The sequence below is a fragment of the Sitophilus oryzae genome, unplaced genomic scaffold (genome assembly GCF_002938485.1).
Source record: "Sitophilus oryzae breed Bouriz unplaced genomic scaffold, Soryzae_2.0 scaffold_64_pilon_pilon, whole genome shotgun sequence".
Lineage (NCBI taxonomy): Eukaryota > Metazoa > Arthropoda > Insecta > Coleoptera > Curculionidae > Sitophilus > Sitophilus oryzae.
Window position 1 is genome coordinate 15,268 of NW_022147251.1, and position 72,089 is coordinate 87,356.

The 72,089-nt window shown below is 32.9% G+C and overlaps 2 protein-coding genes and 1 non-coding gene across 5 annotated transcripts; all 3 read left to right on the forward strand.

Annotated features, from left to right (window-relative positions):
• Positions 1 to 1,148: 1,148 nt before the first annotated feature.
• LOC115887873 (RNA-binding protein 1) lies at positions 1,149 to 11,864 on the forward strand. 2 transcript variants are annotated; one of them, XR_004051169.1, is made up of 5 exons: positions 1,149 to 1,330; positions 1,554 to 1,782; positions 1,899 to 2,000; positions 3,459 to 3,898; positions 11,126 to 11,864. XR_004051169.1 is itself a non-coding variant. In XM_030907394.1 (4 exons), the coding sequence occupies exons 2-4, from the start codon at positions 1,574 to 1,576 to the stop codon at positions 11,214 to 11,216; spliced, it is 402 nt and encodes a 133-aa protein (XP_030763254.1). In that variant the 5' UTR covers positions 1,149 to 1,330; positions 1,554 to 1,573; the 3' UTR covers positions 11,217 to 11,864. The 2 variants fall into 2 exon arrangements, 1 of the variants encoding a protein (XP_030763254.1); XM_030907394.1 differs by lacking the exon at positions 3,459 to 3,898.
• Positions 11,865 to 12,929: 1,065 nt separating this feature from the next.
• Positions 12,930 to 24,768, forward strand: LOC115887874 (protein spartin). Of its 2 annotated transcripts, XM_030907395.1 has the most exons (11): positions 12,930 to 13,019; positions 13,156 to 13,416; positions 14,423 to 14,660; positions 14,710 to 14,910; positions 14,962 to 15,108; positions 15,166 to 15,345; positions 15,574 to 15,768; positions 16,460 to 16,640; positions 16,699 to 16,770; positions 16,832 to 16,959; positions 24,310 to 24,768. In XM_030907395.1, exons 2-11 carry the CDS (start codon positions 13,270 to 13,272, stop codon positions 24,480 to 24,482), a joined length of 1,662 nt encoding a protein of 553 aa, XP_030763255.1. In that variant the 5' UTR covers positions 12,930 to 13,019; positions 13,156 to 13,269; the 3' UTR covers positions 24,483 to 24,768. The 2 variants fall into 2 exon arrangements, with proteins under 2 accessions (XP_030763255.1, XP_030763256.1); XM_030907396.1 differs by having other exon boundaries at positions 12,942 to 13,416; positions 14,974 to 15,108.
• A 27,325-nt stretch (positions 24,769 to 52,093) lies between these two features.
• On the forward strand, positions 52,094 to 52,165 carry Trnaa-cgc. The gene has a single exon. It is a non-coding gene; the product is annotated as a tRNA-Ala (tRNA).
• Positions 52,166 to 72,089: the final 19,924 nt, after the last annotated feature.

Consider the following 72,089-nt stretch of genomic DNA (forward strand, 5'->3'; position numbering starts at 1 on the left):
GACGTTCGTCCCAACATTACGTATCAGATACGTACATAGTACGTACCGTGGCTGTATGGGAAGCGGGGTGGGGGTACATTACTTGACGTCATTTGTAAAAATACAATCAATGCATCTCAACATTTACAATAAAGAGTACAAAATGCATTCGGAAGTATAAGAAGAAAGTCCAAAGAGCTATAAATAAAATTGAACAAAAAATAAATTTGTGCAATAAGGAGGGTGGTAATAATCCTTTCGAACATGTAGAGCACTAGAAAGTAGTTTGTAGAAGTTGATTTATTTATAATAACTACGATTATATTATGCATATTATTATTGTGAATATATAATATAATAACTTTTTTTGGGGACACCCTGTAGAATTCTATATATTTTTATAAAATGCTTTCAATTAACTTACATAATATGTTCCCAAAATTTTATTTCGATATAAACAACCATTCTTCTTGGAGCCTCCGCGTCGTATAAGAGACTTGTATATTAGTTTTATTTTTCCCTATATACGTATACTGGCATATAATATTTAACAAATAATGATTAAAAATAAATTGTAATTCATTTTTATATTTTTTATTACATTTCAGCATCAGTCACTGTGATATTTTAGGTGAGTTAGATTTTAATGACAAATAATGTAAAATAATAACTTGCCCATTTAAAAAAATAAGTTTAAGATTTTATTGTGACTTTTTAAGCAAATCGTTAATTATTAACATTATCGAAAGATGTTTTGTTCGCCGTTAAGAAAATTATATTGTTTTATTTTTAAATTATGCGCCTCCCAATAGAATCAAAATGAAGGTAGATATCTTTTGTTACTTATTCTATGGTCCGTACCTTTGGTTCGCACCTGGTCCGCACCCTAGGTACAATATTATGTGAAGAAAAATGATTATAGCAAGGAAATCTTTAAGGTTTTTATTTTTCAACAAAGATCTTATTTAATTTTAGTGATATAATTTCTTCTATATTTATCCATTTTTTGTTATTGTTTTAAAATTAAAATTTGGTAACATAGAGGCATAGAGACTTTAAAACCGACCGTTTAACATCAAAACATCGATGTTTTTAAAATATCGATAATCATGGCCCAACGCTACCACAAACACCCAAATAAACTTGCGCCGCTTGCTGTTTTTCGTTTCGTTGCGCTATCGTTGCGCATTGCTAGAATCGGCGATCGGCGTTCGGCCATATTTGTGTTGAAAGTTGAAAGTGAAAAGTGAATTATTTTTAATTCATTAAAATCATTTTACATAATTTTTTTTTCCATTGCCATTAACAATTGGTATATTTTCTACTCCAACGTACTTTTGTTTTATAAACGGTAAGTAAATTATTTCATACTGTAAAGAAACACTTGAATGAATGCATTTTAAATAGCCTACTCTAAAATGGCGTAGTCGAAATCCGATATCTTTAATTACGACAGTAAATATCTGTTTCAGTAGCGGAATTAAGTATACGAAATTTTACTGTGTAACGATAGTGACCTATCACATACAAAACTTTATAAGCAACTTATTTTTATATTTTTTTCTTTGTTTTAGTTTACCGAAATCAGCCAACAATGTCTCGTTATCGGGAATGGGATATTACCTGCAAAGTGTATGTGGGAAATTTGGGATCGTCAGCAAGCAAACATGAAATTGAGAGTGCATTTAGCAAATATGGACCTCTGAGAAATGTGTGGGTTGCAAGAAATCCTCCTGGCTTTGCATTTGTTGAATTTGAAGACTCTAGAGATGCTGAGGATGCTGTTAGAGGTTTAGATGGAACGTAAGTTTATATCCTTTTACATATTTGTCTATATATTTAGCTTGCAATTAACAATACCAAGTTTGGGTACTTATTTCAATTGTATTATTCATACTTTTTGGTTTTTATTATTTTAGTCGCTGCTGTGGTGCAAGAATTAAAGTTGAAATGTCAAGTGGCAGATCTAGACGCGGTGGTGGAAACAGAAGGGGCAGATATTCTTCAAGGTCAAGAGACAGGTAAAATATTTTCAAACTTGTTTATTAGATGCAGTTTCTTCTAAACGCTTTTACTTATTGTATTGTTTCATGAGTTATCTTTGTAATTACATTATGAACTACTACTACTTATTATTCGAATTTGTTAGTAATACCAACCCAACCAAAAAGTTTTATAATCAAGTATATTTTGACAGTAACAGTATATTTTTTTGTGTATTTGTCATCATATGAAGCATGAAGTATTATTTATATGGAAGCATATGCTTGGTCGTAAAACTTTTTTGTAACATTCTATACAATGTGTGTCAAAAAGTTTGCAACAAATGTTTAATATTGAGTTATAGAAAAAAAAGCTCTTATGCTGGAATAATTCAATTTATCCAACAACAAAAAAGCTTATGTACATTATGTTAACTTTCTTGATGACAAATTAAACAATCTCTACCCTTGTTTGTGTACACTAAAAACAGATTTAGCAACAGTAGATTGTAATGTACCATATGATCGAATTAAAACGGCGTCAGCGATGGCTATGAGATGAAGATTGCTGTCATTTTATATGTAAAATTATATGGGAAATGTCATCGATCGTCATTTCATGGCCATCGCTGACACCATTTTTTTTTCGATTATACGGTATTAATTCTTAAGATATTGTAAGAAGTATGATATCCTGAAAACTAAACATTATATTTTTTTACAATTTCAAATAGAGAAAAATTATTGAATTTGGTTTTTGTCAATTTTATGTAATTTATGGGCCAAAAAATATGATTTTTTTAATATTCTCGCAAAAATAGACCAGCAATTGATAATTTTTGTAATTAACAGACTGATTCTGAACAATTTCATGACATTTTTGATTGAACAAAAATTATTGAATTTGGTTTTTGTCAATTTTATGTAATTTATGGGCCAAAAAATATGATTTTTTTAATATTCTCGAAAAAATAGACCAACAATTGATAATTTTTGTAATTGAGAGACTGATTCTGAACAATTTCATGACATTTTTGATTGAACTTTTTGTGAAGCTGAATAATTATAAATTTCCCTGTATATTTATGAAAATTGGTACATATGTAGATATAAACTCAATTTCTAAACAGCTGTTCTGTTATTTTTTTGGATATTTTGCTACCTAATCTAACTTTTTACATATATGTAAAGATTTTTATAATTTGCTACTATGACAGCACTGTATGCAGCATGACAACATATACCAACATAATATTTTGTTGTAGCGCCTTTTTTAAAACTCCTAATATTTTTTATCCATTTGTTGCAAAGTTTTTGGGCCAGACTGTATATTCCTTAAATTTTATAAGCATAATTCTAAGTTTATTATCTATTAAATTTATTAAAATAGATAGTGTTCTACAGTACATTTTATGTATCAAGGGTAACTTATGAAATGATAAATATTTAGTAGTTAAGAAAAGAGATACAGTGTAAAGTGGTTTGTGGGCGTTACAGGGTGTCGCCAGCGCTGGCGCTGTTCTACCACCATCTCATCCCCCCCTGAGACAACACATCACCCCTCTGTCCCCAAGGCCTTCTCTGACAACACTCAACATCTCAAAAAAACATCGCCCGCGCCGCCAAAACGCCCAAAAACCAAAATTAAACGTCGCAACCCATCATCAGTTCAGCAACAACCGCCGGGCCTCATCGGGTTCTTTTACAAAAATTAATGTGGCAACATTGTCCTTTTGCATCAATTCGACAAAGCTGCACAACGACCACTACTCTCCCAAATTCGGCAACGCTGCCTGCACCCTACTACTTTAAAAGCTGACCGACTTGGAATCTGCCGCTACGTCTGGCAACAGGGCACCACCGAATTGTTACACACAATCAACCAATGAAATTTCAGCTTTAATTATCTGCTTTCTACTCAACAACAAGTTAAAGTGGTGGGCTATTTATTTTAAAAATAAATGTTTAATCTATTAACAATTATTAAAAGTCGAATTAAATTGAGTAGTGCTTTCTTTATTTTACACTAGCTCAGGTGATGTACATTATAAGTGAAAAATCTTGTTATAGTTCAGCAGATTGATTAAATTAATTTATTAATAATTTATTTAGATTACTTATTTAGCTATATAATTGATGTTTTAATTGTGTTATATAATTAAATCAGTTATAGAAGTAAATCAAATTTCTTATTTATATTATACGGGGTGTGTGTCAAAAAAATAGTGCACCTAATTTTGGTGGGTCATTCTACAGATAGAAATAAATCAAAAAGTTCCTATGAATTTATGCCCTAAAATGCATCAGAGGAAGTTATAGCACCCGAAAGGGTAAATAAAAATAATATATTTTGTTCGTTATTAAGAACAGTGGTAAACCGTTTTTCTTGAAATTTGGTACTCTTAAGCACACTTTAATGCCAAAGTGAATTGCAGTAGTGTAAAATTTCGTAACAGCCCTGAAAGGGTACTCTTTACCCATTGGGGTAGAAAGTACTAGCACAGATTATAAACTTATCGTCAAAAGCATTGTTTTTCATGGTGCCAATTTTCGGAGTCGCGCACTAGTTAGGTTACTAGTTTGCGCACAAGTACACCCACTTATGGCCTCTAAAATTGTGCACAGCGCCTGACCGGTCCAGTTATTACACTGTTTAAACGGGAGTTTATTTTTGCGCACAAGAAAATTTACTCGTTTGCACATCGTCATAAAAAACAAATTTCCTACCACGAATTAGGGACAAAATTTTTATCTGTATACTTATAGGATATCTAATCTGTGGTACTAGGTACTGGTTAGGGCTGCACCGAGTACCTAGTAGTTAGGTACTCGGCCAGAATTTTAACTGAGTAATATGTACTCGGTGCTCGGCCTTACTCGGCCGAGTAGGCCGAGTAAAGTATAGTAATAGAAACGATCCATTTATGCATGTCCAAAACAGATAGAAATGAGACTCACAGTGGCAAATAATAAAATAAACAAAAATTTATTCATTCATAACTTTAATTAATGTATTTTGGCAAAGTAATAATAATAAGTATAAGTAATAACACAAACACAGTGAAATAATAATTTAATACTTATAATCTAAAAGAGGTCAGCACTGTCACTCTTTTTAATATAACTTTAAAGGGGTTTATTAATTGTTTGAATTATTTTTCACTTTTAAATTAGTTACACATATAAGATTTGCTTAAAACAAAATCAACGTCGCCACCGCACCTTAAAATAATCAATTCAGAATCCAGCACATTAGAAATATCAGTTTGCATGAGAAACCACAGAATAAAACAGTATCTCCATAAGTAAAACAAACCAGGTCAGTGGTTTGTAGTCGGGGAATCCCAGCCGCTCGCCAATCATAGGCAAAACAAACAAGATCATTGGTAAATTCCGGGAATTTTAACTAGCTTTCTTTAATGTTAAATTATATATTTATATTTAGAAGAAAGAATTTATTGGGCAAGTCTACAGTAAGATTAGTCATGAGACATGACTAAAACATGACTACCCGTAGACACTCAGTGTTTCTGCCTTCCGGCTTCATCAATACGGGAGGAATCAGCAACGATGAACTAGCGATCCTGAAAAAAAGAGAAGGGAAGCAAACGAGGCACAAGGCGCCATTTGCAGCCTGGTTAGGCAGAAGCTTACAATTTGAAGCGTTACCACCGAAAAACCGGTCGTTTGCTTCCCTTCTCTTTTTTTCAGGATCGCTAGTTCATCGTTGCTGATTCCTCCCGTATTGACGAAGCCGGAAGGCAGAAACACTGAGTGTCTACGGGTAGTCATGTTTTAGTCATGTCTCATGACTAATCTTACTGTAGACTTGCCCAATAAATTCTTTCTTCTTTTTATGACAGTATCCACGATAACATCTTTTGTTTATTTATATTTATATTATGTATAAAATATAATATTATGTTATGGTGTATAGTATAATTAATATATATTGATAAAGTTCGCATAATTGTTAAGACTATTAAAAACCCGTCAATTCCACTACTCGGCAGCCGAGTACTAGGTACTCAAGCATTAGCTTTAGCCGAGTACTCGGTACTCGGTCAAGTTAAAAAACAAGGCTCGTTACAGCCCTAGTACTGGTCATAATTTTTTTATCCTTATGGTGTCGTCAGGCCCTAGACACTCATAGTAATTTTATGGGACTACAAATTTAGTTTCTTCCGCATCGCCAGACGGCGCAAAAGATCACCAGAAGGCGTTTTATGGGTTTCACTGGAATATTTTTCTACAAAAAATGTGCGCTACTGATTTTTTTCTTTTGTTAGCAAAATTGTATAGGCCGTTTAATGCCAGTTAAAAGTTATATGCTGATATTTTGTCGATTTCAATCTCCTCCTTGATAAGATAAACGCAATTTTATGAATCACAATAATTAATAAAATAAAAATAAATTATTTATTGAATTGAATTTGAATTTCAATACAGTGAATGGTTTTCAAGATATTGGCCCTTAAAGGTTACGATAAGTCGATTTTAGTATTGGCGAAATCATGAGATTAATTTATTTATAATTTCTTTAAATTTCATCATTTCGCTAATACTAAAATCGATGCATCCTAACCTAACCTTTCAACGCAAAAAGTAAATATCTTGAAAATCGTTCGCAGTATCGAACTAAATGAAGAGCACCTTTTTGCGTAAAAAAGTCTTAGCTTTTTATGTCATCTGTTGAAATTACTGTATCTGTAGGATAAAAACTACGACCAGTAGTACTCTACCCTAATGGACAGTACTTTTTCAGGGCTCTTCCAGAACTTTACACTATCACACTTTGGCAATAAAATGTGTGTAAAACAAGGTTGGAAAAAATCATGATTTTTTTAAAAAATCAGAACTTTTTGATTTAAATCAGATTTTTTTTATTTTAATTTGAAACAATATTTAAGTCGGATTTCCAAATCACTAGGACTTATTTCCAATTAAAGTCCTATCCTAAATGGCTAAATCTTTATAACTCTGCCCGATACCGATAACGGCGATAACATTAACAATTCTACGGCGCCGTGTCATTTTTCGTCATCGGTCACCAATATATGTATATTCCGCAAAAAAGTCGCTCGCTTCAGATCAAAAGGATTTTTTTCAAACGTCTCAAAAGTATTAATTTTTGTCCTTATAAAGCTTGATTTTCGTGCATCCGTTGTCCGACGATACGTTGATACATAGATAAATGCAACAAGTTTAGATTGGAAACCCCGTAAAAATTTAGGGTCGCGAAATTATTTTGGGTCGCGACCGTTATACGCGATCTGGCGCTGCTATAGCGGTCGCTAAGAACAACGGCAAACAAAAACAGAAATAATTTTCTCTTGTCAAAGTCACAATCTTCAAAAATCATAATAATCTTTCAAAATCTAAACCGCTCTCATTAAACAAATTCCGAAAATTGTTTATAGCGTCCATTTTCAAAGTAATTATTGCTATCTTGGGAGTTTAATTCAAGTTTTATTTACTCCAACCGGTGATAATTGTGAAAAAGTGACATTAAAAACTTAAAAAGCTGTGCTGTGAACTGTGAACTGCAAAAACCATCGTGGATCGTGGCATAACTTCGGTTTCTAATGTTTCATAGTTATTTCATACATGCGTCCTTATATAAAATAAAGTTTCTTGTATGCAACACACTGTACTTTATTTTTTAAATTTAACGAAAATAATAATAAATTTTAATAAACAATATTTGGGCGATATAATTCCGGAAAAAGCCGAACCGCTCCGAAATTTTCAAAAGTTTTGGATCGCGACCGTTGCAAGAATAGCGCCAAATAGTGTTTACATTGTCCTTATGGGCACTTTCCAATCTAAACTTGTTTCATTTATCTATGCGTTGATACAATATTAATTTTATTGGCAGAATTTAAAGACTTTGATTGGTTAGAAAATAACGCAGTTTTTAAATTATTGCATTTTCATGCCTCCGTTTATCGGATATACGTTGATGTTATTTCATATTTTCGTTTCCATAACTATTTTGCTATTTTACTTATATTTTTATTAAGGTTAGATTAAATTTGTCAAAAAAGTGTCAAAACGTCCGTTATCGTATGAACGGGTCCGTTGACGGGCTGAAGTAAAATATTTACGGATGAAAAGTGGCGCGAAAACGCTATGACCAATCAGAGCATAGGCGGACCATCGTATCAACGTATAACGGATGCATGAAAATCAAGCTTAACGCCTAGGCATAAAAGTAAAGGACTGTTACGCATAAGCACAACAGTACAAAAATATATTATTAAACTGATATTAAGTCAAATTCAACGAGACTACAAACAATTGTTGCTCGAATGTTCTATTCAGAGTAAAGATGTACTTTTCGTGCCTCACTCTAGTCGGAAGGACCATCTATCCTTCAAAGGCTTAGATGGTCCTTCAAAGGTACAGCATCGTCAAAAAAAGTATATTTTTTACTCCTAATAAAACAATACACTATTGTTCGGAAATAGTCTTAAGTCGAGAATGATGTATTATCTAATGCCAAAGTGTAAAGTACTTGGTGCAGATCAAAATTTCGGTAGGAATTTGGAAACATACATACAACCGTTTCAAAAAAAAACATATTTTCTGACAACGATTCTAGATTCGCGGGAATGAAGATATAGTCTCTATATTAGAAGAACCTGGTTCTGCACTAGACTTTGCAAATGATAAGTATTCGAACAGCAAATTTTTGTAACTCAAAATAAATCCCTGCGTTTAGCGGTCTAATGGATTCACACGAAATTACTTCAAAAATCTAAGTCCAACATTTAAATTGATGACTAGATATTTTTATATAGTTTTATAACATTTACAATTATTTTTCGATTTATTATCTGTTATATCTGATATAGAAATATTTTTTATAGTTTTCTAGGAACATTTTTACAACTTTTACTGTTATTTTTTGATTTATTATAAAGTTTCAATAAAACAATTTTTTTTTATTTAAATCACGATTAAAATTTAAAAAAATCACTTGATTTAAATCATGTCAACCCTGGTGTAAAAGTACCAAATATCAAGAAAAACGGTTTACCATTGTCTTTAAAAATAAACAAAATATATTATTTTTATTTACCTTTTTGACTGCTACAATTTCTTCATGAAGCATTTAGGGTACATGTTCATAGGAACTTTTTGTTTTATTTTTATCTGTAGAATCACCCACTAAAGTTAGATATACTCTATTTTTGAGACGCTGTATAAAAACTGTGAAGCAGAGGTTTTCACTTTAATTGATTCACTCAAGTATAATATAATTAAAAAATTAAGCACACATCTAATGATAATATTAAGATAATTATTTTGCTAATATGACTTTTATGTTGAAACCATTCATGTTGAAAAGCAATACTCAGAAATTTAGAATGCAAACTAATATTCAAGTACAGTTTGTCAGATATATTGATTTTTTTAAAAATATATGTGCAATTATTCTAAAACATACAGTGTGTCCATAGATAAAGTTGACAGGTTCAATAAAAATACTTTTACTGTTGATTGTTTTGATAGGTTTTATAGAGAATAATTACTTTAAATTAATCTTATTGTTATCTTTTTGACATAAAGTAATTTACACAGAATTATTTGCTTGTAATGTTGTTTTTTATTCTAATATACCTATTCAAATTATAATAAATGTATTGACATAAAATTTATATTTTAATAAATTAATTGTCAATATAATTTCAGATGAGAGTAGATTTGGTTCTACTATATGCTGTCACGAACTGTTCTGTTTTTTCTTCTCTTTAAATTTAGTAATCAGTGGCCCTGATGATTTTCTTTATAAAATTATTTGCTTCTTTCAAATTTTCGCTTTTGTAATAATGTTAAGAAACTGTTTTTATTAGATTATAAATACATGCTTCAGAGTAAATATATAGGATGTTTGAAAGAACATGTGCCATTTTATGTAAAAATAAGATTTACTTTTTATATCAATTTAGGTCTGATTCTGCTTTGTGTCTTGGCTACAGGGTGTTAGTCTTAATTTTCTTAATTTTTTTTATTTACTATATTTTCTTCCCAGTGCTTTAAGTGATTCAAATGAAAAATTTTGCAGGTAAAAGTTCACCAGGGACGTGCATATGGGTTATCACTGGAATATTTTTCTAAGAAAACATGTGCGCTGCTGATTTTTTTCTTTTGTTAGCAAAATTGTATAGGCCGTTTAATGCCGGTTAAATTATTTATTGCATTTCGTTTAAGGTACATTCAGGCTGAGAGCGTCGAGCGTCGCGTCGTATTTGCGTCGCGTCCACCCCATTGAACTCGAACCCCGACGCTCAGCGGACGCTAGCGCGACGCCAAACGCGACACTGTCTGCCTGAACGGTCTAATTTAAGTTAAGTCAATTGATTCCATTTCGACACGCGGACGCGATGCAGACGCGACGCTCGACGCTCTCAGCCTGAATGTACCTTTATTTTTAAATTTAACTGTAACTTTAAAACTATGCATTTCCGCACCTATGTTTATGGAACTTATTTTATTTTATGATGAAAAATCAATGCTTACTTATTTAATACTTCAGCTGGTTAATAGCATTAATTTTTTTTAAAGGTTACTATTAATAAAATTAGGTAATTTTTATTAATTGCAAATAGGTTTTATTAATTAGGCAAATTAATAAAATTGCATTGACCGAGACAATTTTGTTAAAAAGAGAAAAAAGTCAGTGCCGCAATTTTTTTTTAGAAAAATATTCCAGTGATAACCTATATGCACGTCCCTGGTGATTATGTCGACATTTTTTTAGTATTAAAATATGTCACACGTACATATAGTAACTTTTACCCTCAAAATTTCATTCGAATCGCTAATGGCTCTTGGAAGAAAATTATAATAAATTGAAAAAATTAAGTTACAGTCTTAATTAAAATAAAAAATTAAGTTACAGTCCCCTTGTAGCTACGAAACAATAAAGCAGAATCAGACCTATATTGACATAAAAAATAAATCTTAATTTTACATAAGGAATCTTCCTACGAGAGGTGGCGCATTTTTGAAACACCCTGTATAAAAATATCTTCATCCAAAAATCGACAATACAAAAAATATTTTCCCTTAAATAACTTGATTCATGGACACGCTGTTTTTAATATATTTTTAAGTATATTTTTAGTACCATTGTATTAAAACTTTCCATTTTTTAGGTCAAGATCGCCAAGACGCTCGAGATCTCGATCAAGATCTCGCCGATCTGATTCACGTGATCGAAGAAGCGATTCTCGTGACAGACGCTAAAAAGGATGAGATTGTTTCTTTATTATGATCTAAGTTCAAAATGATTACAAAAACAGATTAATCTAGACTTTGTATAAATTGCAATTATTGATCATTGTTAGAATTATTATATCATTACTTTTTACAATTTTGATTTGCTTATTTAAGCGTTATTGTTAAAAATACTATCAAATATTACATCTACTGTAAATATTACGTTGTATTTTTGAATATTTTTTATACACATTGAAGTATCATGGGTAGCGAGAAATTTAAATCAAATGTCTAGAATATTCTGTATTTTTTGCAATCTATACATAAAAATCTTTATAAAATCCATCTCCCATGGATATATCAATACTTTTTCGTATTTTTTATTTAGAAAAAAAATGTATAAAAATGTGTATCTTTTTTCATATCTATTTTATATTTAAATGCTTTTTTATTAAGTTTACTACTTACTACGAAGTGACCATAATTTTTATCACCTGCTTAGTAGATTAGAAAAGTAAATGTCTCGAGATATTATATAATTTAATTAATAACAGGAAAGAATGATATTTTTCATATCAAACTGATAAAATAACTATATTGTAGCTTAACAAAACTTACATGTTATGTGGATTAACTGTTTTCAGATGCAATAAATGGTCTATAAATAAAATAGAATATTTGTCCTTATTTCATATTTTACAATAAACTATATACCATATGATCGAAAAAAAAAACGGCGTCTAACACGGCTCGAGAATGTCAATCGATGGTAATTTTGCAGAGGTCAAACCCTAGACGTCATTACTTGTCCCATACTCTTAGTGGCGCTTTCTGTCAGTTGGCCTTAAGAGGTAAACAGTTGTAATTTATTTTTGCTGAGTTTAAATGATTTTTTAATGGTGTAGTTGACTCCGCCAATATTGTCATTCCCCATTTGTCTTTGACGTCGTTTTTTTATTCGATAATACGGTATATAATTACATATTCACGCCGGTTAAATAAGCAGTGAGATCATATTTATTTTAATATACACAGACATTAAAAAAAGAATCTCTTAGAAAAATAATTTTGTAGGAGCAAATAAGAGTGAATCTGTAATCATTGCATATTCATATACAATATGATCGAAAAAGCGATGGCTATGAAGATCGCTGTCATTTTATATGTAAAATTTCTCTGATAAAATTGTGTGGGGAATATCATCGATCGTCATTTCCAAGCCAACTGGACGCCGTTTTTTTTTCGAACATACTGTAGATACGGATTGTATGTTAAAACCGTTAAAACCATAAAACCAGAGCAGGTTTAAACCTAGTTAAAACAGTGATAGCTGTAACAAAAAAAGTTTTCTAAAATAACCAGAGCCAGAAATGTCTACTGTGATGTGTGACTTTGAGTTATAGTATATCTCTTGCATATCTCTTCTCTATGGACTTTGAGTAAATCCTAAAGCCCTCCATAACTTTGAGATAACAGGAAATGGAATATGGCAACAATGTCTAATAAGTATACAAAAGATCGGTCACAAACCAGAGTTATAGACTAATATCTCTGTAACAAACCCATCCCTTGATCATATATAAATATATAGGTACAAAAAAGTTTAAAGTTCATATACGAAGCCTTTTAAATTTTATCTTTGGCTGACTTTCGTTCGGTTTGATTATCTGTGGCAAAATGTCATTTTTGTCTTTAACATTTGTCATCGTTTGTCATTTGTTATTATTTATCAAGGTTTTTTGTATTTTCTGGATTATTTTAATTTGAATGGATATTGTAATCAATTTCTAATAATTTTATTCATAAATTATTCAGGGTCTTTGTTATCAAGTCAGTTTTATTTTATTGTCAATGTTATTAACGTTGGTGGCGTTTTATTATTTTTAAATCAATACTTATAAATATTTCTGATGACATCTCTGATGACATTGAAGAACTTTGGGAGAGAATAAACAAGTTTTTCCAGTTTCAGATTACGTTATTTCATTCTCGAGGGTTCGAAGTCAAAGTACAATTTTAAAAGAATAATTATCACAGAAATTGTTATTTTGATAAGACATTGTGATTTGGAATAATTTGGATGTCCTTTCAAACTTTTGATAATATGGGTAATGGGAGTTCAGTTACCTGGCAGACCACATATTTGACTATTAAAAACAAGCATGATCATGCGTTTAAAGTCATCGAAGAAGCCATAAGTTTTGAAGAACAGGAAAAACCTTATGAAGTAAGTCTTGATTATCTGTTTACCTATTATATTAACCCTTAACCGGCGTTGCGGAGTCCCTGGGACTCTAGTAAAAATAAATTTTTTAATAACTTTCGTATTTGTCGACCAAGCGACGCGCGTCGTCTAGTAGCTTCCTATGGTGGTGGTACCCATCGGATGTTGAGTCGACTTCGATCTGTTATTACGGCAAGTGCGTCTAATTAACACCTTAGAGTCCGTGGGACTCCACGACGCCGTTAGTATCATGATATCAATTTAGTGACTATGTCTAAGAAATTAAAGGTGGTTAAAGCCACAGATCCCAACTTTGAAGAAACTATGTTAAGAAGGTTTGTTGAAAGTGAGGAAGAGTTTTCTGGCCAAGATGGAGAACCTGAGGGCCATGTTACAACAGAAAATCTTATCAGAAGTGATCACGACATGGCGAGTGAGATGTGTGCCAATGAATATGATAATCAAGATGAGATAGAGGTTACTGAAACTTTAGAGGACAGTGACGCAACTGAACCGACTAAAAATATTTCTGTTCAATCAAATGTTCAAGAAAAGTGTGTGTTCAATGCATAAACAATACCGAAGATTCCTAAATAAAAGCTATACTTTATTTGTTTTTAAACACTTGTCAATTTTTTGCAATTTTACATTAGGGGTTTTTTGTAGTTCTCACCACGTTTTTCTATGAGTAATTTTTTTGTTTATATTTTTCTTTTTCTAAAATATGATGAAAAGTAGCATGATGTTCATTTTGTACAAACTGTATTACTTTTGGTTTGTTTGTTTTTTTTTACTTTATATTGCAAGTAATATGGTTGTAAAAATAAAAATATATTTTTTTGTAAGTGTTTAACGATATATATATAACGAAAAAAATAAATTATGTTATGATAACACTAATATAGAGCACCTGTATATTTTGGAGTCCCAGGGACTTTGCAACGCATGGAGTGCTAAAATTTCCGACCACGCCTGTTAAGGGTTAAGGATATTTTTGTTTATTTAACAGGCTATAGAAAAATATAAGCAAGGTATTCATCTGATTGATGAAATTTTACATATCCCAGTTGAGTGTCCAGAACATCCTGATGAAAAATGGAATAATGCATGCGAAATGATACAAAAAATTAAGAGAACTAGAGCCGAAGTTCTTACAAGGATCAATTGTATTCAGTCTTCGCCGGGCTTTACATCTTTACCTCTAGATCAACCACCATCTTATGAAGAAGCCATGAGCTCTACCAGTGGTAATATAAAATAACTTTATTAACATGTTATTTCTGAAAGATGTTGTAGATGATTCTCTGGTGGATACTCACCATATAACTTATAAAGATCTGGCCACTGCACTTGAAGAGCTTAGTATAGATCCAAATCAGCATTTAAATGAAGAAATAGTGTACATGCATCCAGGAGTTAGGCTGTATTTTATATCTCCCAATGGAGAAGTAGTGTCAACTCGTGAACCCCAACTTTTAAAAATATCATTAGTAGAAGGTTGGATATATTATATAGGTAAATTGCTCTAAAAATATTAGGTTTAAGTAGTTCATTCTCTAGGTTCAGAGGTAAATGCACCAAAAGCTATATTACAAATAGGAGATTGGATATACCCATTAATTCCAGGAGTATCGCCTTGTTACAGAACTGATTATGGGGCATTTATATTACCTGATGTATACTCAGATGTTCCAGGTAATTTTTTCGCGGTATTGACATCTTATTTAACTATAGTCAAAATGTTTTTTTTAGGTTCTTCTGTAGGTATTATTCTCCCATCAGATGCTGATGCTGATGTTTTTGATCTTCTAGAAAGCATTCTTCATGGCATTATTACTCAAGAAACAGAACAAGAAATATATAATGAAAAAAGAAGACGATTAGAAGAAACAGAAGATACTAGTGCTAAAATTTCCAACAAACTTGTTAATGGTAAATGAAAATTGTAATAAAGATAATACTAATAATAAGTACCGTATGATCGAATAAAAACGGCGTCAGCGATGGCTATGAAATGACGATTGATGACATTTCCCATATAAATTTACATATAAAATGACAGCGATCTTCATTTCATAGCCATCGTTGACGCCGTTTTTTCTCGATCATACGGTATTATTAATTGTGGTATTGTTAAGTACTATTTTTACGTGTTTTTAGGAGCTTGGTACATTTCAGAGGGATTAATTAAAGGAGCACATAAAGCAGAAGAACTAATTAATAAAAGTACACCCACATTAATTAATAATATGTCTCATTCAAATCGACGTACCGAAGTTCCACATTCTGTTTCGAAAAGTGTGAAAATAGCTGAAAATGCTACTAGTAAAGCTGTGAAAGTTACTGGTTTCATTGGTAAGTGTTAAATTTGAATAAAATTTAATAATTATTAGGTATCTTGAGAAAGCAATATTTATGATTTTATATAAAATCTATTAGTAGTTCTCATAATGTTGACATTTTAACTTTTATTATTGATATTTATTCTTTTATTTAATCTACAGGGTGACACAGTATTCTGAAAGAGTTCTATATCAAGTTTTCTTTTTGGGATTTTCACTCCAATTTTCTTATAAAAAGGTGCGTTAACACCAGCTGCGCCGCTCCGCGCCGCGCAAGTCATTTTTTTAACATATACTTTTGTTTTGTGTACATATATTTTTGACAAGTAAACATTTCTGTTTTTGTATAGCAGCGCCAGATTGCGTACAACGCTCGTGACCCAAAACAATTTCGCTACCCAAAATATTGATGGGCATTCCAATTTAAATTTATTTCCTTTTTCTATGCGTCTAATTCAATAAGAAAATTCAAGTATATTTTCATGGTTTTCTCAATTTTCTCTAAAACGGTATGGAAAGTTGGAAAAGTATAAACGGGAATACCACTTTAGAACAAGCAAACATTTTCTTTAAAATGTCAATAATAAAATGTTTTTCTTCTTGTAAAGACAATCTGAGGACATACTGTATATTGAAAGTTATTTATTATAATAATTGTTACCACTATTATAAGTGAAAGTTTTTTTTTAAATTTAAATTTGTAGCTGAGAAAGTAGGGCAGGGTACAATGAAGTTGGGTCACTATTTAGCCCCTCACATACAGAAGCAGGGTACTAAGTTATTGAGAAGTGGCTTTCATATGTCAGAAACGGAAGCATCAGAAAAAATGAAAAGTATTTTAACCGTGGCTGCTGGTGCTGTTGAAGGTTTTACAACAGTTTATAGGTTTGTATTTAGCATGATCTTTTTATTATTATTAATGAAAATATATTTGTACTTTTAGAGGGTTGGAAACATCAGCCGGTATTTTAGGGAGAAGTTTAAAAGACAATACAGTTAAGGTGGTGGAGCACAAGTAAGAATTCTTTCAAATTTTACTATTGCCCCTTAGGTTAATGTACTTATACGTTCTTAAGGTATGGTCCATCGGCAGCACAGACTACTGAAGATTCTCTTAATACTATGGGAAATGCTTATGCAACATACCAGAATACCAGAATATTTAAACCAAGCCGTTTGGTCAAGAATACAGCTAAGGAAGCAGGTAAAGTTTTTAATAGAACTTCTACCGGGTGCGTCTCAAAACGGCTCACCCCTTTAACTTTTTTTATTTTTTTAGATAAACGAGATTTATGTAAAATTAAATCAGTATATTTTTATTTCATTTGATAGAAAATAACACTCTGAATATAATGACATATCATATGTAAACTTTTGACATTTTCACTTAAAAAAAATCGTAAATTAAATTTCAATCTAGAGTGCCTAGGCTGTGTTAAATGCACTAATTTTTAATTAAGGAGCCTTGGAAAAATAAATTTGATCGTTAGTTGTTTATTGTGTATTGTCCTGGCCGGTTAAAAGATGCCCAAATTGTATTTTTAATCATATCTCAATTTTTTCAAATGGAAGGGGGGTGACATGGAAGGGGACAATGATATGGCTCATTAGCGAATAATTTGGTATCACACACTTGGTATTTCGAGACAAATTGTCGTTATGAACCGCATATTACAATTTCAAATAAACCATAAGCGCAAATGTCAAAAGTTGACATATGATATGTCTTTCTATTTAGTGTCATTTTCTACCTAATAAAGTAAAAAATACTGGGTGTGTCATTTAAAAATCATTTCCGGTGAAATAGGAAGTGACCAAAAACCAATTGAATACGTCAATCAATCCTAATCTATGTCATATACTATCATACCAAATCTCGTTTTTTTTTATCTGACAAAATAAAACAGTTATAGGGGTGAGCCACTCTGAGACGCACCCAGTATAATAACCTATTCGGATGTCATTTACGCCTGATGAAAATAAATTCATATGTATCTCTAAGCAGAGTTGTACTTTAATTTTTTTTCCTGTAAATATTAAAGACTACAGGGTGAGTCTTAAATAAATGGAAATATTTTTAGGGGTGGTATATTTCGACCCCAGGAATACGTCTATGAGGTTTCTTTCGAAAACAAAAAGATGTTGAACAACTTTTTAAGTTTTTTAATGCCACGTTTTCACAGTTATCACGGGTTTGAGTAAATAAAATTAAAAAAAAAACTCACAAGATCGCAATAATTACTTTGCAAATGGACGCTTTAAACACTTTTCGGTGTTTTTTCAATGGGGGCGGTTTAAATTTTGAACGCTTTTATAATTTTTGAAAATTCTGACTTTGACAAAAGAAAATTCTTTCTGTTCTTGTTTGCGGTTGTTTCTAGCAACCGCTATAGCAGCGCCAGATCGCGTACTATGTACTCGATTCACAACAACTATACGTTTTGGCGGGAAGCCAAGCATTCCGATTTAAATTTATTTTCTTTCTCTATGGAAATGATTATGACAATGATAGTTCGTTTCCATAACTACATATATACAATTTGTACTTTTTACTCGTGAAAGACAAATCTACTGAACGTTTCATAAGAGCAATAAAGAAAGTTTGAAAATGGCATGTCGTGCTTTTGGAGACATCGTTTTTATGCATCCACGTAAGTCTGTCCAACGACAAGATCCTTGACAGTGATAGATGTGTCTGTCATTTTAATTTCAAAGTAGTTTATTTTATTTTACAAAGAAATAAGTTGGTACAATTGGAACGCATAGCAGGAAACCAAGGATATATAGAAGAAGGATATTCAACTCCCTATAGCGGGCTATGTTGGAAAATATGCCGTATTTTGTCGAGGAAGACGATTTCGTCACGACCAAAGTGATACCGTGTGCAATAGTGATGGGCATTACGATTCTTTTTAGTGAATCGAATCACACGATTTAATTTCTCATATTGAATCGACTCCTACGATTCGTTCATTTGTCTTTTTTAACGAATCACATGCACAATTTACGTTTCATAAAAACAAGGTTCGTAACTGGCACTACCGGCGATAATTTGGTCGAACAATTACTTAAGGTACCAGAAAAAGAAACATACAGTTCTTTCATTTGTTTTTCAACGTTGACACTGGCGTAATTGGATTGATTATTTTACCAATAATATTAAATTATCAATTCAATTCATATACAGGGTTGTTCACCACATACGACACGGAGTATTGTAGCTAAACGACTAGATTTTTACAAATTGTAAGTTTTGGGTTCGTTGAAGGACTATTAGAGCTACAATTTAAAAATATTTTTACAAGATACAGAGTGTCCCAAATAAATAAAAAATATCAAAGTTGTATTTTTTTAAATGGATATGAGGTTTTATAATAAATTGAAAGGTGGAAACTTTTTTTTATGCGAGGTTTCGCTCCAACATAGTGGGCTTTTTTCAGGCACAAGTGGTGTCTCATTTGACTGGAAGGTTCATCCATATCTAATAAAGAACACATTTTTTGAAATACAAATAATTTTGAGTTCTTGTCCTTATGATCAAGCCAAGTATTAACGAGATCGGCATTGCTTATCAATTTTACTCCATCTGAAAAGTATTATAAAATAAAGTACGTCGCAAGCCGACGCAGGTGAACTATACAAAAATTAAAAGTGTATGAATATGACAACAAAAATATTCAATAAATACGATATGTTTTGATATGTTTTTTTTAAATGCTTTTTTGAAGTTTGAAAACGTAAAATTTTTATACCCATTTAAGAATAATCTTAAAAAATAAATAAAAACTAAACAATAACGAACTTGTTTAGAAATAAATTTAAAGTACATACTTTGTTTAACAATATCCATAGTGGCTTTCAATTAAGTACGTACCGCTTAACTCCATACTATACAGAACTACTATGAATGTTATTCTTTTCACTGATAAGATAATGATCGCAAAATTTATTTTTAGTGAAAATATTTGCTAACAAAAAACGCTGTTTATGAAAAATCATATACAGGATGGTTGAACATTGCTATAAGTATAAAATTACGTATTCAGATATTAGTAAATTTTAACTTTTTTTTCGATTTTTGTCCATGGGACGAAGCACTGTGCGGCGTAAGAAACTATGAAGCTATAAAATGTTTTTTCGGGAAAGTTGAATTATTCAATGTTATTGCATCCAATAACGCCCTAATTACACTCTCCTTTACGCGCTAACATTTTTTCGGCAATTTTATTAACATTTGAAATTGTCACAATACAACAAGACGCCTAGTTCGAATTCTTTTTCACTAATTTTTTACTACCCGAAACAGCGTTACATCACACAAACTTCGTACCTGAGTGTATAATAGTCTCAATAACTGCACTAGCAAAAAACTAAAATGCTTAAATATTATGGCAAAACCACGATTTCAATATTACTTTAATGCGATCAACATGACGGCGCGAAATAGGTATTGATAATTTCTGATTTTTTGCCGTTGAAGCGCGGCGGTCGGAATTTACTGAAATCAACTGAAATGCACCAAGCCTATATTGGTTTCGCAGATACACGCAGTATTATTTCATATGGCGCTCTCAACGGTAAAATACGATAGAAAAATTATTAGATGGCTCTGATAAAAATTTACTGCCATTAAAAAAAAATCATCCTGATCCACTTACTTTTTTTAGCCACCCTATAGAAGTTAAAATATTTTCCTGAAATACATCCTAGAACATACTTTAGGTTTGCACTTAAACAAAATTCACAATTTTTTTTATTCTAGGAGCTACAGATGCCCGACACACTATTGCCGGACCCTGTATATTATTAATATGCAAATATAATTTTGCCATTATAACAACTAGTTAGATAATAATAGAATTAGTAGATCAGAGAATCAAAAAAAAAACGGCGTTAAAGATGGCTGGGGAATGACAATCGATAAGTTTTGGCGAGGTCATTTCCTAAACCTCATATGCTTGGTCACCCTACTTTATTATTTAATGACGTTTTCTGCCAGTTGGCCTTAACAAGTTTGTATTTTATTTTTATATTGAGTAAAAGTGATTTTTAAATAGTGTAGTTTAAAATTCGAGATAAAATTTTTTTTTTGGAAATAAATTTTTGTGCCTGGAAACTTTCTATCCTTTTTTAATCTTTCTATAATTAATGTGAACAAGTTTTACGTCAATTTTTAATAAATGACCTCTAGAGATTGACATCGCCAAAGTTATCATCAGTTGTCGTACCCCGGTTGTCTTTGTTCTGTTTTATTATTTCAATCATACGGTAATTTCTTTACATAAACAAATACAACATAACTTGGTGAATGAAAGTTTTGTTGGGTATGCTGTTTGATTAAAATTTCTAAGAAGTAGGATACCTCTTTGAAAAGATGAGTAAAGGTAAAATTAATATAATATAGATCTGCAATATTACGAAATAATTTATAAAAGTGATACCGTGTGCAATAGTGATGGGCATTACGATTCTTTTTAGTGAATCGAATCACACGATTTAATTTCTCATATTGAATCGACTCCTACGATTCGTTCATTTGTCTTTTTCAAGGAATCACATGCACAATTTACGTTTCATAAAAACAAGGTTCGTAACTGGCACTACCGGCGATAATTTGGTCGGACAATTACTTAAGGTACCAGAAAAAGAAACATACAGTTCTTTCATTTGTTTTTCAACGTTGACACTGGCGTAATTGGATTGATTATTTTACCAATAATATTAAATTATCAATTCAATTCATATACAGGGTTGTTCACCACATACGACACGGAGTATTGTAGCTAAACGACTAGATTTTTACAAATTGTAAGTTTTGGGTTCGTTGAAGGACTATTAGAGCTACAATTTAAAAATATTTTTACAAGATACAGAGTGTCCCAAATAAATAAAAAATATCAAAGTTGTATTTTTTTAAATGGAACCCCCTATATATTATTACATTTTTAGTTTCTACGATTAAAATAAAGGTAAATTTTATTAAGGTTTATTACACTTAAACCCTACCGTTTTTAAAATATTTTCAATTTTGTGAAATTGCAGTATAAATTTTAAAGCTTCATTTTTCCGACGGTATCAAAGTTTTTAATACTAAATATTTACTGAAGTTTATTTATTGATCAGTTATTGTGTTGCAATAATAAAAACTTTACTACCTTATACAGAGTGTCTAAAAATTTATTTTAAATAATTACTAGCTTTAAACGGCAATAACTTGTTTAATTTAAATGTAACACCCTGTATATTTTATGAGAATCAGATGCACAGTTTAATTGTCTATCAAATTGTATTTTGTCATTTTTTACCTATCTCTTTAAGTTTCTGTAGAAAATGCATTTTCTTGTAATTTAGAACTCATTTATCAATATACCCATGGAATACTGACATTTTAGATTATTTTTAAAGATGTACCAAATTTTTAAAGAGTACAGATACTAATATTGTCGATATAGTTCGTTTATTTCATTAAAAAATAAAAAAAAACTGTTTAAATATTTGTTAAAGAGGACCAATTAATATTATTCCAGTATTCAAACTACATTAATTGACTGTTTGCGTTGATTAGTAATAATTGCTACAAATACTAAACAACTCAATTATGTATGTGTATTAGACAGTGTGGTAAAAAGTAACACCTTAACAATGATATTTAATTTTTTGACAAATGCTTATTTATAACAACATTCGTTCATTTTCATAACTTATTATTATATTGATTTCTGATTCAAATGCACATTTATTTATAATGATTTTTTAACGAACACAATTAAGTATGTAGTTAATTAGTATTTGGGCGGAAATACTGGTGGTATATTTAATTAATTGTATAGTCTTTTATAAAGATTTAAATATTTTTTTTTTGCATACAAATGGGCTAGTAAAACGATAATATTATCGTTTTACTAAAAACGATAATATTACTAGCCTGTACATTTTGTACATTTGTTGCTTTAAGAACAATCTAAAATGTCAATATTCCATGGGTATATTGATAAATGAGGTCTAAATTATAAGAAAATGCATTTTCTACGAAAACTTGAAGGAATAGGTAAGAAGTAGTATAATACAATTTGATAGACAATTAAATTGTGCACCTGATTCTCATAAAATATACAGGGTGTTCTATTTAAATTAAATAAGTTATTGCCGTTTAAAGCTAGTAATTATTTAAAAAAAAATTTAGACACTCTGTATAAGGTAGAATAATTTTTATTATTGCAACACAATAACTGATCAATAAATAAACTTCAGTAAATATTTAGTATTAAAAACTTTGATATCCTCGGAGAAATGAAAAGCCTTAAAATTTATACTGCAATTTCGCAAAATTGAAAACATTTCAAAAACGGTAAGGTTAAAGTGTAATAAACCTTATCAAATTTACCTTTATTTTAAGCGTAGAAACTAAAAATGCAATAATATACAGGGTGTTCCATTTAAAAAAATGCAACTTTGATATTTTTTATTTATTTGGGACACTCAGTATCTTGTAAAAATATTTTTAAATTGTAGCTCTAATGGTCCTTCAACGAACCCAAAACTTACAATTTGTAAAAATCTAATCGTTTAGCTACAATACTCCGTGTCGTATGTGGTGAACAACCCTGTATACTATTTATTAAAGACTTTAATACCAATTTAATATTTTTACAGCCATATTTTAATTCCAATTTAGTAATCATAATAAATAGTATATAATATACTAAAAACCGCATGATTGAAAAAAGATGGCGTCCAGTTAGCTTGGAAATGAACATCGATGACGTTTTCCATATAATTTTATATATAAAATGACGGCGATCTTCATTTTATATCTATAGCTGACGGTGTTTTTTTGTCATATTGAGCAGAGGCCAACAATATTTACTTGGAGTTGCATAAAAATACAATTTCGTCTTTTAGTCCGACATTTAATAGTCGGTAATATTATTTTAACAAAAATACTCACGAGATAATTTAATACCTAACAGATACTCCCACTCCCGTACTAAGCACAGTATAAATAAGTTTTTTTCTTGTAAATAACTTTCTTATGGTTTGCATTTTATGCCCATGATGTTTGTTTAGGGCTTTTGTTCAAGTTTAAATATTGGTGCCTGCGAGGTGCCTGACTCTACGCCAATGTCACCGCCGACACCGCGCCGCGCCGTAGAAACGAACGATCACATTGTGGTCCGATTCAATTCTCACGATTCTTTTTTATGGCTTATCGTTCAAATCTTATGGATCCGTGCTGGTCACGATTCAATTGAACGAATCGTATTGTAAGCAATAAATCAAGTCTCCCGACTATTTGAACCAACGATCGCATTGTGATTCGATTCAATTCTTACGATTCTTTTTTACGGCTCATCGTTCAGTTTTTATGGATCTGTGCTGGCTACGATTCAATTGAACGAACTGCAAGCAATGAATCGAATCTGACGATTCATTTTTAATGCTCATTCAAATGAACGACTCGTTCAATCTGTGCCCACCTCTAGTGTGCAAACTAGTTGTTTGATTTTCTTATAGATATATAAAAACCACATGATATCTTTATAATAATTTCTAGGGAGAGGAATGGTCCAATCATATTCAACAACTCACTCAAGTAGTCAGTCATTAAGGCAGTCATTAGACGCAGGTCCTTCCAGAGTTTATCCAGAATTAACTGCAAAATCTATAGATGAAGAAGGTAGTAAAACTAGTAATACAGAGGATAAGGATAAAGAACGTCGTATATAAATTTGTTTATAGTTTTAAAGAATTGTTGCAAATTCTTTATTGAGCCTAAACTGTTGCACTTAGGAAAAACTCATTATTCAGTTAATATTCATTGTGGATCTTGTTATGGCATATTTAAATTGCTATGGTTAATTTTATTTTATGAAAAGACATACATGTTTATTTGTTGGTGTTTTGTACTTTTATAGTTGCATTTAGTAGAAAATGAGGGCTATACATTTAAGAAGAAAAATATTGTTTCTGTGATATATATTCTCTCTAAAGAAATATAAAAATTGTTAACTTTTTTTATAATTTTATTGTACTCTACCTCACAGTAGCTGACGCCTAGAGTCATCATTGGTACCTCATAACCTCCCCCCTGGTAGCCTTACAGACTTGAGTCAAATTGAAACAGGTGCCATCAAAGATTTGCCATTTTTTTTGATGTTTGAAAAAAATTGTTGTCTATGTCTACGTATTCACAATATGGTGAAGGTTCGAATTGTAGTTATAAATGTTATTCAAAATTTTATTTCAAAACAAATTCATATTTATAAGTTCTAATATTTTTCTATATTTTGATAATCCTTTTTTTTAATTAAGTTAGAAACTCGACCGACAATTTAATTTAATGAAGAAATTGATATATATTTCATATCAATTAAACTTACAGGGTCTCCCAGAAATAAGTGCAAGTATTTTAACTGGTAGTATAGTTCAACCCCAGAAACACGCCTATGAGGTTTTTTTCGCGAAAAAAAAATGTGAAAATTCGAAATTTTTTTTGGAAATTATTTTAGTTTTTAGTTAAAAACATAATTTCTTGATAATATTGGAACATAGGTATTAGATTAAATTTTACAAGAAAGAAAATCCAGGAGAGATGCAGTGGTTCTCAAAATTTTAGCAAAAAATCATTTTTTTTTGGAAATTTTTAAAGTAAAATAATTCCGTTATTTTGGACTTGTTTGAAAAACGACAAAGAGAAAATATGTTTCTTTTATCGAGATCTATACTTGCACTTATTTCTGGGACACCCTTTAGTTACATAATCGAGGGCGCGATTTTTAAATTAATTGCTGTCACGTCAGGTGGCAGATCTGCTGTAAAAAATGTCAAGTTGCCGCATTTATTTATTTATTTCCTGACATTGTCATTCGTTTTGACACTTTAGTTTTGTATTATGTTTTTGGTTTAAATAAATATTGTTGTGATACTTTAAGCTTAAAAAATGTTTACTAGCAGACCTTGCAGTCGAACATTGTTCTTTTTAGAACCTCTTTTAGTGCGAAGTGGTACAAGATAGCTTAATAGCTGTAAAAAACCCATTGCAACTTTGATTAAAAGAAAATATATAAAAGTGGGCAACGCTGTGCCGGTCAAGCTGAGTCACGTGACTAAAAGTTTATTTGGTATGAACTGTATATTTAGTTCAGTAATAGTTATTTTATTTAATTCTGGTCACAGATTATCCTTCGGTCATTATCGTAAGCCGTTATTAACAGGTTTACTATTCTGTGACTCTACTCAAAACAAATCAAATTAACTAACTTTTGTGATATATTTTCCAGTAATATTATTCAAGTTTATAATATAGAAAGGTGACTTTTCTCACTTGTCCAGAATCAATGTATCAAAGATGAAAGATGAAAATTTTTCCAAAAAAAATAAAGTGGCTCATGGCTCATCGGCCCCTATCCAATGTTTGCCGCTAAATATGGACTAGACGTGCAAAAAATAAGGACGTCTTGATAAAAATGTTTGAATTGAGAGCGCCATAAGTGTTACAGGGGCGCGGGATAGGTTGCTGGAAGGGTAGGTCACAGGGGTAGGTGGAGAAGGGAGTAAAACGACTGTGACGGGGTCGATTGTAGAGGAGGCGGCGATGGAGATATTTTCGCTACTACTAGGGATGTACATATCCCAAAATAAAACTTGCATGTATCGATACATTCTATAAAAACATTTATGCAAAGAGAAGTTCGCCTAGAAAACTGACTGAGTCACTGATTAACCACGATACTGCTCAAACGACTCAACGTAAGAAGCTCAATTTTGGCATACAGGTTGATTCTAGGGTGTAGAGGTTCGATAAGAAGGGATTTTTCGAAATTCCAGTTCCAAGGGGGTGAAACCACCCCTCAAATAGTACAATATTTTTTATTTAAAAAACGGCCAACTTTCCGAAAAAACGCTTAAACACGTGTATTTTATTTTGTTTTTTTACATATTTTAAGATTTTTTAAAAATGTATACAGGGTGTTTCGAAAAATTTGGTCATTGATTAATCACGATCCCGCTTAAAGCTGATTTTTGGAAAACGGATTGACTTTAGGGTGTAGAGGTTCGATAAGAAGGGACTTTTCGAAACTCGAATTCTAAGGGGGTGAAACCACCCCTCAAATATTAGAATATTTTTTATTTAAAAACCGGTGAGTTTTTCAGAAAAATCTTTAAACACGTATATTTTGTTTTGTTGTTTTACATATTTTAAGATTTTTTAAAAATTTATACAGGGTGTTTCATAAAATATGACCATTGAGTAATCACGATTCTGCTTAAACTGTTTGACGTTTATAGCTGATTTTTGGCAAATGGATTGACTGTGGGGTGTAGAGGTTCGATAAGGAAGGGATAAGGAGGGGTAGCGTGTACCCGCGACTTCGTAGTTATGGTATAAAATACAATAAAATTTAAGTTGGATATTTTTTTATATGAATATTGTAAAATAATAATGCGATTCATATTTTTTTTTTCATTTTGTCCTTTACATCTATGTGGAGCATAGATGCCCATACAGCACACTTCGTCCCAGGGACGTACATTTTATGTCCATTTTACGTCGGTACGTCCCGGGACCAATTAGGGACGTACAATGTACGTACAAGTCGGTACGTCCCGGGACCAATTAGGGACGTACAATGTACGTACAAAAGTGTACGTACATAGTACGTACCCCATGTACGTACTATTTACGTACATTGTAGGACTTCACTACGGACATACATGCGAGTACGTATACTACGTACGTATCTTGAAAATTTTTGAAAGCGCATTACAAAATGTTATTTAATTTTAATATCATGACTGGATTATTTTAGTCAGATATACCCAATAATAATGAATGGACTGGATCAGTGGATCTTTTCTAGGCTAACGGTAATTCAAGTCAACCTGCCTCTACTTCTTTTATTAATAAATCTAACCCGACCGCTATAAAAAATGATTTCCTAAATTATCCAATGACCATAATGCATGACAGCCTTTGAAGAAATCTGATGAGTTAAAAATGCAATATATTATGCAATCAAGCCTAACAGGAAAATTATGCAGTCCTATGTTTAAATTTCCCGCTAAGTTATTCGTTCACATTCGAGTCTTGTCGGAATCGGAAGTCGAGCGGTTTCTAATGGCGTTTTCGATTGGCAGAGCTAATGCGCACGTGGGCACTCAGTGTAGTTCCATCTTTTATTAATCAACGCAAAAAATCAAAACAACAATACACTGAGTGCGCACCTACTCCGATCCAGTTTTCGATTGTGTTGTGTGTCATGGTGGTCGTAGGTTGTTTGGATTCCGCCTTGTTTTCTTTTGTCGTTGCCCTCGTTGCTCGTTATTTCAAGGTAAGTTAAAGTGTAATAATATAATGTGACTATTTCACCTAGCACCATCTTAGCACAGTCACAACCTCGAATGATTGAGACGCGGCTCATTCAATTTTTTCAAAACAGAGGCAAGAACTAGATATTTGAATACTTAGTTTTCTTTTTGTATTTTTTAGTTAGAAGCAGTTCGAGAATAAAAAAAATAAAATATCTATCAACATCCAATAAAAGACAGAGTGCGCTAAGGGTGTAGTTGCCGGACCGAAACCAGACTCACGGATTTATCAAGACATAAGGGGTGACCCTGTACCTCAGTTTTTATATTAATAAATATTTTAAGCTGACTTCCATTGATTTATTTCTAATTAAATTCCTAGGTCGTAAACGTCGTTGAAAAATGGACTTCCATAGTACGTACATTGTACGCCCATAGTACGTACTTTCGATCATTTTACGTCCAGTTTTGGTCCGGAACAAAACATAAAATGTACGTACCTGGAATGTACGTACATGCGATATAGTACGTACTTTACCACATCCCAGGGACGTACCGGGGACGTACATAGCGTTGGAAAATGTACGTCCCTAGTACGTACATAGTACGTACCAGGGACCTGACGTTCGTCCCAACATTACGTACCAGGTACGTACATAGTACGTGCCGTGGCTGTATGCGGGGCTTATGTAAATGCCCTCCAGCGGGTTGGGTTGTTAGAAATTGATTTTAATCTCGCCACGGTATTTACTGTTTCGATCTTATTTTTAATTATCATTTGCCACGTGTGTCTAGAACGACTACTTCTTCTACTGCCTTGTGGGTTCCACTCAATAGTTTTGCCAGTGATGTTGTTCCCGCTTCGCCTTAATGTATAACCAATCCACATCTATTTCCTTAGTTTGTTCTCATTATAACACTTGTCTCTGATTGGTTAAGCTCCATAAATTCTTATTTCTAATAGTGTTTGGCTAGAATATTCCTATAATTTTTACAGCGGTTTATGAATACTTGGAATTTGATAATTAATAGCAGTGTAATCAACGGTGGTGTTTCCATGTCTCTACGCCATACATACTGGCTTGAATTTCAAAAGTTTTACGTTTGGTAAATTGAAAGTACTGTCTAGATCTCCAAATAATTGTTGAGCATTACAAATGTTATTCTGGCTTCGTTTATTCTGTTTATGATATTTTGCTCTGTGCCTCTGTTGGTTGAGATTTTAAAAATTCTTATCTCCTCTATAAAGGTGTCTCTTCAATGATAAAGGGAACAACATTATTGGTATAGACTCTCATGGATTTAGTTTTTCTAATATTGACCTTCATCTCATAATTATTATAGGTATACTTTTTCCAAAACTATTGCAGTCTATTAGTAATCGTTAGAACTGAATTTATATGAATAGTAATAGGTGTTTCAAATTAGACTGTCACCTCTCACCCCATTAATAAATAATACATAGTGGGTCAAATTGCGTATCAAAGAATCCTTTAAGAAAATCCTTTAAGTACATGGACCAAAACATTGTGTGGGTTAAAATAAATAAAGACTGAATCGAATACCATATTCAAAGAAAAGTAGTCCAACTTCACTTTTTGTAGTTTTAATCATATACTAATGATGCTAACATGGTTAGCGAAACGCGCGTCCAGTGTAAAAGTAAGTGTTTTGGTATGTTGTGGTGAATTAGCGTTTTATTTTGCTGTTGTAACACCAACGGTTGGAACCAACTCCCAACGGTAATATTCCTCTTTGCCTTTTCAGGAAATATGGCGGAAAATTTTATCGCGCTATGATTTTTTTAAAATTTCTCTTTGGTATGGAGAATTTAAACCGTAGCCAGATTCAATAATAGGTCCATCAGCAACGGCAGTCACGCATGCAAAACGTCGATGCTGTACGTAAGCTGATCCAAGAAGATTATGTCACATATCTTGAAATTGAAGAATCATTGCACATTTTAAAAACCTCAATTAAAAAAAATTGCCATGAAGAATTATCTGAAAAAATACCGTATGATCGAGAAAAAAAGAGCGTCCAGTTGGCTAGGAAATGACAATCAGTGACATCTCTCATATAAATTTACATATAAAATGACAGCGATCTTCATTTCATCATCGCTGACGCTGTTTTTTTATCGATCATACGGTAGTTTCTCGTTGGATACCGTATTTGACTGAATAACAGAAAGCAATTAGAGTCAATTGCTGTCAAAAAACTACACAGTTTTAATGCATATGTTTTAATGCAGGAAAGTATTGTCAGTGATAATGAATCCTGAATTTACTCTTGAATGAACGCAAAAATTAGCGTCAATCGGCTGTTTGGGTGTTCCGAGTGTAATCCTCCATCAAGACAGTGTTCCAAATTCCTTCATGAAAACATCGAATTGTTGGACCATCCTCTATACAGTCCCGACCTAAACTCTACCGAATTTTTTACTTTCCATAAATTAGGAATGAACTGCGTGGTCAAAGGTTCCAGTCCCCAGAAGATAACCAAGAAAAGCGAGTGGAATAACTTCTTTCATAACTGCTTTCAGAATCAGTTCCAATAGATGCAGAAATGCATTTCGCTCCGTGGAGAATGTTTCGAAAAACACTAGTGTTTAAAAGTTATCTACTGTTTTTCCCCACCTCTATATGCAAAATATAAAAGACAACCTTCGTACTGTATATGTACGTGTCTTATAGCATGAATACGCACGATTCTTTATTATAATGTTGCCTAGTAGTGTAGGGCGATAGTAGTAACGTTTCATTCAGAACCTCGCAATTAGTGGAATAAATTAATGGTTTCAATTACACTTTATACTTTTTAGTTTAAGATCATTGACAATGTCTAGAAAACACAATTAAAATTAATAGCATATCCTAGCAACAGCTTGCGGTAGTCAGTTGAATCAATGCCTTCTGTAAAAGATCAGCCTACGGGCGGACTTTTGCTTACTTCATCAGCTGTACATACTTAGATATTGGGTTAGATTGTGTATTCATATATTTTGTCGGTTGATTTTTGGTATTATTTGTTATTGTAGTTAAAATAAATAAAGACTGAATCGAATACCATATTCAAAAAAAGTAGTCCAACTTCACTCTTTGTAGTTTTAATCATCTACTAATGATGCTAACATGGTTAGCGAAACGCGCGTCCAGTGTAAAATAAAAGTGTTTTGGTGTATTGTGGTGATTTAGTGTTTTTATTTTGCTGTTGTAACACCAAAGGTTGGAACCAACTCCCATCTGTAATATTCCTCTTTGCCTTTTCAGGAAATATGGCGGAAAATTTTATCAGTTAGAAAATACCAGTAATACATTCTCAAAGATTTATTTTTCTTTAGTTTCATCTACTGGTGACGTCAAAAATCGTATCGTTTTTCTAGAGGATACTTTATTTATTTAAATACGGACCTGGATTGGGACCTCTATTCCCGTATAGTTTATAAAAATTAATATGAAAACCTGAAACAAACAAAAGTGCAGATCACCCTGTACTAGAGTGATCCTACCAGATGAGAACTTGTCCACTCAGGACAAGTCTTCCCAAAAATTCGGACAAAATCCGGACGTCATAATTTTTTAGCGATATAAGAGTAAAAATAGTATATTATTGTTTTATTAGGAGTAAAAATGATACTTTTTGTGGTGAGGCTGTGGAGTGCACGTTTGACATACAGGCGAGGCACAAAAAATCATTTTTACTCCGAATAGAACATGCTATTTTTTTAAAAACGCCACAAATAATTTTTTAAACAATTTCAAACGTTCCCAATAATATAAAAAGATTTAAAAGTAATACTTTGTAAATAATTATACGTATATCGAGAAACTATGGTTACGCTCGTTAAATTTGACACTTATCACGTTTTAATACCGTATGATCGAATGACGATCGATGAAGAAATGACGATCGATGACATTTACCATATAATTTTACATATAAAATGACAGCGATTTTCGTTTCATAGCCATTACTGACGCCATTTTTATTCGATCATACGGTATATTTCGTACGTTTGTGCTTCGGCTTAAAAGTGCTTTACTTTTATGCCTAGGCGTTATAATTACTTTTTTATTTATGTTGTCAATCATGTCGCAAAAATTAATACTTTTGTGACGTTTGAAAAAAAATACATTTACAACTTTCAAAAGTTAAAACTTACTAAGTAAAACAATAAATTTACACTGCTGAATTTTCGACGATTTTTTAAGTAACTAAATTTATTAAAATTAATATATTATTTTGCATTATTGTGACATTTCTTAATGGAACATTAAAATCCGGACGCTTATGAAAAATACGCCCGGACTCAACCGGACGTAGTGAAAATCCGGGCATGTCCGGATTAATCCGGATGTCTGGTAACCCTACCCTGTAGAGGGCGGCGCGGCGCGGCAGTGGCAAATGTATATAATTTTATAAATGGTCCTTTTTGAGATACCAATGCTCGTACCCCGAATTTGTCATCATGTAGAGCAACATTTGACAATTATATCTTCTTTATTTTATAAAGAAATCAAATCATCATGGTTGGTAATATCGGCATCTCAAAAAAGAACCTTCAAATGGAGGAAATCAAAGGGGAAACGTCGACAAAGAGCGAAAAATAATTCACTTTTTCATTTTAATCAATCCAAAAAGAGAGAGATAACCAGACGTTCATCGAGATTTTTCAAAGTTTGCCGCTGAAAAGGGACTCGACGGGAATAAAAAGGACGTCTTGATGAAAATGTTTGAATTTGGAGCGCTGTAAGTGCCGCTGGGGCGCGGGGATAGACTGCTGGAAGGGTTAGGTGGAGATTGGAGGAAAAGGGGATAGTAGAAAGGACAGTGGCGGTGTTGATTGTAGAGGAGGCGATGGTGTTAGTATCGGAACCTACGAGGGTTGTCTTTGATATTTTGCGTATAAAAACACAGGAGGAGCCAGAATTAAAGTGAATCAAGTCCAATCTTCTACTATTTTAAGATAATCGTCTTTATACGTTTATAGAACGTTTTTTTCTAGTAGAGAAATTAATCAAATCATAATTCTCGCATTAAACAGCTATAGCCTGTTTAGCCAACTTGTTTTATTGTAATTAAGTAACATTAAAAAACTTAACTCTCATTTTCTCCATAATTATCTTTTAGGACTTAATTCAGTTAACTTCTGAACCCCTCATGTATCAAATGTCAAAATTAGCTGTCATCTTTAGTTAACTTAAAGTCAAATTTTTAGTCAGCCTTGTTTAAAGACTTACCTAAACTGAATTTTTGAAGTTGACGAGTCAGTCGAAAAAAAAACTTTCGCGCTATGATTTTTTTAAAATTTCTCTTTGGTATGGAGAATTTAAACCGTAGCCAGATTCAATCATAGGTCCATCAGCAACGGCAGTCACGCATGAAAACGTCGATTCTGTACGTAAGCTGATCCAAGTAGATTATGTCACATATCTTGAAATTGAAGAATCATTGCACATTTTAAAAACCTCAATTAAAAAAAATTGCCATGAAGAATTATCTGAAAAATACCGTATGATCGAGAAAAAAAGAGCGTCCGGTTGGCTAGGAAATGACATCTCTCATATAAATTTACGTATAAAATGACACAGCGATCTTCATTTCATCATCGTTGACGCCGTTTTTTTTTTTCGATCATACGGTAGTTTCTCGTTGGATACCGTATTTGACTGAATAACAGAAAGCAATTAGAGTCAATTGCTGTCAAAAAACGACACAGTTTTAATGCAGGAAAGTATTGTCAGTGATAATGAATCCTGAATTTACTCTTGAATGAACGCAAAAATTAGCGTCAATCGGCTGTTTGGGTGTTCCGAGTGTAATCCTCCATCAAGACAGTGTTATTTGCAATTCCTTCATGAAAACATCGAATTGTTGGACCATTCTCCATACAGTACGGACCTAAACCCTACCGAATTTTTTACTTTCCATAAATTAAGAATGAACTGCGTGGTCAAAGGTTCCAGTTCCCAGAAGATATACAAAAAAAGCGAGTGGAATAACTTCTTTCATAACTGCTTTCAGAATCAGTTCCAATAGATGCAGAAATGCATTTCGCTCCGTGGAGAATGTTTCGAAAAACACTAGTGTTTAAAAGTTATCTGCTGTTTTTCTCCACCTCTATATGCAAAATATAAAAGACAACCTTTGTACTATATATGTACGTGTCTTACAGCATGAATACGCACGAATCTTTATTATAATGTTGCCAGGACGATAGTAGTAACGTTTCATTCAGAACCTCGCAATTAGTAGAATAAATTAATAGTTTCAGTTACACTTTATACTTTTTCGTTTAAGATCATTGACAATGTCTAGAAAACACAATTAAAATTAATAGCATATCCTAGCAACAGCTTGCGGTAGTCAGTTGAATCAGTGCCTTCTATAAAATATCAGACTTCGGGCGGACTTTTGTTTACTTCATCAGCTGTACATACTTAGATATTGGGTTAGATTCTGTATTCATATTTTGTCGGTTGATTTTTGGTATTATTTGTTATTGTAGTGCAATAAATTAATTATTTTGGTGTTTAAGTGACATAAACTACTACCAGATATATGGTTACTATGATGGTCACTCTGTTTCTCATAAAAAAAACACGAAATATTACGCCTTTTGTTAAGTGCTTTAACCTAAAAGTGCCCATAATTTTTTTATTTATCGTGATTTTTGTGTGTGTTTTTTAAGACTCTAACAATTCATCAATAAAGCTTAAGTGGAGTGGGCTTTTGGTGCTATGCCTCATCTTTGTTGTGTTCCTGGTGGAAAGGATAGTTATACTAGTCAGCCTAAAGTGTCCGGAAGAGCAAGAAAAGTGGGTACGAGTTATAAATCAAGAGAATTCTATTGAAAATATCTTTAGTAAATTTAAAAATAATATTCTCCCAGGATGGTATTAAAGAAAACTGGACAATTATGTTTATTTTATTCATATTGTGGAATATCCACTCCAAGTGTTGTTGGTTCAGCTTCGATAGATTCAAACACGTAAGTAGGTATTATGATCTAGGGAAAAATAAGGAATATGTGTATTAAAGATTATTATTTTGAGTTCAAAATTAAAAAAGATTTTTGTAAAGACAAGAATGATACAGTTTAAAAGAAGAATGTGTTTTTGTTTGATAATGTATGTAAAGCATAACATATATTTGTTCAGAAATTTTTAATGAATAGTGTTGATTATTTATAATACCAAATTAATATGAAATATTTAAGTGATGGCTGAATACAATATGAATAAAATAACAATAAAATTGGTATATTTGCATAATACAAAATTAAGTTTTAAGAATAAAGGTGTTACTAAAAATACTAAGAAATTCATATTTCTTTGTTTTAATTGGTCTAATGTTATTTACATTTTACGTAAGAATTATGCCGTATCATCGAAAAAAAATCGGCGTCTAGTTGGCTTGGAAATGAACATCGATGACATTCCCTAAATAATTGTACATATAAAATAATTAACTAGAATTTTACAATCTTGGAAAATTTGATATTCTTGAACCTTGTTTCTAAATATTCTAAATTTTTTGATTTTCTTGGGATTTAGGTTCGGGAAAAACGGTGATTAAGTTTTCATTTGGTCTTTCATTATTTTTATTTGGTTTAAAAAAACGTTTCGGCTAACATTATAGCTTTCATCAGTGTTGTGTCATATGAAAAAAATAGTGTCGAATATAATCCAAAAAATTATATATAAAATATTCACACTACTCACCACATAATGTTTACTGCGTACTCCATAGTCAATGTAGATAGTTTTAGTGTTAAGAATAATAATTTTAAAAAATATATGGTCATCTTTTGATAAGTTTATATTAGTTTATTAATTGCAGTAAACATTATGTGGTGTGAATTATATTTTATATGTAATTTTTTGGATTATATTTGACACTACTTTTCTCATCTGACACAACACTGATGAAGGTTATAGTTAGCCGAAACGTTTTTTTTTAAACCAAATAAAAATAATGAAAACCCAAATGAAAACTTAAATCAGCGTTTTTCCCGAACCTAAAAATCACAAGAAAATCAAAAATTTTAGAGTAATTTTACATATAAAATGCAAGCGATCTTCATTTCATAGCCATCGCTGACGCGTTTTTTTAGATGATATTGTATTATTTGTAAATATAATTTTTCGAACATTGATACTTGCAAAATATACATATAAATTTTGTGAATGCAAATAATAATACATCACTATTAGTAGATATTGAATGTTTTTTGTTAAATTAGATCGATCTTCAAACCCCAAAATTTAAAATATATTTACATTTTACCCATTATCTTATGTCTCTATACATTATTTGTACATTGTAAAACATTTGCTGCATTTGTATGGTTTATAGTTTATTTGCCAAAGTATTTATTACTATAAAAATGTTGTAGTTATTAACTGTATATTCTGTATATTTCATGTAAACTATATCATTTTTAAAATACAAACCCAAAATCTGAGGAATAATTATGTTTTCCATGTATTTTACAACATATTTATTAATCCGTAGTATCTAACTAGCGTGACGTTATAAATCTCGCCCCAAGGCTGTTCTATTAGAGACGGCATTGGTTGAATTCATAGTGAATGCCTAATTTTCGCTTATAGAACAATCGACTTTTGATTTCTAACCACAATTTCTCTTGACGGAAGATAATCAAAGACCAAAATGACATTCCTCCAAAATTTTGAAGTATAATTAGTGGAAAAGTTAAAAGTTTGATAACTATTTCTACTAATTGAAAATGTTTACCACTAATTTTTACGGTCTGTATCCTTGCGTTGAAATTAAAGGAGCAAACTTCTGCGCTAATTGAAACCACTAATTTATTCCACTTTCCAAATGAAGCTTTAACTTTTTCTACTAATTGAAAATGGCTACCACTAATTTTCACGTTCTGAATGCTTACACATTTAAATTAAAGAAACAAACTTCTAATTGAAACCACTAATTTATTCCATTAATTTCGACGTTTTGAACGAAGCTTTAAAGCACAGATGTGATAAAACTTTTGAATAAATCAGAAATTAGAAATACTGAATCCTAGAGCCAAAACCTTTGTTTTAAATGTTTATAAGAAAAGCATATATGCGTATGTATTGATTTCGTTATGTATTAACATGGGGGTACAACAGATCCGCGTTAACTCTTTCAGGTCACTGATGTGAAGTGTCCACAAGCGTTCTTGATGTCAGAGCTAGACTGGCTAAAGATGTTCTGTTTATTGAATTTGCTATTAAACCAGTACTGCTCGTTCTCAGTTATTTTGGCTTCTCATTAATATTATTGTGTGCTAATTGCTATTCCATATACATATTCTAGGATAAGAGAAAATAAGATAATATTAGCTTGATTTTTTTTGTACAAATATCGCCAATATTGCATTTCAAAAAGGATCTTCGAACGGAGTAAAGCAAATAAAATTTTCTTTTCATTTTAATCGATCCAAAAAGAGACAGAGACGAACAGATGGGCGTTCATTGTTCTCTTTTAAATTTTTGCCGTTGAAAAGGAACTCGACTTGAATAATAATAAGAACGTTTTGATGAAAATGTTTGAAACGAGAGCGCGGTGATAGATTCTGTAGGGTTAGGCGAGGTGGGAATGAAAAGTGCTAATAAAAAATCGACAACGAAGTTGATTGAGGGGGAGGCGGTGGAGAGGATGTCCAGGCTACTACCAGCATAGTATAAGGAATAGACTCTCGTAGATATTTTCCCCCAGCAGACAAAATTTGGCAAATTGTTAGCAGTATGTAGAACGCTTCAGTTGTGTCATTGTGATTTGGACTGCGACCGGTATAGGCTTGGTGCATTCTCCGCCGGTGCTGCCAGCATCGGAGAATATCGTAAACAACTAGTATATACAAATACACGGGTTTAAATAGCTAGTATCCGAAATATGTATTATTTAATTATTCTAAAAGTGTTAGAAAGTATAATTTGTAAAACTTCTAAAAATAAAAATTAAAAAGTTAATATTTTGATATCTTTAGAAGGTCTAACTTGTATTATAATTTATTATTCCAGTTAAAAAAACTTTTTAGATGAGTTCAACTAAACTACGGTAGCGAGCATAGTTTTAATCATCGGTTTTGCTAGTGGAGCATAATTGGGGCTATTTCGGCTAAAACGAAATTTTTTAAAGGTACATAATTATAATTTTAGATGTTCATAAAACATTTAATCACTAATTGATTAGAAAAAGTATACCATTAATATTGCAAATTATATTTTATCCTCTCATAGTATATGTCTATTTAATCTTTTGATTATGTAACGAGCACTTTGTTTACTTGCTTGTTTCATCGAACTACTTGAATCCATTTTTGCTTTTGATCAAATCGGTGTAAGAAACTATGAAGCTACAAAATGTTGTTTCTGGAGAGTTATATGCATCCGGGAAAGTTGAGTTATTGAATGTTTCCAAAAAAATCCTGTATGGGTATTTTGCCACTGCTGCAAGAAAATCTACAAAATAAAATAATTATTTTTTGTAAACACTTCTGCGTTAAACCTAAACGGACGCTGCTTGTCAGAAGTTATGTTTACGGTAATACAAATTTGCCTAACAAAGCAAAAAAATGCTTAATGTTTCGGAAAGTTATCTCTTTCCGTCGTCGGAAGCAAAAAATACAAAGAATAAAGAAAAAAACTATTTAAAATATTTAATTAAATAGATTAATTAATTATATTATTAAAAATTAATAAATACAAAGAATAAAGAAAAAAACTATTTAAAATATTTAATTAAATAAATTAATTAATTATATTATTAAAAATTATAAAATTAAATATTTTAAATAGTTTTTTTCTTTATTCTCTGTATTTTTTGCTTCCGACGACGGAAAGAGATAACTTTCCGAAACGTTAAGCATTTTTTTGCTTTGTCAGGCAAATTTGTATTACCGTAAACATAACTTCTGACAAGCAGCGTCCGTTTAGGTTTAACGCAGAAGTGTTTACAAAAAATAATTATTTTATTTTGTAGATTTTCTTGCAGCAGTGGCGAAATACCCATACAGGATTTTTTTGGAAAGATGAATCCGCCATATAGGTAAAGACATTTTTATTGAATGTTACTGCACCCAACAACGCCCTAATTACACTCTCCTTTACGCGTTAACATGTTTTCGGCAAGGTTTGGTTTTGGTTTGGGTTGGTAAAAATGTACTGTATTTTCGCACATTACCCATTTTACGAACTATAGTTAGTTTAGATCTTCAAATGAGTACATTTGAAATAAAATACACAATGTTTCTGGCAAGTGCCCCAATACCTTTAGCCTTTTGCGCTTTTCAGACACTTCTGCAACAAGTCGGCTATGTTAAAATGTGGCAGAAAAACAGCAAAGAATCTGACGATAAGTAAAGCTACTGGTTTTATTATACTATGCTACTAGTAGTAGGTGGTAGACATCATTATATAGAATGGAAACTGACTTTTCTTCAACTGCTGTTGGGTTAGATCCCTTCTATTCTTTTCTTTTTTCTATCGATATCCTTTGGTATGCTCTTCTTTTCTTCAGAATCTTCATTCTTCAAGTCCCAATACGTTCTGAACTGTAGTGGAGGGTCTCCATTATAAAACAACTGGAGACACACTCATTATAATACAACAAAATTGGACGTCAGTAGTTGGGTTACGACAGTGGGCTGTAATGGCTTTCAATTTAATAAGCAAAAATATCGTATTTATTATTTCGATTGCTTTTGCACTTTTTACACTGATTTGCTCAAAGACAAAATTATGATGAAATCTTTCAGTACCTACAAAACAAAAACATTAAAAGCTAACAAATAATCATTAATTAATATAAATCTTAAAAAAATCCATCTTTATTCTAGTTTTTCAACATTGGTATGATGTTCACTGTAGTGTGCTAGAGATATTTTTTACCATTATTTCTGGCAATGAATTTATTTTCCTCAAAATACGATATGATTGAAAAAAGAATGGCGTCAGCTGTGGCTATGAAATGAAGATTGCTGTCATTTTATATGCAAAATTATATGGGAGATGTCATTGATCGTCATTTCCAAGCTAACTGGGCCTCGTTTTTTTCGATCATACTGTAGAAAATTTTATTTTTCCCTGTGTTTTCTAAACGTCACATATTTGCACAATATTAATTGGTAAATGATATTCTTTACAATATGATACTATAACACTGATATGATACCAAGCCCTTTTATCTTTTCACGAATTACAATGAATTTTCTTTCGTTGTTGTCCTGCTTTGTTCGTTTTGTTGCACTCTGTAGTAATGCTCATGGAGTGTCAGCGAATCGAGTATCATAATTTCTTAGGTTATGTTACAAGGGTATTATAAAATCAAGACGAATTGACCGACGCACAGGCACCGTGTTGGTAAATGATAAATGCTTTTCATTGCAATTTGATACTAACACCAAGTTAACAATTTGGTACTAACACCAAACTCTATTATCTTCACACAAATTACAATAGATTTTCATATAGGATTCTTTTATTGTTGCTCCGCTTTGTTAGTTTTGTTACGCTCGGTAAAAAAGCCAATCGAGTGGCAATATAAATAGCAAACGCAGTATTTGTTTACTATGTACGAATTTTTTTTTTTTGCTTTTACTTTTCTGTGCACTGATATTTTGTTAGCGAAAAGGGTATCCTAATTTTTTATGTTATGTCTAAAGAGTCTTAACAAAATCAAGACGAATTGACCGACATCTGGACACCGTGTCCTAGTAAACGCAGCTTTAGCAAATAACAATAATACGGTGCGACACCGAGAAGTGTGTCGAAATCCAACAAGTCAAGGCGCCGGAACGTCTCGGTCGCGATGATATCTCCCTCCTTCACCCGTTTCCCAAACCGGTTTTCTAACTACCCACCTCCCCCCCCCTAACTCCCCCTCTGGAGTAAAACGGACTAGGAGAAACGCGAGCAAAAGAAAGTAAAGGACATCGCCTTGATCGAGAGTAAATCTTTCTTAGCTTTAACCAGTGGTAGCTGATTTTAAGAAACAGCAATAGTATTTTCTTTAGCATACATGTTATTTGTATTTATACATATAATAGTTAAAGTGAAATTTACTTGTGCTGTATGTTACAAAATATAACTGATTTTAACCCGAATTTAAGGAATTTTTAAGGAATTTCAATCCAATGGGGTTAATCTGTGGGGCGGAAACATGGATGCTAACTAAGAACAACAAAGGAAATTTAATGGCGGTAGAAATGGACGCCATAAGGAGATCAACACATACAGCTAGATAGAGTAACTCTATTTGTGTTGTCCATCTTTACTCTATCTTTTTTTATAGATGGGAAACGCCTTTAAGCCGGAGTGTAGGGATCTCCTTCATGCGAGAGGGCCTACCCACTAAAAACCTATCTGTGCTCTAAGCTCGCCAATCTCGGTACCGCCGAAGGCATTTCATCGAGATTAGATACTTATCTATTCTTCCATGTTGGTCTTGTCTGTACCCAAATCTTGTTTTTTTCATTCTTCTCTTTTTTCTTCATAATGTTCCTTAACATCCCGCAAATCGCTTCAATATTTTCGTTCGATAATGTCAGAAGGTTTCCAACTCTAGTGATCTTCGTACCACATACTGTTTCTGCGTATTCCCGTATATCGTCGGGCGCTTGACACTCAGTGTACGGTTCGCCGAGTCTGACGTTTCGCAATACCAGCATGTAGCCATACCAGCTGCGGCTGGCGGATCCTGTGACTCTATACTCGCCAAAGTCTCCATGGCCAATCATAGATTGCATGATGTAGTAGTCGTATTTGTTTGGTCGCATTTTATCCAATCTTTGATATTGGGTATGAAAGCCTTTGTCCACCTGCTATATGCTTCCCAGTGTGTCTGCCATCTCTCTAGTACAAAACTCCTGGCCTCTTTCCGGAAGGAGGTTCGGTTTTTATATATTTGTTTTCTTTCCTCGATCAGTAGGCTGATCGGAGGTATCTTAGCAAGAGACAAGACTGCTACTGTTGGACATGTGCAGTATGCCGATGCAACCCTGAGTGCTAACTTCCTGTTTATACTTTCTAGCATGTTTTGGTAATGTTTGAAGTGCATGGATCTGTCCCAGATTGGCGATGCATAGAGTATGGTCGAATGAACTACCGAAGTCAGAAGTCTTCTTTTTTTCCGCGCGAGATTCTCCGATATTGGAAGTGATTCTCGTCAGACGCTGAATGATGCCAGTCGTTTTATTCCTGATCTCTGTGATGTGTGAGGTCATTCATATGCCCGAGTCTAACCAAACCCTCATGTATTTGACCTTCTTTTGAGGTCTTAAAACTAAGTTATCCAGCTTTATGCTTAGATCCTTTGCCCTGCGTTGTCCGACAAGAACAACCAGGGTTTTTTTCTGGGGTTAGTTTGACGCCCATGGCTTTCAACTTATTTTTAATAGCTAGCGCAGCTAAGAGTCTTTTCTTCAAGGATCGTGTAGGTGGAGGCACATATTAAGAGGGCTAGGTCGCTCGCATACGCTAGGATCGTGTTTCCCAGGCCTGTATCGGTTCTAACTATCTGATCGTAAAATATATTCCAGTGATAGAGGTCCATCTCTACTCTATCTAGCTGTAACTTATGTTACTCTAACTCAACGAAACAACCAAAGACAAAACGAATAGACAGAAAACTATAGTGCAAGAAATAGATAGTGCTTAACTGAAGTGGGATGGACATGTGAGATGGATGGACAACACACGCCCGCCTCAGAAGGTCCTAAACTGGCTTTCAGAAACAAGAAGAAAAAAGGAAAATCACGAAAAAACTGGATGGAGGGTGTCAAAAAGGCGATGAGCTCAAAGGATATCTGCGTGATGGAGACTAGGATGACCGAAACCAATGACCGACTAGGTATTGAACAACGTCGAAGGACATTTGAAATACATTCCTTTTCTTATTATATTTTTAACATCAATATTGAATAATGCCATAATTAAAAATCAAATCAAGTACATTAAGAGAAACATTACTGGTAATTAAGCTTATACGTCGCGAATATTTAAAGGACCTTATAAAATCTAGACGAATTGACCGACGCCTATGCACCGTGTCCCAGTAAATGCAGCTTTAGCAAACAGCAATAATACGGTGCGACACCGAGAAGTGTGTCGGAATCCAACAAGTCAAGGCGCCGGGACGCCTCGGTCCCGCCGATATTCCCCCCCTCCTGTTTCTCCAAACCGCTCTCCCAAATACTCTCCTCTTACAGAGATATACCGCCAGCCCCCCCTCCTGCCTCGGGGGCGGAGTAAAGGACGAGGGGAATAGCGAGCAAAGGAGAGAAAGGGACGTCGCCTTAATCTCCTCGTACCCCTCAAACCGCCGCTTGAACCAGTGGTGGCTGGTTTTGAGGGGTCAACAATAGTATATTTTTTAGTAGATATGCTGTATTTCTAATATACATATCTATTTCTATGTATATACAGGGCGGTCCGAATTATATTCGGGAAATTTTGGCAGCATATTCTGCAGATTAAAATTTGTAAAAAAGTTTAAACTAATGTCCTAAATTCCTTCGTTTCGGAAATACAGGATGTATAAGTTTCGTTTTTATTTCGATTTTTTCTAAATAATTTCTGAACAAATGTCGATATTTGGATGAAAATGGTGTCTTGATGTATTTTTGTATGCTCTCGATTTCGTTCCAGTATGACTCCTACTCGTAGAGGGCGTCACCTACACGTTCTTAAGTGTTTTAAAGAGTAATAAATTTTCGTCCGTACTTGTATAAAACTACTGATTGAAAAAATATACATTTCTGTCATTTCTTACCTAAAAATTTTTTGTGTGCACTATGCGCGAATATTTACTAACGGCTATTAAATTGGAGGATTTGAAGGATATACATTTTTTTATGAATGCTTTTTATAACCTTCCAAAAATTAGAGTTAATATAAAACTATGTTATTCTAGCTTTATAATTTTATATTTTTTTTATATAATTTTTATTAAAAAACAATAATTGTGTCACTCGGCCGGATAGCCTGGCAGCTGCGGCCGTTAATCCAAAATACTACTACATCTATATATCTCTATCTACTTCTAACTACCACTAACCAACAATTTGTTTTGTGTGGTCTGTTTTTGTTTAAATGTTTTTTTCATTATTCATGTAAGGGATTTATTTTTAAATTAATGTTAATCATTAGGCAAACTCATAGAATATGTATTTCTTTTGCATAATCAAAACTGTTACTCTAAATTTTACATAACCAAATTGTCACTCTAAATCGCTGTCTTTTAGACATATGCATAGAGAGATGTCACTTGTCTTGTCATTATTCAATTCATTATTCGAATTCTCAGAATGTTTTTAACAAAAACTTCCTCTTAAAATAAAATTTTAATCAATCACAATTGTTTATCTCCATCATTTGCCGGATTAATAATACAGAAATTACAGTTCAATTACAAACAATTCATTATTTATAGCGATTTACAGTAATTTTATTAAATTATATGAGTATTCTCGTTGATTATTCGTTTGAAATAAACATGACAGTGTCCTTCAATGAAAGTGCGAGTTACTAACTCTTGGCTTCAAAACACTTCCCAGGCTGCCTGATTCTAGGTGATGAAGAACGACTTCCCCCAATACTCATGAGTCGCAAAAATCGGCCCAAAAAAGAGGATTGGGAGATAGCGAAGAAAGTAATCACCTACAAGGAGACTATGGGGGCGATCGAAAGTTTTGACCCATTTAATGTGTTTCCGGCCGTATTGCAGAAGACTGAGAGCATTATCGCGGATTGATACCTGCCAGCGGATTGGACGAGAGCAAAGGTGGTATGCATACCGAAGGTGGGGAAACAAAACCTAGAACCTGGCTCATATCGACCAATAAGCCTTACATCATTTCTGCTTAAAACCCTGGAGAAGATATTGGATGGGCATATTAGGGGGAGGATCCTTACGTCTAATCCCCTGAATGTCCGGCAATATGCTTATCAACAGGGAAAATCAACAGAACTGGCCCTCAACAATTTGGTGGGGGAAATTAAGAGTACCTTTGATTGCAAGGTAATTGCGGTAGGGATATTCTTAGACATTGAGGGAGCATTTAACAATGTTACCCCTCAATCGCTCCTAGGCGCTGTAAAAGCCCGAGGTGTCAAAGTAACCATAACTGAATGGATTGAGCAAATGCTCAAAAATTGAATAGCGGACGATCTGGTAATCCTAGTAAAAGGACACAAAGAGGAGAACATGTCAAAAATACAGTAAGTCTTAGATGCAATTCACGGCTGGTGCGCAATGGAACAATTAAGTGTAAACTCACAGAAAACCGTGATCATACCATTCACCAGAAGAAGGAAAATAGACAAACTGAAACCGCCCACTCTTCTTGGTGAGACAATTCCGTTCCGTTTGCGATGGAAGTTAAGTATCTAAGATTAAACCTGGACAAAAAAACTTAGCTGGACCTCCCATCTGGAAAAAATATCAACAAAGGCTTGCTATGCTCTATGGGCATGCCGCCGAATTTGTGGTAGAAACTGGGAATTAAACCTCAAAAATATGTACTGGCTATATACGTGACAGCCATCAGACCTATTATCACGTATGGCTCTGCCTGGTGGCAGAAAGCCAACGCAGTGGCGGATTAAGGGGGGGGCGGAAGAGGCGGCCCGCCCCGGGCTCTTTTAGGGGGCCTCCGAATCTTAATAAGTAATTTTTTATTCAACTGGCAAGCAAGGCCAATATGTGTTCAGTAGTTATAAAGCAGTTTGTAGGTGGAGTATGCAAACCATACGTATACGCCAACTATAAACAGTATAAATGGAAGCAGATATTTACTTAATTATCAATTATCAGGCCCTAGTAATTGTCAATGGCATTTTCTATTTAGGAAATTAAATCAAGGGGTAATTTTCTTTGTTTAAAATATCGAATAATTATTATTTTTTATATATTTTGAGACCGAGTTTATTTATTTGAGCTTTTAAGTTATTTTTCAATGGTTTCATTATTTATTTTTACTGAATAAACATTTTAAATTACAACCAATGCATAACTTGTATTCTAGCTTCATTACTGATAATGAGCAGTGAAGTTTTTAGTATAACGGAGGCCACGGGTATAAGACAGCGAAGGGGCCCCTCGGATCTTGGAGAACTTGCAAAATCGCGATATTTTGTCGCGGTATTTCCCTGGAAGCATTTTTAAGAAAAACATATTTAAAATTTTTGGACGAAAAAAACTACCTGTCAAAAAAATGTGTACCGCCTAAAAGTCAAATTTAGTGATTATCACAGCCCCTGTGACATAAAGAAAAGACATGTGGCTATTTATTTCAAAAATTAAATTGTTCAAATGTCATATATTAATGGTGGTAGCTGTCATGGAATTGAGCGATTAAAGAATTATCATAAATATTTTTTTTTCAAATGGAAACTTTTTTTATTTCACTAGTGAAAAAATTAATAGTTGATATTTTAATAATATACCGTACGATCGAAAAAAAAAACAGCGCAAAGTTAGCTTGGAAATGATGATCGATAATATACTGTCATAGGCTACTTACTGGTTAAAATCAAGAAAAATATACGCTTTAAAGCTAAATCTTAAATAACTTAAAAACGATTTATTTTAGGTACAGGAACATGTATAGTCAAAAAGTAACAAATTTTAAAAACAAAAGTAACGAAAGCCTTTTCACGAGTGAAATAAAAAAAGTGGATTTCCATTTGAAAAAATAATTATTTATGATAATTTTTTAATCGCTCAGTTCCATGACAGCTGCGGCCATTATTATATGACATTCGGACAATTTAATTTTTGACATAGATAGCCACATGTCTTCTCTTTATGGTACAGTGGCTGTGCACTAAATTTGACGTTTATGCTATATACATATTTTTGACAGGCAGTTTTTTCCTCTAAAAATTATAAATATTTTTTTTTCTCAAAAACGGTTAACGTTAGGTATAGAGTGTTTAATATCAAAATTCATAAAATTTTACAGAGAATTTAAATATGTAATAAAAAATCACCTATTTAAAATAAGAAAGTTGCTGTCAACTTCCGGTACTTCCGAAAGTGCCGCCATATTGAAAATATGGCGGCACATATAATCGATAAATCTCATTGTGAAACAATGATATGCACAAAATCTCGTATCTAGATGTTGTAGTTCTCTAGAAACTTCTAACGCAGGCTCAGCTTGGGACACCCTGTATAAATACTTAAATTTTGTCAACCATTATACATACGTCATTCAATTTTTATAAAATGTGCGTTAGAAGTATATCATTATCTAAACGAACCGGGAGCCACATTTAACTTCGCCGCCCCGGGCCCCCGACAGGCTTAGTTCGCCACTGAAACAACGGTACATTGCTTTTCAGAATTAATTTTTGTCCTGACTTTTAAGCCAAAGAAATAAACTTTAGTGAAAAATTTGATTGCTTTGTTTAATGTTTGCAAGGGTATCAAAATTGCTGGTGTATTTTAAATATTTATTTTACATAAAAACGTCGATATTTCAAATACAACACCCTGTATTTTTTAAAACAAATCGAAGCAGATTCAAATTCTCTTTCGAACTATATTAGGGTTTCCTATACCTATCTAGCTCAGATTTTGAATAAAGAGCATTTTTTAATAAAATGGCAACCAAGAGGGCTAGTGTCGTCATCGTCATTGCAAGTTTCTAGTGAGAGTTAGTGACTATTTTCAAAGTCGATTACTTTTACTTAATTTACCTACAATATTTTAATGAATAATATTAAACATGTATTTACTATTCTATCAAGAAAAACGAAGAAGTAGTTCTTTGATTTATTTTATAGGATGACTTGTAGATATATGGTATATGGATTTTCTATAAAAGCCAATTACGGCAAATTCATTTTCTTCACTTCCAACGACAGATTTTTGCCTAATAGTTTTTCTGCCTAATAGTTTTTAGTATTGAAAATACTTCTGGCCGCGTTTATATGGGACCCATCTTTGAAAAAACGACATGCTCGAAGCCACACGAGTTCAATCACCTGCTTAATCAACTTGTCAACACGTAAGTCGATAGTTTAGCCGGCGTTGATCATTGAAGGACGTTTAGGGCCGAAATGAGGTCTTATTAATTTATCAGTGTGTGTGTGTGTGCCAACTATTTTATGGATATGGATGTTTGTCTGGGCCGGCGGATAAAGAAAGCCCATATTATAAAAAAGAATATGCGTCAAGGCATATAGGTTGTTAGGTACAGTTTGGCTATTTTAATCTAACTCTTTCCGTATGAGAAGCAAGGGACAAATTATACGTGAGAGAGTGGAATCACAAAAATAATAAATTTAGACTAATGCAATATTTTTAAAGGGTAAAAAATAAGGGTTCGTAAAATATTAATTAAATCATTAAGTTCCAAAACATAATAACTCGGATATCATCGGATCTGCTGATACATTTTGCTAAAATTTAGGCTATTAGGACCTATATTTTTTATGGTTATTATTTTTTTAATTAACAACTTAGGCCAAAGAAAAAACTTGCATGGTTTCCACCGCCAACAGGCGTAAACACATGAATCCAAGGCGTTGCCAAATATTTATTGGGATAAGATTTTATCCTTTGAATATTGTTGTCAATAATAATTATCATTTAATTAGTGCTAACTTATTAAAGTTCACAACATCGCGAAATTTCAACAAAATCGGTCAACGGATCTTTGGGATATCAATAAAAAAGGTCTATTAGAAAACACCTTGACACCCTGTATCTTTAAAATTATACATTTCCGGACACATGTTTATATGAACTTTTTACCTTAAAACACTCAAAGAATCACCTCCTGAAGTTTGGCCAGATACTTAATTAACACCCTGTATTAAAAATGGCTAGCTAGTGATCTAGTAAGCTATGTTTATTTTAATGGGAAAAATACATTTCATAAAAAATAAACAAACTCATAATACAAATACTATACACTAATTAATTCATTTTAAATGTATCTAAATAGGCACTTTAATAATTGAAAAATGGTCAGGAGCACTTAAAATCACTTCATAGAATATACCAAATATGCAAAAAAAAATCCAATAAAAAAAACACAAATGGCACATTAAAATCTGCATTATCTGAAATCAAACTATACCTAAACGGCTAATAAAATAATAGTGACAGGACTAAATAAAAGTGACAAGACGCCGACATCGATAACGCGATGAGCAGTTTTAAATAATTATTATATTATTCCGAGTTATTATTACATACGTGTTTTACAATTATTGTAATACAGTAGCATTCCTTCAAATAAATTTTTATTTAAGTATTGTTAATATAATCATATTAATTATTATAGCCCGTATGATTTCTAAAATAAAAAAATCAAGGGTGTTTTTATCAGAATTATTAAATGATTAAAAATAAGTAGAAATAGTTAATATTTATTAACTTCGTAAGTGTTATATTTTAATATAATTAGGGACTATCTTAAGTTTAAATTATGGTAAACTTGTATGAGTTTCAATCATTTATATTTAAAATGTTAGGAAAGACAATATAGATTTTAGGCAAGAGGGAAGCCAATGTGGGAGGAAGGACTGCGTAACTAGTAATTAAAACTTAACAATCTTTTTTACTTGATATTTTTCTGGTCGTTCACGTTGCACTTTAACTCGTCGTTGTGTCACACACAATCTAAATTTCGGATAGGATGCAGAACTGATAAATTGGATTAAATATATTAATTGCAAGGTATGCAAAGAAATATTTTTGTTAACTTTGCAAATACTTAAGGCATGCAATAGTTTTAAAAAATTTTGACGTGAGATTACTTAATAATTCTTGGAAGTCTTGAATGATAAAGATTTGAATTATTATGGGTCTGTTTTATTTAAGAAGCTAACAAATAATTTCAAAAACTGAACTATCAAAATATATTGGTAGCAAATTTTTAAAAGTATTCATAGTTATAATGTTCTATATTAATTGGACATACTGAATGTAAACTAGGTATAGTTGTTGCAATAGATAATATATGTTGCTGCTTATTTTTAGCACAACAAAATCCGTTATGATGAAACGAAAAAAAAAAAATACCGCTACTCATATTATAGGCACCTATGTATTTTTAATTTCATAATGATGTTTAAAAATACATACGTACATACTATGAGTAGTGGTTGTGACGGTTTTTTATTAGGTATGATGACGGTTTTTTATTAGGTATGAAGCTGCAAACTAAATTATCGTTGGAGCCAACTATATTTTAATTTATTTTTCTGCAGTAACTATGCACGGTAGGGGTTCAAAATATGCCTATACTGTGAGGCAACTCCATTCGAGTATAAATTAACATTTACATTCCAAGTAACTTCTTGGTCTACCGGCGCGGCACCCCGTTCACCCTTATTCCCTCATTTCTATAAAAAAATATTATGATTTATAACTTTTAATTTTTATTGTGAAAATTGGTAAAAAGTATTTTTTTTTGTACGGCGAATATAAATTTATGGGCCAGCCATAAATTTAATTTTAGACCTAAGTTCGAATATTGGTTAAACTAGGAATACCCAAGTAAAAGCCAGAAATATGCAAAAGAAGAAGTGAGTTTAGGTTAGATTAGAATTAGGTTTTAGTTGGTTTTACATTAATAAAAAATATAGACCTAATCTAAACTTAAGCTAAACTGACCCCCTTTTTGCATATTTTGAACTCCTACGTGGGTATAGGAGCCCGTCATAGTGTCGTGACCGTGATCGTGACCAATCACGAATCCGCACACGTTCATATCCATCATTAATATTTTCCTCATTAAATTCCTCACTTTTACAAAAAACCATCACGATAAAAATCAAATATCAAAATTATTTAACGTTGCGAACGTTAAACTTGTTCACTATACGTATCAGGAATATGTGAATAGTGATCAATGATACGTTAGACTGCCAGAGTGTTGACGTCACGAATGTCAAATTGCTTTCCAACGAACAAGGTTTAGTTCTTTTATATTTCTATTGAGCTCTTCCAAATGATGCCACAAGTTAACATAAAATGTAAAAAAAGCGATTGTCGACAACCGCCGACTTGTGTCTGGTATTTTCAATACGCCTATGATGGTTGCGCATGTTGCAAAATCTGTGAATTTTTTTATAAACTCCACTATACCAGTTCTGCGAAAATATGATAAGTAGATTTTCAAAGAAAAGCTTATCAGGAAGATTCCTATTTGGATATCTTTGAGCATAAGCCCTTGAGGCCAAGAAGCAATTTTCCTCACAAAATAAAATCACTAGTAACATATCTATTTGTTCCACCAGCAGATACTGCTTTATTAATGAATTACTTATTAAACCATTGTGGGTAAATTTAAGTAAACTGTTATAAATCTAAATAATAACGTCCATAAACTAATGTCGATTTTAGAAAATGTAGAAATAGTTACTGTCACTAGAAAACTGCCATGGCGACACTAGTCATCTTGATTGCCATTTTATTGAGAAATCGCTTTTTATCCAAAATCTGAACTAGCTAGGTATAGGAAACCCTAATATAGTTTGAAAGAGTATTTTAAAGAACTTTTCAGGAAAAACATTTTCAATAAAAGTTGTACCCTAGCTTCTAGCCACCCTATCTCGGTTAATTTTGGTTTGAGGAAAAAATTATAGAGACCATTTTTATATAAAATTAGACGCTCTACAACTTTTATTTGAACTTTTTTTTTCTAGTCCTTACCGTTCATCCGAAATTTCGAAAAAATAATTTTATTGATTTATTTTACCCCTTCTCGGGGATGAATTTAAAAAAAAACTTTTACAATTCGTTTTTAGATCTTTCAAAGTAACTTATTCAAAAATTCAAGTTTTTACCAAAACTTCGTATTATTTGAAGGCCTATTTTCTTGGACTATATATTAAGATTATTTTGTGGATTACTGTTAAACTTGCTAGTAGTTATAATTAAAATTAATTAATTATTATTATCTACAACCCTAACGTTAATGTAATTTCAAATTAAATTAAATTTGGTCTCCTGTTCAGTATAAGTCGGATTAGAGAAGAAACTTCAACCTCGGGGGTGTAACTCAGTGGTAGAGTGTCCGCTTCGCATGCGGAAAGTCCTGGGTTCAAATCCCAGCTCCTCCACGTAACTTTTTTATTTTTTTTAACAAATATTCTTACCAAATTTTTGTTTATAAAAAAATAACTTATTATTTGTAGATAATTTTTATACTTTTTACAATATAACTTATAATACTTTTAAAACTTAGGCCAGTTTTTAGTTCTAAACCTATACGAAACAATATTTTTTGCAATTTCACTAAAAAAGATATTATATAGATAAAGCAAACAGACAAAAAACAACTGAAACGATGTCGAAACGAGAAAATTATTCAGTCGGCAGCGTCCCCTATCGGAGTTTCGTCGAAACTAGGGATTTAAACCTGATAAAATATTAAATTATGGATAAGGGTCGAAGGAAAATTGTTATGGGAAAAGTTTTGGCGCTTTTCCCGACCCGAAAAGAATATGTTTTTCCTTCTTTCCTTTCTTCATTTTTGTGTTGTGCTGCAGAGATGATTTTTTTCTATTTGGGTGTGAGGAGATGTGCGATGTTGTCAGCGTAAATGGATAGGGGGGAGCAGGTTGGAGAAAAAATAATAGGTATACCTAAACAGTGGCGTAGTAGTTTTATTTCTGAAGAAACAAAAAAAAAACAAATATAAGAGTTCTTTAAAATTTGAAATTAGGCATTTCAGCTGTGATACAGGATTCTAATATGGTCCGTCGGGCATCTATGGGTTCTATAATAGCCAATTTCGTTTTAAATGCAGAACTAAAATGTTTTTGGGAATACCAGTTAAAACCTTTGTTGTTATACAGGATTCGGAAATTGTGCGTCGGGCATCTGTAGCTCCTAGAATGAAAAACCTGAGAATTTTGTTTCAGTGCAAAAATATTTTAACTTCTATAGGGTGGTCAAGGAAGTGTGACTGGATTGGGATGATTTTTTAAGTGGAACACCCTCTATATTATTGCATTTTTGGCTTCCTTTCACATCACTTTACATAATCCTGAGACATGAGTAAATATATTTCTATAATTTCAGAGATATTAATAAATAAATAAAAATTATATATTTTTCAGCCGTTCTTAAAAAAATTATTAATAATACAAGAACTGTCCTGAAATTAAAACTATATTAGGTATTTACTTTAGATTAATTGCAATACTATGGATTCAGGGGAGTGCCGCTCGAATGGCTTAAGTCGTATCTTGGCAACAGAAGGCAGCTTGTGAGGATTGATACGTCTATGTCTTCTTGTAAGCCTATAGAATGTGGTGTCCCTCAGGGTTCAGTACTTGACCCTCTTTTGTTTCTGGTGTTTATCAACGACATTGCAAATCTAGACATTAGCATTAGACAGAGCTAAAATCTGCCTCTTTGCGGACAATACTAGTTTCACTTGGAGCGGCCCAGATGTTACGGCACTATATAATACTATATCCAGTGACTTACGCACCATTAAATCTTAGTGCGATTCTAATCTCCTATGCCTCAACCTTTCAAAAACTAAAGTTTTGTCATATAAAAGTACCTATGTGACCTTTTCTGTAAATTTGTCTGATGATGCTCGTGTGAGCGAAACACGTGTAACAATTTAATTTTTATCATATTTAATGTTGAGACCGAGACTTAGAGTCTTATTGCTTTGGCTTTTGTATATAAAACTACTATACAACCTTTTGTACTTAATAACACCACTATTGACGTCGTGGACTATGTGAGATTCTTAGGCCTTGTTGTAGACAACTCGTTAAAATGGGACTTGCACATCGAAGCTTTATCAAAGAAACTAAGCGCTGCCTGTTTTGCGCTAAGATCAGTTTCTAAGGAACGTAACTCATCAACCTCTAGAATGGTCTATTATGCCCTTTTTGAGTCGCATCTTCGTTATGCCCTTCCATTTTGGGGTACTTGCTGCGCGACAAAATTTGATCGTATTTTCGAACTTCAAAAGAGAGCAGTTCGATACTTATTGGGACTAAACAGTAGAACTCACTGCCAGAATTTCTTTAAAAATTTCAAAATACTGACTCTTCCTTCCTTATTCATTTTTGAGTCCGTTTGCTTAATCCGCAAGCACATATTCTCTATTCCGGAAAGGCCTTCTCACAACTATCTACTTAGGAATGCGGAGCACGATATTTATCTGCCAACCCCGAGCTCAGAACTAGTTAAGGGCTCAATACTGTACAATGCCAAGAAAATGTACAATCATTTGCCTTCGAATATCAAGTCACTTTCATTCTTTCCCGCATTTCGCAAAGCTCTGAAATCATACTTACTGGAGAGAGCTCTATATACGGTAAACGACTTTTTTGTTGATGTTTAATCATGAACAATTTTGAATTTTAAAATTTTCATCATTTCACACACTGGTTAAAGGTCTAGCATTTAATATTTAATATTTTATAACTCTTGATTTTATGATAGATAACATGATTTTATCCATTTACAGTTTTCCTTTTGTAAAATGTTCTAGATACGCCTGTGTTCTGCAATGTCCATATATGTTTTATTTGTAATTTTATGACGTAAATTTTTTTGAATTGATTTGTATTGTATGACATTTTTTTTTATTATTTGTATATTTATTTTTGTGCTTTTTTGTTTTGTGACTGCTTTGTCGATGAAGCTGTTTTGGCTTTTTGTAAAATACAGCGTTGTTTTTTTTTGGATTGCATGTACTTACTTTGCTATAAATATGGAAATCGTAAACTATAGAGGATGTTCAAAATTCTAACTTTCTAAAATATAAAATAAATTTTCTTCGTTTTTTGAAATGGATTTTTTAAATGAATTTTCTTCGTTTTTTCAAGCACCCTAAATATTATTTTTTCAATAGAAATAATAGAATTATAAAAGGAACATTTTTTGTATTTAGAGTATTTCAAAATTTTTAACGGTTTTGCAGATATTCACCGTTTCATATTTCATATGGCATTTGCCACAGTAAATTTTTATCAAAGTCACCCAATGATTTTTTTTCTCTTATTTTACCATTGAAAGCGCCATATGAAATAATGCTGCGTGTATCTGCAAAACTATTAAAAATTTTCAAATACTTTAAATACAAAAAATGTTCGTTTTTTAACTCTCCACCTAATAAAAAATAGTATACAGTGAGTTCCATTAAAAAAAAGTTATATTTTAGAAAGTTTGACGTAGAATATTGAACATCCTGTAGGCTTTACGATTACCATATTTATAGTAAAGTAAGAACAGACCATCTAAAGTAAATACCTAATACAGTTTTGATTTCAGATCAGTTCTTGAATTTTTAATAATTTTTTTAAAAAGGCGTAAAAATATATATTTTTTATTTATTTATTAATACTCTGAAATTATCGAAATATATTTAGTCATATTTTACGATTATGTAAAGTGATCTGAAAGGAAGCCAAAAATGTAATAATATACAGGGTGTTCCATTTAAAAAAAAATATCCAGATCCACTGACATTTTTTTGAACCACCCTATAGAAGTTAAAATATTTTCCTAAAATACATCCTGGTACATACTTTAGGTTTGAACTTAAACAAATTTCTCAAGTTTTTTTTTTGGAGCTACAGATCCCCGACGCACTATTGCCGAACGCTGTATATGGAACATAGTTATATTCTGAAAAATTGGAGAATAAATAATCTAACGAAAGCAAATCAGTCCACTTTACTTTCACTCTACGAAATTGCCCACCAACTACCAATCACAATGAAGGGAGAAGAAATTCTACACGAAAATACTTAGGAATGCATCTGGATAGGAGTCTAACCTGGCAGAAACACATCTGGAGCAAAAGAAAAGCCTTGGACGCAAAACTTCTATCCATGTTTCGCTTGATGGTAAAAATTCTCAGTTAACAAACGAAACTAAAATATCTAGTCTACACGATCTCTAACTAGTCGAAGCGAATTAGCGCCGCTTCTCTATACGTTAAGAAACCAAGTTTTTTAATTAATACTTTATATTGATTAATATGAATTTAGGAAGTGTATTATGATCTTGAATGACTGTACCTATACGATAGTATATTACAACGAGTTTCGAAAACGACGTTTTGCACACGAGTTCGACAGTTTGTTGGCTCGAGCCGCAGGTAAGAGCCACAAGTCGAACTGAGTGTACAAAGGATTTTCGAACGAGTTTTTACACTATTTTTCTACGTCTACAAATTAGCAGCAGGCTCACTCACTTTTTGCCAGTTTTATGAAAGAATTTGTGATGTAATGTTGACACTTTTCTGACGGCTGCGTTACGTTTGGCGTTTCAGCCAACATTGGAGGTTAAAAATGTTAAAATTGGTACATGTCGTGTGCAAAATGATACATGTCGTGCGCTAAATCGTTAGCACAGTTCAGATCGAGTTTTCCGTGTGTCAAACTGCATTTTCTAGGCTAGTCGTAGAAAAAATATTTTTGAAGTGAAATTTCTTTACACGCGATGGGAGTAAAAATTCAAGGCCACGACACACGAGCTATCGTTACGCGAGGTGTCACGCCAGCTTACAAAAATGGTATCGCTTCTTGGAGCGTCGTAACTCGTGCCCTATGTGAGCTAGGGAGCTGAAACTCGGAAAGTAGATGGAACTCGAAGAGACCCATATGTTCATGATATTTTGACGACGTTTCGTGTACTCGGAACACGAAGTCCTCAGACGGACAGACAGACGAAAGGAAGAAGAACTTTCACTTCAAATATGCGCACATAGTGCACACACAATTTTTTTGATTTTTTTTATTAACTTTATCGAATCGCTTCCCTTTTTAAAAATTTCACCGCAAGAAGCTGGTTCTAACCTAATTGATTAAAAGCTATTGGTGTTTCAGTATGAGCGAAGTTAAATTTTTTGATAAGTAAAGTTTCTCCCACTGCTCTCTGCCAATGTTTAAAGGCATCTAAAGGTACGTCCAGAGCTGACGAGACAAGAGCAAGACGAGAGCGAGACAAGTGAGTTAGAACATGGAGAAAGGAACCCAAACATACAGACCGGACCACCGTAGTAATAACATAGGCAGAACCGGACGAATTAGTGTATACCCGTCCGCCGGATAAAAAGCAGGCGAAAAAATGCGATAAAATAAAAATAGGTCGATATGCGATAAGAATGTTTCAGAATTTGTATTTATCCGTGTTTTAATAGCCAAAACGAAAACGTAGATTCTCGTGACAGTTCTCGTGTAAAATTTATTTTTTAAGTAAAATAATGGATGTTTATGAAGTTTGTGAGAAAATTCAAATTGTAAAATGGCATTTCCAAAATAGGTCTTATCGGGATATACAAACAATTTTTTCACAAACTTTTGTAAACAGGCCAATTCCATCTTTATCTACTATATCAAGAGTTATTAATAATTTTGAAACACATGGGTGCGTGTCCCCACAAAAACACAAAAAGCCTGATGTGTTGATTAATGAAGAACAGGAGTTAAAGGAAGTGTTCGTTTGTGCTATCGCGGATCAAAATCCCACGTTTTCAAGTAATCAAATTGCTGAGGTGGTTGCCCTGCATAATGCCCGTATTGTTCAAGGATATTTGAACAATACTTTTCCCAACCATTTAATTAGTGGATATGGTACTATTTTGTGGCCCGCTAGATCACCAGATCTTTCTCCCAATGATTTCTTTTTGTGGGATTATGTAAAATCCAAAGTGTATGGTCATAATAGGGCTGATAATCTGGATGAGCTTCAAGTAAAAATACGAGAGGCTTTCCAAACTATTAGCCCTAATATGTTAGCCAATGTAAGACGGGGATTTTACGACCGCCTAGGCTTCTGTCTAGCACAAGAAGGTGGTCTTTTTGAACACTTGTTATATCTTTTTTTTATTTAGAGTAATATTATAGTTTTTTTTTGGTTTAGAGAATTTATTTATTTTTAGTTTTGGCTTGTAAACACACTCAAATAATAAATATTTAAGTATTTTTATTTCAAATGACCTTAAGTAAGGGTAAACACTTAAAATGAAAATAACTCTGACTCTCGAGTACGAACGCGAAACGGGTAAACGTAAATTCGTCCGGCAACTTGCTATGTTACTAGTAGCCTGGTCTTCTCTGTATATTAAATTGTAATTGAGGCTCTCGCGAGACCCGTCCACACTTGGTCCACGAATTTGGAATGGCTCGCGCTTGTCTCGTTAGGCTGGACGCACCTTAACATAATAAAATGAAGGATCGTTAATAATCAAGTACTTTTTTCTATTGCGGATGCTCTTTTCTTTCTGGTATTTCGTCGATTTTAAAAGAAACTAACTGTTTCTATCTTATTTTTTTGTTAGAATGAGCATAATCAAGAGGGCTACTGATATCGTGTTGTAAAAATAAGGTAATTAAGGGCTTATGTTTTGGTATTTATTATAATTTTGCTAATATCTTCGGTTTGACAAAAAATATGAAGATGAAGTTTTCGCTGACTTTTTAAGCTTTTACTACTCTTTACTATCAGGTAAAATTACATATACTATAGTATGTTTGTTAGTAAGAAAGCGTCCCCTAGCGTCTACGTTCAAAACCTTATTATTATTATTTTTATGCAATAACATAGAGTAAGAAACGCTCTTTTAAACGAGCCCTCGTTTGTTGGATTTTGATCATCCAGTCCGGAGTTATTAACATTTAAATAAAGATCTACTTCCCCCACCACTTTACTTTAGCAGATAGGGGAAAATGGTTCTAACAAGAAAAATTCAAAATTTACTGAATATTATGAAGCTATTATTTACCCAGTACCCATTATCTAGGCAATATTCTGTAAAAATTCTATTTTCTTTTTTCCATAGCAGTTAGAAAATAATTTTCAGCAATTTCTCCTAGCCCCTTTAGTTTTAAATATTTTTTTCCGTAAGCTCTACGGCTTACTTTCCGACATACGGCCTAGAGCTATTCTTAGTGGGACACCCTGTACAAACTCATCTTTTCGTAAAATAAAAGTAAAAAATGAAAAAAAAAATAGTAACAGGTCTACCCCATAAACATAAATACCAGTAGGTTTATATACAGAGACATTCTTTTTATTCGCTTTTGTTCTAAAATCTTTCTCTCTTTCCTTTTGACACACACACACGCAAATAAAAACAAACAAACACATATTCCACGTACAAACACATTCCTATTTACATCCGTCTTTATCTGAACTACTACGTTTTACGTTAACGACACGGTCCGTCTTTTTCTAGCATGTTGTCGCGTGTTTTTATCTTCGGCTATCATATTTCATTTCCACCCCACCACTTGTATATATACCCGTCCCTTTCCAGTTCGCCGTATTACTCTATCTTTTCGCCGTTGATTTCCATTAACGATATGTGCCTGTCTCTTTCTGGTTTCAGGGGAGAGTGGGACCCGTTTCGAGTTATCGTCGTCCCTTTCTAGCGCGTTTTGTCTGTTTCCCTTCGAAAATGAACATCGTTTTAAAGTAGAGGAAATACCGATTTTGCCAAGGGACGGCCGTCAGTCGAATGGTCTGGTTTTAGAAGTTATCCAGTTTGTATAAGTGGCAACAGGGTAGAAAGGCATAAGCTGTTTAGTGTTAATTATAAACCAATTAAACTAATTAAGCTAGGAGATATCTGCTATATCTTTTAATACTCTACGTATACCTCAAATTTTCTATTAAGAGTACAATTTTTTTAGAATAATATGAATGGTAATTTGTTTTATCTTGTTTCAGTGGGCACTTAAAGTGTGACAAGGGTTTAATTGACGATCAATTTGTCAAAAAATTATGATTATGGTGACCGTTATCAATGAGAATTTTAGTGATAAAATCAATTAAACACTTTTAAAGTTATTTGTTTCAGAAATGGAGAGCTCAGTTAATTAACATTAAATTATTCTGGGTGCCGGGCCACAGCGGCATCCAAGACAACGAAAAAGCCGATAAGCTAGCTAGGCAAGGATCAACGGCATTCCATCTTGGTCCAGAGCCAGTACTGGGAATACCCAAATATATGGCTTGTAGTGCACTAAAACACTGGATCAGAGAAAAAGCAGAAGTCCACTAGAGAAACAGACAGGGGCACAGGCACAGCAAGGTCTTTATCCAAAGACCTAGCTCTAAAACCACAAAAGAACTGCTAATGCTTAGCAGGAATAAAATGCGGATTACAACAGCCTCTTGACAGGGCTCATGGCTGTCAGGTATTACCTGAACAAGCTCAACCTCAAGGAAGACTTGGCTCCTGAAACAAAAAAAAAATATAATTGAAAAAAAAATAAAGATCCTGAAACCGCGGAGCACATAATATATATCGCACTTTTTTTTGGAAAGCTAGGCTAGAACCGGAAGAAATATGCCCCCATCCTATCAAGGACCTGCATAAGTTAGTGCAGGATACAGGGATAGAAGAATAGCAGATATAGAAAGGGGACAAACACAATAGGCCTCACAAGTCGCAGTGTTTCCGGCAGAGGATGGCCTCTTGTTATTGAAAAAAAACATTTTTAAGTTTATTTGTTTCAGAAAAGTTCCTGCAAGACTCTTGCATCAAGAGATTGCTAGCTGAAATAGGCTTGGTGTATTTCAATTGATTTTCGAAAAGTTCTGATTTCTGCCCTAATTAGGGCTTTTCGGCTCTTTCACGCAGTTCCGATATTGATCGCATTGAAATAATATTAAAATCTTGGCTTTGTCATATATTTAAGTATATTAAGTTTTTATTAGTGTAGTTATGTTGAAACCGTAAAATTCTCAGGTACGAATGTTGTGTGATATAACCCTGTTTTGGGTAGTAAAAACCAAGTGAAAAAGAACCTAAACTGGGTGACGCGTTATGTTGTGACAATTTCAAATGAGGATAAAATTGTCGAAAAAATGTCAACACCAAAAGGATAGCATAATGCCGGGACCCCATTAGGCCACATGCCACGCCACGCGACGCTGTCCCACGTATTGCAACGCGGGAAAGAGTGTACACATGAGATCTGGGACAGACTAATCGCCCATCATACGTGTGATAGCGTGGGATGGCGTGAACCCTATTTTAGGTATGACTTTTTTGGGATGGCGTGAGCCCAGAAATTATTTGGAAAAAATTTAAATAAAAATGAAACTTCTACACTCTGTATCTCCGCAACTAAGCATTTTAGGGCATACATTTATAGATAGGACTAACCTGTGCAGCATCTTGTTTCATAAAAAATATAGCACAGTGCTGTAAAAACCGCATCTTTGTAGCTCTACTAATAAACGAGAAACCCTGCAAAACATACGAAAATGGGACACACTGGACATATAATTCCAACAATGAACAATTTCTCGGCTTATCATGTTCTATTATATAACCTACTCTACCCATTACTACAAGTTCTGGATGGAAGAAGCTTTTTTAACATGACTGTTTTACAAGTATAACTATGCTATTCTTTTAGAGTCTAAGCAAACAATGCCAAACCATTGCTACGTTGAAATTGATACATTGTTTAGACTATAATATTATAACAAAATTATTAAAAACAATAGATACATTTTCTTTGTTAATGTAGCATTTAAAAAATACTAGAAACACATCAAAATTAGGTCTGTAATTGCTTAGAAGCAACCCCTCAACATAAATAGTTCCGAGCATAACAATTAAATGAGACATATCCTCCTTTACTGAATAAGATCTGTATATTTTGGGGTTCTATTGTAAAAGCCATGGGCATAGAAAAGGATAAAATATACTTAGACTGCTTTATAGAGATGGAGAAACCGATATCACGTCAACAATCCGAACTGTAATCAAGCAAGTTGTATATGAATTGGTTTGCTTTATTATTTAAATTGTTTCTTGGGTCTTGTCACGCTATGTTATTTTGCCCCTTCCCCTGTCCTTTATCCAAAACGCAAAACTCGCTTCCGTCTTCCTCGCTCTCGCCGAAAATCAACCCGAATGTGCCGTCTCCCTCTACCGCACTTCGCCAGAAACCCAATTTACTCGCTGAAAATCCCACCCTTATCACCCCAAATTGTCATTTTGACCCTCCCACTGCAAACAGTGGATCCGCATAGTTACATCAGCGTTGTTACATCACGTGCTATATCCCTTTTTAGCCCTTCTCTCCCCTCCGACAACGTCAAGATCCCCCTCGACCCCTACTACTCGAGCTACTCTTTTTTATACTCCTACCGATTTACGAGCATCATTGCCAAGTTTATCGGTAAAATATTTATTTTTTGTGGTCGTTGGCACACTTTTAAGTACTCGTTTTTCATAATGCTAGACCACAATTCCTGAGAATATAATATTAGACATATCATTAATAATTACTTCACATAATATTTTGCCCTACAACGGTTGTTACGAGTATATAATTCTGACTAAGATTTATTGCATTACATATTTATGCCAATTCAATGGAAATGTCAAGTCGAAGATTGGAAAGTTTGGTTATTTAATATAGGGTTGTTCTATTATTTTGATAGTAAACATTTTGAGACTTGGTGAATTGTTTAATGGATTAAAATCGCATTATTTTTGTTGACAAATATTAGAAAAAGATGTTCCAGAATTTTACAAGAGGATATACATACATGGTAAGTCTTAAATAAGAGCAAATAATAAGGGGCAGTGTATTTCGACCCCAGAAACACGTCTGTTTTTTTTTCATATTTTTATTTAAATTCGGTATTTTTCTAAAAAAATGTTTTTTTAGTTAAAAAACGTAATATCTTAATAATATGGTAACATAGGAAGTACAAAAAATTTACAAAAAAAGAAAAACCGCACAAAAATAGAGGTTCTCAAAATTTAAATAAAAGTTAAATAAGTCGGTTATTTCTGACTTATTTAAAAACGGTAAAGATAAAATATCTTTCTTTTATAGATATCTACTAGCTCTGAAAATATTTGCATTTATTTAAGAATCATTCTGTATACATGTTGTTCTCTTTATCCAAAAATGAACTTGTTCAAGTTTAAAATTTCTATTTTTATTAATTATGCGTAGAATGTAGAATGAGTGAAAGAGGGGTTAATCACCGCGACCTTAAAGATCTGTTGTGTCCCCCTTTCATGAATAATAACTCATCATACACTCTATAACTCATCATACATGTGGATTTTCCCGATGTAGGGGGGTCAGGGTATATCCCATCCACTTCTGACAACAACTGTCCATCCTCCGAGGAGTGGACATCTACCTTCTACGAGGGTATACACTCTTCAAAGGTTGTGGTTAAATCCTCCGTATCCTTCACAGTCGAAGAGGTTGTCTCCAGCTCAGGTACCCTTGAGGTGGAGGCTGGAGAATCTGTCTCAATTTTTTCTTTGACTTGGTCTTTTCTTATACCAATGTTGTCCCGGATCTATAATAGTACAAAATATATCTCTCTTTCTGGACCTGATCATGACCCTCGTCCTTCGAGTTGATGACTTGACAACTCTATGTCCTTACATTGAAGTTCTGGCAAAGTTGTTGATACGGTGCCGCAAGGATTAGTCGGTCCACTTCTACAGAGCCCAGTATGTAGAAGTAAAGGAGACGAGAATACAATGGGTTGCCCCTTGAGGCTAGACTTTTATCTAGCCACGCATCTCTTTGACCTGGTCCCGTCATCATAGGATTTAGTTTTTTTGCTGAGGTTGTCTCCTCTTGGTCTGGTCGGTTAAGCTAAGACCACCCACACCCTGTGACTGGCCACCAGACATTGGGGGGGTGCCTGTTATGACGGACAGGGTAGTCCCATCCAGCATCGTTATACGTCTTCCGTACAATTTTCCCCTGGTCACCATTAAGCCAGGAATAAGACAATGAGATGCTCCTTAGACCCAGCGAAACGCTAGTGGGGATTCCCCATAGCACCTGACTAGGTGCTTCCCCACCAACGAGAAGGTCTCGCATCTCCTAGAGGAAGATCGATATGACTAGATTTACTATGGATTCACAGGTAATACAGACCTCTCTAAATATAGCTCTAGTATAGTAATGGCAAACCTATGACCCGTAGGTCAAACACTGGCCGATGCAAAAATTTTTTTAACTAACCAACGATTGCTAAGTAACAATTTGTTTGTTTACACGGGTTTATTTAAATGTTCTAATTTGTGTTGATAATTTATATTCTATTTTTGCACTGCATGGAAACACAAGCAATTTAAATGTTGTCTATAAACTTTAGTGTGATTTTTAGTGTTGATAGTTTTAATGACGACCAACGAATTTTAGTATCTGAAATAAAGGAAAAGTGTTCACAAAATATCAAATAATGTGAATAATTTTACTGACACTTTTACCAGTTGAGCCAATTGAATTTTAAAGATGTTTAGTTATACAAATACTCAGTAAAATTTTCTTAAACTTAAAGCTAAGTGTCCATTTGAGAGTATTACTCGCGCGAGAAACTCTTGATAGTAGTTCTCGCATGTCGATACACGTATGCGAAGTTCACAATTACCAAATAAGGAGAAAGTCACATATTAGATGCCATAAAGTAAAAAATAAGACATTAACACAGAGACTAACAACAAAAACAATTCAAACATTCAATAGTTTAGCAGAGGAGGTAAAAAAATTGAAATTTATACAATTCAAAAAGAGGATCAAATGGTTAATATTAAATAGAACCATACACTAAATCCAGAAATCGACGACAGAAATAATTTAGAAAAGAATGCCTTCGATACCATCTGGCCAGGATCTGGTACCAACAGGTCACTGATGCTGTGACAGATGAAGAAGGACGACACCCAGATCTTCTATGATATGTATATGCTGTACATTATTTATGTGTTGTATATATGTTTTATATGAGGGAATAACTAAATTGATTAAAAAAAACACAAAACACGTTAATACACAAAGAAAGGCAGTTGATGAAACAGAAATCTCAAATGGATACCCTCCTGACAGATATGTGTGAGAGTAAGCATTTGGAGAGTTTTTAGTTATCTAGCCGATAGCAAAAATTCTTGAAATCGCTCTCAAATGGATACTCTCTTTGGAGTGACTATAGAATTCTCTCGCACCAATTACTCTTAAATGGACACTTACCTTTACTCTGGTGCAAATAGATATTACCTGACTCATGAGCTAGTCCTAAAAATTATGAACAAAATTTAACCCATGTCTTAAAAATGTTTGCCATCCCTGCATAGGGCATGATAATAGGTACCGGGTGGCCAACTAAGAATGGACGCCGGCTGTATCTCAGAAACTACTTATTGTATAACTTTGGGAAAACAATTCTAATAAGTAAATCGACCAAGAGAAATCGCTGGAAATTGTTTTCAAGTTCGAAAAATGCCCGCTAGGGGGCGTTTCTCTAATAGTCAATCAGAAAACAGGGGTTTTCTCAAAGATATGCAGGTGAACAGGTATTTTAAATATTAATTGTAATCATCGAGAAATTTGTAATTTTTTTGATATAGAGTATTTCGCTCTATCTCATATAATAAAGTGGTGGGGGAAGGTTAAACTTGCTTTTATTAAAATAAGGTTAACTCTGGTTTAGGTTATGCGATTTAAACAAACTAGGGCTCGTTTAAAAGAGCTTTTCTTCCTTAATGATCTCCAGTATAAATTTTGTTTCCACAATTTTTTTCGTGGTAGCTAGGAGACATCTTTTTCAACATCATTTCGTGGTAGCTAGGGGACAGTAGCTGTTTGACATCATAACAGATATTGCGCTTTTGCGTAAAAAAACTAAATAGGAGGATATATTTCTCTTTGCACAGTTAAATAGAGCACACAATTTCCAAAATATCAGCGCAAACCGCAACTCTCTATCTTCTCTCTAACCGGAGATATTAAGAGAACAAATCATGTTAGGCTGCCACTTAGGATTATATGGTCTAAAAATTATCGTAGTAGGCTAGGAATCAAAAAGAGGTAAATTGGTTACGTCAAAATATCAAAACATATATTTTAATTTCATTTTAATACCATTTAATTATTATTTATCCATGTTCGTTCTTGATTCGACTCCATAAATTAAAACCCAAGCATATTGAATCCGATGACCTAGCTAGCCATGGAAATATGCCGCTCCAGTGTCGTTGTCTACTAAAGTAAGTGATATCCAAGAAGCTCCACACATTCATAGCAAAATAAGCGGCACCACTGTCTCAACTACACCAACTGCATTCATGCTGATGCATTTACAACAAATGCAATTTCATCATGATGGATCCCCTAACAAAATTGGAAATTTATTTCTTAGAAATTATGGATAGTTCATTTCATTCAGATAATTAAAAAAGTCCAGTCGTTCACCATCCTAGAATTCCTGCGTAAACATTTACCGACCAACTGTCTTGGTGCTAAACTACTTGCATCAAGGATAGATTTGGATCAGTAGTATGCATATTGTTAAGATTCGCACCTTCGTTCGGTGCTATGTGAAAAGTGACCCAAACGACATAAACTTTATAATATAATAATAAATAACACAAAAAACAGGTAAAACACGAAAACAAGTAAAATCAAGGACGAACTTGGATTAATAACTAAATGTCGTTACATGAAATAAACCCCTAGTTTTCAACCATAATAAATTCTGCCATTTTCTGTTAAAAGCAATATGGCGGCACAAAATTCCTAGAAATTTTAATAAAATTATTGATTGTCCGACTTTCGGACATTTTAATCTGAGAACTATTTACGTATAATTAACCAAGAAATTCGTAAAAATTATATAGATGGATGATGATGTTACATAAACACGTTTAAATAATTATGACGTAATTTTTTTAAGAAAACGGGCCGAAATTCGGTTGCAAGAAAACTGAACTAAAACGTTTTGATATTTTGACGCAACCAATTTACCTCTTTTTGTTTCCTAGCCTACTACTCTAATTTTTAGACCATAATATAATCCTAAGCAGCAGCCTAACATGATTTGTTCTCTTAATATCTCCGGTTAGAGAGGAGATAGAATGTTGCGGTTTGCGCTAATATTTTGGAAATTTTGTGCTCTATTTAATTGTGCAAAGAGAAATATAGCCTTTTATTTATTTTTTTTACGCACAAACGCAATATCTGTTATGATGTCAAACAGCGCCCTCTAGCTACCACGAAAAAAATTGTGAAAACAAAGCTTATACTGCAGATCATTAAGGAAGAAAAGCTCTTTTCAGCTCTCAAACCAGAGTTATCCTTATTTTAATAAAAGTAAGTTTAACCTTCCCCTACCACTTTATTTTATAAGATAGAGCAAAATACTTTACATCGAAAAAATTACAAATTTCTCGATGATTACAACAGTAATATTTAAAATACCTGTTCACCTGCATATTTTTGAGAAAAATCCTGTTTTATGATTGGTTATTAGAGAAACGTCCCCTAGCGGGCATTTTTTGAACTTGAAAATAATTTCCAGCGATTTCTCTTGATCAATTTACTTATTAGAATTTTTTTCCCAAAGTTATACGATAAGTAGTTTCTGAGATACAGCCGGCGTCCATTCTTAGTTGGCCACATAGGCATATTTGAAGCTACCAGCGCAAAAACGGCCTAACCCCAAAAAGTTGTTTCGAGAAAACTTGGAATAAAGTTTAGTGACAATAACGCTACTAGTTTAATTTTCGAACAGTATTTTGATATTCTGATCCAAATATTTGTCTACAGACCTATGTCAGATCATTTAAAGGACTAAACTTTAGACATATTAAATGTTGATTAGGCCTTTCTCATTATGAATTTATTTGCAAAGTTAGTAGGCCAATATTAGTAATTGCACTACAACTGTTAATGAACCAAATTTTGTAGCTTAAAACTGTTATTTTTATTTAGATGCAAAATGAGTTTAGTAAATAAAATAAATATCATTTAGCTCAAATTTGCGAGTTTGTGGATTAGGCCATTTTTACGCTGGTAGCCTCATTTGTCCGTCTTCTTAATCTGTATGCATAATGTAAATTTTGGAATATTTTCATTTGCAATATTCGAAAATAAAGAATAAGAGATAATATTTATTTCCTTGAAGGTTTTTGTTAACTTAATGGTTTACGATTCCCAATTGTGACACTTAAAAAAAATATATTGACACCCAATGGTTTACATGTTTCATCTCAAATATATTAAATATTTAAAATCTATAAGCAGAAATAATAATACAATTATCGAATTTAATATACCCGGTGGTGAATAGGCGTTGGAAACATAGGAAATCCCATGCAAATTTTGAACTGTCTAAATATTGGCTCCCCTATTAATTTTATAGCGAAGTCATAAATCGTTTTTAATAGTCTTCGTTTGCTTAATACACATGTCAAATAAATATAAAAAAACAGGACAGGTCGTTTTGCAAAAATGCATTTATTTTTAAATTAAAACTAAACATGAGAAAAATGAAAATCAGACAAATGTCAACATACTTTGAGTTATCAATCTATGATTGAATGCAATTTGTAATTTGTTTGATATGCGTCTACGCTACTATATTATAACACCTACGGTTAGACTGCCCGATATGCATTTTTGTACGGTAATCGCAGAACATTTTCCGATGCATGTCATCAATCATATCAAAACTGACACTAAAACCTACAAACCTGACTAAATAAAATTTTGCCAAAAATATTTAAATTTGAAATTATTAATTTAAAATTTGTTCAAATTAGGCAAAAGGCTAAAGGTTTAGGAATTATAATTTGACATTGACAAAATTATAAGTTGACGACTAGTAAAACGTATGTTGGCATTTACCTGGTTTTGCATTGTTACTTGTACATTTTTAGTTTAAAAATATATGCAGTTTTTCTTAAATTAGTTAAAAACGGCTTATCAAAAATTGTTCAAATTTAGCAAGTGTATTCAGCATGGGTAGATCTTAAAAAAATCTATTTACGGCTTTGCTCTAGAATCAATAAAAGAGCCAATATTTGGACGGTTCAAAATTTGAATGGGAGTTCCTGTTTCCAACGCCGATGCACCATCCAGTATATCCTTGGTCCTCAAAAATATTTTATTTGCGAAATAATTGTTTTCATTACAATAAGATAGTCACAAGCTAGCTTTTTTTCTAGGATTGCTATACGTTCCAGGTGCTCTTTTTAGATTAAAATGAAATAATAAAAAGATCTTTTTTTAAGGGAATAAAATATACGAAAGTTTGATTTGAAACAATTATGGAAATGGTAAAACAAAGTATGCCGAAGAGTACTTACAGTGTTCACCTGAACATATCTTGACTCTGGACTAGCAGGACCTCACTGACTCACCTATCAACTCATTAACTGTCCGCGGTCTCTTCAGTATACTCTTTTATATTCGTCTTCTCGGCGCAAGTAATAGGTAGTTACGTCATCACACATTTTATAGTAGTGATGGGAAAAACTGATTAATTTCAATAATCGAGTACTCGAGTATCAAGCGATTGCAATAACCGAGTGATCACTCGAGCGAAATATCGCTCGTATATAAAAATACGGTTTTTTGTCCGTCCCATGTTGTAAGTACTCGTTAACGCCAAGCGCCAAGCAATAAGCTGCGTGCGCAGGGTACATATTCTTTCGGTAATGAACGGCAAGTAGTAAGCGGCGAGCGATTCGCTTGATCGCCTGATTTAGCTTATTTCGAAGCATTGTCGATGTAGGTCGTAAAATTTTGTCCCTCAGATACGCAACGGATAAATATACCGGGTGCGTCTCAAAAGTGGCTCACCCCTATAACTTTTTTATTTTTTCAGATAAAACAACGAGATTTGGTATGTTATAGTATATGACATAAGTTAGGATTGATTGACATATTCAATTGTTTTTCAATTTCTGCAACTTTTGATTTTTAAATCGCACCCTCGGTATTTTTTTACTTTATTCGGTAGAAAATGACACTCTGAATAGAAGTTGGTTTATTTGAAATTGTAACATGCGGTTCATAACGACAATTTGACTCGAAGTACCAAGTGTGTGGTATCAAATTATTCGTAAAAAAAATCTTCTTCGAAATATGCTAATGAGCCACCCTCGTTCCATTTGAAAAAAATTGAGATATGATCAAAAATACGATTTGAGCATCTTTTAACCGGCCACGGCAAGACACTAAAACATTAGACGATTAAATCTACTTTTCCAAGACTCCTTGATTAAAAATTAGTGTTTTTAACACAGCCATGGCACTCTAGATTGAAATTTAAAATACAATTTGTTTTTAAGAGAATATGTCAAAAGTTGACATATGATACGTCATTCCATTTAGATGTCATTTTCTATCGAATACAGTAAAAAAAATACGGAGGGTACCATTTAAAAATCAAAAATTGCAGTAATTTCCGGTGAAACAGGAAGTGACAGAAAACAATTGAATACGTCAATCAATCCTAATTTATGTCATATACTAACACACCAAATCTATTTTTTTTATCTAAAAATATAAAAAGTAATAGGGGTGAGCCACTTTTGAGACGCACCCGGTATATACGGCGTCGTATAAATTTGCTACCTGCAATGTATGTAGAAAATTCACTTGGCTTTTTATCGAGTATGTCACATTAAAATCGGATTTCAATTTATTTCATTCTAGGATTGCTTGCGTTCGTCGCTTGTTACTCGTCACTTGCATCGCTCGTTCATAATCGAGCGATGTCGGTTCTTTCAATAATCGAGTACTCGAGCGAAAATTCGCTCGAGTACTCCCATCACTAGTTTACAGCACGTTTACAGTGTATTTCTATCACTGATATCTGCGACGAACTTCGCCCTGAATTTATCACGTTGTTATTGAAACATAATTTTTCCCAAATGGATATAAACCCAAGTTGGTCTAGATTTAAGTCATGAAAATATCTACCAGTTTTTATACATGTTATACAATTTACTAGATCTTTTTGTGTGATTTTATATATATGGAAATACTTTCTCAGAACCACCATAGGTACACACACATTTTAAAGAATTTGTCACATTGTCATTTTCGGCTACACATAACCTTTCCCCTTTAGGTTCAGATATTTGTAGTCTAGGTCTATTGGACATTACCGAATGTACAGAACAATCCATGTCAATGTCATTTTAACATATTGTCAACGATTTATGATATACGTATCTACTAAAAAACTAAAGTGTTTTTAAAGAAAAAATGTATTTAGTATTTATATGTTTTAAATAGTTTGTTTTTTCGTTCTTTGTGTTTTTTTGCTTCTGATAATGGAAGGAGATATATCTCCTAAAACGTTAAGCATTTTTTGTCGGTTAGGCAAATTTGTTTATTAGTATTATACCACTGACAAATGTCCACACAGTCACAAAATTACTTTCTTATTTTGTAGATTTTCTTCTAGTATCAAAAACCTAGAAGTCTGTTCGAAAAGATGTAAGTTGTTGAGATGATGTATGGGAACACAGAATATAGCGTATAGAGACATGGAGAAAGAGAATTATTTTCGTGTATAGAAAATGAGAATCAAAGGCCGAAAAATTATGATAAAGCTGCTGTAGTAAAAGTGCCACATTAGAAAAGAAATTACTTCAAAATAGCGATTTTAAGATGGCACATGATATCAGTTTTTGACTCACATCATCTATGATCGCGCAAAGTTCAGTTCAAAATCTTATTGTTTATTAGTGCTATGAACTTGAACCACTATTATCCTTGAGATTTTAAGTCGCCATTTTGCAAAGTAACTAAGCAAAGCAAATTCACATTCTAACCGATATGATTTATCTTATTGTCAACGTGTCAAGTACGTGATTGGCCAGAAATTGGCATACATGTGAGACATACGTGTAGGCACACTTGTACGACGCTTAATCTATGAACAGATTCAATTTATATGCTTGTTTATTCACGTATTTTAATGGTAAATGTATTGTAATGGAATATTTTTTATACATTACATACGAATAGGTACATACTTTTTTTGTATAAACTCCAATGGATGACACAACGCGTTAAGTTGAATTGCGTACATGTAAAGCATAAGTGCAAGCAAACATGTTATCACATGTTTGCCGGTTTGTGATAGCTAAATATTTATTTGAAAAACATATATGAATATCCAGCGTACAATTCTATTCTCATACATAAATGTCACGCGTATCGACGCACACGTGTTGGCAGCTTTAAATCTGTTTTCTTAAAAAAA

Excerpts from the sequence above, each read along its gene's own strand:
- LOC115887873 (XM_030907394.1), top strand. The coding sequence starts at position 1,574 with ATGTCTCGTTATCGGGAATGGGATATTACCTGCAAAGTGTATGTGGGA. Across the intron at positions 1,783-1,898 it reads GTTAGAGGTTTAGATGGAAC|TCGCTGCTGTGGTGCAAGAA; the intron begins GTAAGTTTATAT and ends TTATTATTTTAG. Across the intron at positions 2,001-11,125 it reads TCTTCAAGGTCAAGAGACAG|GTCAAGATCGCCAAGACGCT; the intron begins GTAAAATATTTT and ends TCCATTTTTTAG.
- LOC115887874 (XM_030907395.1), top strand. The coding sequence starts at position 13,270 with ATGTCCTTTCAAACTTTTGATAATATGGGTAATGGGAGTTCAGTTACC. Across the intron at positions 15,769-16,459 it reads GAAAGTTACTGGTTTCATTG|CTGAGAAAGTAGGGCAGGGT; the intron begins GTAAGTGTTAAA and ends TTAAATTTGTAG. Across the intron at positions 16,960-24,309 it reads GAATACAGCTAAGGAAGCAG|GGAGAGGAATGGTCCAATCA; the intron begins GTAAAGTTTTTA and ends AATAATTTCTAG.